Here is a 72,089-nt window from a genome sequence, read left to right as displayed (position 1 = left end):
ATGAGGGAAAATGCCATCCACATGAAGAGAAAGAACTATGGAGTCGGAAGGCAGAATGAAGCAGAATATTTTCTTTTTTGTTTTGTTTTGTTTTTTCTTTCTCATGGTCTCTCCCACTGGTTATAATTCTTCTATGCAATATGACTAATGTGAAAATGTGTTTAATAGGAATATATGTGTAGAGCCATATCAGATTGCAAGCCATCTTGGGGAGGAAGGGGAGAGGGAGGGGGAGAAAATTTAAAACTTATGGAAGTGAATGTTGAAAACGAAAAACAAATAAGTTAATATTTTTTTAAAAGTAAAAAATAAGTAAAGTGCTAGTTACCATTATTATTAACCATTCAGTACTCTGAGCAAAACACTTTAAAATTCTAAGTTGCAGAGAAGGTGCTGATTTGCATTGAAGATGGTGTCTACTCATCAGGAGTTTCCTAAATATGTTTGGCCAAAAAAAATAGTCAACTCATAGAACTGTTATAAGATTCAAATGAGGTATGGGTTTGAAGACCTCAAAATGTCTATTATTGCTCTAACCAGTTTTGTAACTAGCCCAAGTTACTCAGCTCCTCAGGGTCTTGGCATCCTTACCTTTAACACAAGAGTCCTTACAGGATAGCCCGGAATACAAAGTTAGGAAGTCGACTACATCCTGGTGGTGTGCCTCCTTGGGCTGTGTGCCTAACTCTCTAAGGCTAGGAATTAAAAAAAGAATTGCTGCCTTGCCTGGGTAGAGGAAGGTTCAACACAAGGACTTCCCTAGACCCAGGGAATCACAGATCTGGAATACATACACATATACCTCTTACATATGTATATATACCCAAACATTTACATATACATATACATATACAAACACACGTTTACTACCTAGTACTGACAGGTGTCTCAGTGGCTATGGTGCTGGACCTTGGATCAGGAAGATGCAGTCAAATCTGGTATTTACTAACTATGTGATCCTGGACAAGTAACTCAGCATTTGTCTGCCTCAATTCCCTCACATATAAAATGGGGATAATAATAGCACCTACCTCTCATGTTGTTGTGAAGCTAAAATGAGATATTTGTAAAGCACTTAGCTTAAAGAGCTACATAAATATTAGCTGTTATTATTATTACCACCTACTTTACAAGGTGGCTGTGAATCAGTCAATCAATACACATCTCTTAAGTAAATAACTAGTATGAGGTAGGCACTGAGGAGCTGAAAAGAGGAAAAAGACAATCCCTACCCTCAGGGAGCTTACCTCTAACGGGGGAGACAACATGCAAATAAATATGTACAAAACAAGTTAGATATAGGATAAATTTCAGGGGTTGTTACTATTCTCTAGTGACTCCATTTGGGGTTTTCTTGGCAAAGATACTGCTATTTCTTTTTGCAGCTCATTTTAGAGAAGAGAAAACTGAGGCAAACAGGATAAATGGGAAATAATCAATAGAGGGAAGGCACTAAAATTAAGAGGGTTTGGGAAAGGCTTCCAATAGAAGACAGGATTTTATTTGGACTTTAAAGGAAGTCAGAGCAGAGGAAGCAGAGTCATAGGGGATAGCCAGAGAAAATACCTAGAGCCAAAACATGGAGTGTCATGCTCATGGAACATCCAGGAGGCCAGCATTCCCTGATAGAACAGGACGTTTGAGGAGAGAGGCATAAGAAGACTGGAAAGGTAAAAGGGCTTTGAATGCCAAATGGTGTCTTTTGTATTTGATCCTGGAAGCCATATGGAGCCACTGCAATGTGTAGAGTGGTGGTAGGAGGGTAGTGACAAGATTGGACCTGCACTTTAGGAAAATCAAATTCTTTGAAAATCTTAAAGTCCTTGAATATGTAAAGGATTCCACTCCCCTTTTCTTTCTTTTTAGGTTTCTCTAAAGTCCTCACTTAGCTTCTGGACTTGTCTTTCATGGCATGAGGTGATGTAGGGTTGTTTGAGGCTTTTGCCAGTGGGATTCAGTCTTTCTAATAGGAAAGATCCTATTACATTGGGAAGACTTCAAGTCTTCCCCATGATGGGATATATGTTTGTTAGCCTAAGTATACAAAGATTTTTCAACACTAGAGGAAAAGTCAGTTTCTCAGTCACAGCAACACCTAAAGTTCATGAGAATCTGAGTGGTCTAGTGGATAGAATGCTGGATTTGGATCCAGGAAGACCTGGATCCAAATCCTGCCTCAGATATGTACTCTTGGCAAGTCACAACCGCTCTGGTAATTCAGGATCCTCATCTGTAAAATGAGGAAGTCCCAGATCTAAATCTGTGATCTTTTGATCTGCTAAGACAGAGAAGAGGCACATTCTGCATCTGAGGAGGGGTGCTACTGAAACCACAAATCCTCAAAGCATTGAAATACAACAATGAATAGAATGCTTAGCACACGGCAGACAATAAATGGTGTTGATAAAAATAATAGCAACTCCTCTTTCTCAGGTGTTCCAAGGATTTCAAAGTGCTTTCCCTGCAACATCTCTTAGAGCAGAGAGTGTAAGATTTATTTCCCCCATTTTATAAAAGAAGAAACAAAAGCCAGAGAAATAAAATGTTTTGTCCCAAGGTGATCTGTCTAGCCTGTAGGAGTCAGAAGCTGGGATTCAAACCCAGGTCCCCTGCCTCCAGATCCAGGGCTCTTTCTGTTATACCACATGCTTGATAAACTGATTATCTGGACTGTAGAATTGGAGTTGGAGGGATTTGTTCCTCTATCAATACTACTGTGGTTAGGGATGGTAACAAAGCCAGATTCCCAGATCAGTGGGAGACTAACTGAACAGGAGAAGACCTATGGGGTTCTGAGCTCTCACTCACCAAGGTTTTAAAAGGACCAGTGTCCAGGAAGATATTATGAGTTTAGATAGAGAGCTAGGATCTGGGATTAAACCCACTCCATCTCTAGGGCGACAGTTATTTTTACCTTTATAGGGAGCAGCAGCAAGGTTGTCGCTGGATGGTTATTCCTCCACTCTTCTATTTCCAAGGGGTGTATAGAACAGGAATTATATCTATTACACTTGAGATATTTGTAGTCTAAGGCTACCATGCTCTTTGGGAGGATTTCAGGATAAAAGTCACTTTCCCTGATTGCCCCAATGGGACAGAAGTTATTAGCTTATTCTCAGTCAACTTTTGTTGTTTCCAAGTCATTTATTACACAAAAGTAAATCATGGATAAAAAACAAATATGTTTATCAAATCAAGTAATAAAACTATAACTGGGAGAGTTAAAAGATTAGATTAAATGATTGAAAACACAAGAGTCAGGGAATTTTGCAACTCAGGATCTACTTAAAATCTTAGTTCAACCAAGGAGAGAACAATCTAACCTAGGAAGTCTGCTCTTAGCAGTTTCTGGTACTGGAGGCACTGAGAATTGAGGGATGTGTGGGGTGGTTGGGTTTCTTCACATGTATATATCTTTAGGAAGCTTCCATTAGACATTCAAAGCCTATGCTTTGCTTCATCTCCAGGTCTCTAGAACTCTGCCTCTCTCTTTTGCCAAAATCTTTCTGCTGTTGCACTGATCTAAACCAGGGGTGGGGAATCTGTGGCCTCAGGACCACATGTAGCCCTCTAGGACCTCAAGTGCAGCTCTGTGAAGTTTAGGTTCAAAGGGCCACACTCGAGGACATAGAGGGCCACATGTGGCCTTGAGGCTGTAGGCTGCCCACTCCTAACTAAACTTTAGTTTTTCAGAATGAACATTTGGCTTTTGTTTGTTTCTTTAATATTTTACTTTTTCCCCAATGACACATAAAAACAATTTTGAACATTTGTTTTAAAAAATGTTTTGGGTTCTAAATTCTTTCCTTCCCTCCCTAACCTTCCCCTCTCATTGAGAAGGCAAGCAATTTGATGTAGATTAGACATGTGCAGTCATGCAAAACATATTTCCATATTAATCAAGTTGTGAAAGAAAACACAGACCAAAAACCCCAAGAAAAATAAAGAAATAAAGAAAAAAAATATGCTTTGATCTGCATTCAGACTCCATCTGTTCTTTCCCTGGGGGTGGATAGTATTTTTCATCCTAAATTCTTCAGAATTGTCTTGGATTATTGCATTACTGAGAATAGCTAAGTCATTCACAGTTGATCATCATACAATATTGCTGTTACTATGTACAATGTTCTTCTGGTTCTGTTCATTTCACTTTGCATCACCTTATGTAAGTCTTTCCAGGTTTTTCTGAGAGCATCCTGCTCATTGTTTCTTATACCACAATAGTTAGAATGAATATTTGTTTTAAGGATGGTGTTTGGTTGGAGCAAAAGTAAACCATCTCATAATATGATACTACTAGCTTGTGAACTGAAGTAAGCATCCATTTAAAAGAGATATCTCTTCATTTAAAAGTATCCTTCAGTCCAGCATCATTCCTGATTGTCCTCTGTGATCAGCTGGTCTTTTTCTCTGCTATTCATCCTCCATGGATTCTCACCAAGATACTATCTTAAGTCTTGCTCCTTAGACCCTCTGGAGATTTTGGGGGATCCCAAGTTAGAAAGACTAGGGATTATCTTGCAAGAACACATTCATTAGCATGAAAATTTAGCTAGCAGGTGGTTAAATTATTTCCCTCATTTTATACATGAGGAAATTGAGGTAAACAGAAATTTGTGTGGTTCATCCAAAGTCATACAGGTACCAAGTGTGTAAAGCTGGTTTTGAACTTGGGTCTTCCTGACTCTGAGACAGCTTTCTATCCCCTATACCACATGGTTTCTGCAGGATAAGGTGTTACAGTTATTATCCTGATTTTGCAGATGAGGAAACTGAAACCCAGAGAAATTCAGCAATTTGCCCATGATCACATAGCTACTGTATTAGAGCCAGAATTTGAAGTCAGGTCTCTCCTGACCACAAAGGCAGCACTTGTTCAACTATATCATGTTGTATGTCAATCAATAATACAAGATTGTGCACTTAGGCAAGCCACTAGCTCTCTTTGGGCTTCAGTTTCCTTTTCTGTAAAACAAGAAGGTTCCACTAGATTAGGGGTATTGTTTCTAAATATAAAATGCAAAGGTCATTCTTATGTCTTAAATATAAAATGTAAAGACGAGCTTCACCAATGGCCCCTGGGTTATCCCTCACCTACCCTGTATTAGATGATCTCTAAGGTATACATTTTTGTACTTGTTCTTTCCTCCATTAAATGATGAGCTCCCTGAGAGCAGAGCTTGAGTTAGATCAGACTTTTCATTTCAAGGCACTGCTGAACATAGTGCTCTGCATATAAAGGAGTTTAAGACATTTTTACTGAGTTGAATTGTTGGCTCTCTAATAACTTGTCAGGAATTTCTGAGTTTAAAAGATAATAAGATGAGACCATGTTTGCAACAGGGATTCCTGTTCAGGTAGGAGTTGGGTCAGTTGACTGAGGTCCCTCCCAGCTGTGAGATTCTGTGAAGTCTCTAGTCTGGTCCTATAGGTGCTGTATTACATAGCAGGGAGAAAGAACAGTGTTCCTGTTGGACCATGAGAATTCTCAAGGCTTTTTACCTTGGTGGCAAAGACCAAGAAAACATGGAGTGCATTTTGCCTATAGAGAAGGGCTCTGGGTCTTGACTGGCCAAAAGACAATGTGGTTGAGCAAAGGTGGTTCATATACTTAAGGTAACAGCTCACAGGATCGTGTTTGCCCTTCGTTGCTGTAGAAGAAAGACCATGCCATCAGAGAAATGATGAAATGACTTGCACTTGACTTTGTTTTGAGTGAGGGAGGGTTGGGCAGGTCACCAGCCTCATTTCTCCTCCAGAGCCATCTGGATCCAGTGACCAGATATTCATCAGAATGACTGGCAGTGACCCAGGAAGCACTGGGAGACCTTGGGCCCTTCAGGCCAAGGTCTTTGCAGGTACTCATTTAGGGTGAGGAAACGCCCATTCATTGAATAGGACCGTTTAAGAAGTAGCCAGGGCATGGCCCGTTTAATGAGGGCAAGAAAAGAAAGACATCAGGCTGGGAAGGAAAGAGTAACAGTTGGTATTGATAATGACTGTAAAGCTAGGAGGGGAGGGGAGGGGAAGGAAAGGGAGGGGAGGGAAGGGGAGGGGAAGGGAGTGGAGGGGAGGGGAGGGAAAGGCACCTTAAGCCTGCAGAGGGAACTAAGGAGGAGTCTTTGACTCATTCCACCAGCAGAACGCAGTAGGTGGATAAGAGAAAGTGCCTCCAAAAACCAGTTGTACTTGGAAATATAATGAGACAAGAGTTAACCTATTTAGAGATGTAAGTAACTGGGATTTACTCACATCTTATGGAGACTGCTGTTCATTGGGAGGGTTTCTCTTGAGTTTCTAAGGGTTCCAATTTGTTTTCCTTCTCATTTTAATAACATTTGCTTGTCCTTACAGCATGTAACAACTGTTCAAGGCAGGATTTGAACTCAGAACTTCCTGGGGCTAAATACTGTGAGTTGTGTGCATGCAAGACAAGTTGCTCTCCATGTACTGGTTGGTATCAGGGATTTTCCTAGGTTTCCTAGGTGAAGGCTATCAACCAAGGAAATGAAAAATTCCCCCAAATTCCAAAGTTTCCATGGATCCTTCATGTCCTTTGTGTCTCTGACAAAATGGCTACCTATTATGTACATGGACAGAAGTTGCCACCAAAGACTCAACCTAGGCCTTGAAGGACGAGTAAGAGGAATTCAACAGTGAATGAGGGGAAGGGAATGAGCTGAGAGAAAGGGTATTCTAGCACTAGGGAATGGTGGAGGAAAGGCAGGGAAAGAGCTAACTGAAGGATCTGATTAGAGAAGAGTTACCCAGAGTACAAAAAGAAGTGGAGGTTAAGGAAGGAAAATCAGGTTTGACTTCATCCTATAGCAAGGGAAAGTCACTTATGGGTACTGAAAAAGAATGAAGTTCAATTCAATAAATAATGATTAAACATCTATTATATACCAAGTACTGTGCTAAGCACTGGGAACACAAAAATCAAACAGTCCCTGCCTTCAAGGAACTTACATTCTTCCAAGGGATACAACACTTACACAGTAAGTAAATACAAAGTGTATAAAAAAGTGATTTCAAGGAGAGATGAATAATAACTGGGGAATGGGGGGAAAGTTCAATAAAGGATTCTTGAAGTAAATGACACTAGAATTAGGTTGTGAAGACACCTAGTAATGCTCTACAACATAGGTGAAGAGACAGTGCATCTCGGACCATATGTACAAAGGCAGAGGCAGAAGAGAGAATGTTTTGTATGAGAAATAGACCTAATAGGGTTAAAGACCAGATAGATAGATCTCAGCATCAAGGGTGTGGCTCCAGAGTTCAGAGAATTGTGCTGGGTCATGAGGCTGGTCCAGCAGGGGAAAGGGAGGGTCTCTCTTTCTCTCTCTGTCTCTGTCTCTGTCTCTCTTTATCTCTGTCTCTGTCTCTCTTTCTGTCTCTGTCTCTGTCTCTTCCTATGTATGTGCGTGTGTGTGTGTGTGTGTGTGTGTGTGTGTGTGTGTGTGCGTAAAACAGCTGCATGGTGGTCAGGCAGGACTGACTACTAGACAGTGCACCCAACCAGGAAGGCCAGCCTAGGGCCAGGGATATAGGTTGTAGAGTACCCTTGTTTTAAGGTCCAGGACCCTGGTTGTGTTTTTCACTTTCTATTTCTTTTGCTAAGTAGAATGAACATGATTCCTGAGATGAAGTCCAGGAAAGGTTTCATGTAAGAAGGTTTTTCTCTTCATCTCAGGCTCAGAGAATCTTTGGGTTTCCTGTGTTTAGACTTCAGAGATAAACTTGCGATTCGGAAGCTCTAAAGCTCCTGGGTCCATCAAAAGATGTTTATTTGCAGCAAAAAAGGGCCTTGGGAAGTAGCTGAGCATGAAGTTTAGAGGAGGTTCAGGTTTGCAATGAAGCAAGTATGCAGAGTCGAGGTAAAATATAAAATGCCTAATCAGTGATCTTACACATGACTTTATGTTTTGATGAAGTTTAAGTATCATTCTCCCAGCAGATTGCACCAGAGAATTTGCTGAATCCTCTTTTAAGTCTGTTCTTATGTGCTCTTCTGAGAATCCTGCGTTTATCATTTCTTTTGTGTGTAGCAATAAATGATCTGTCTCATACCTGATTCATAATGTATAGTGAATACATTTTTCATTTCCTCCTTTTTGGAAAAGCCCTAGATGTAAGCCACAAGTAAAAATTATCTCTGGGGGTGCCAGGGAGGAGTTTAATAAATTGAATGTGAGAAAAGAGAGCCACTCATTAGAGGCTAGTCTCCCCAGAATTTAACTTGGTCCAACCTCATGCCTGAGTCCAGAAGAAGGAGAGATGAGTGCCAAAGCTCCTATGATGATTCAGCAGCAATTCCTCAAGTTTATATATATTTTTGTGGAAATTTATTCAAGAAATAAATTAATAAATTTATGTATATACAAATATACATAATTTATGTATATTTATGTACTTATGTGTATACAAATAAATGTATATGTAATCCAGGGCTTCACCTACCCCTCCCACAATCCTAGTTCCAAGGTTGCCATGGCTTGAATTTCTGGCCCTAAGGGGATCACCTCCAGCACCTGAAACTGAGGACAAAGGACAGAAACAAACACTTCCACGCCTATTTCTCAGAGGCAGGTAAAAGAGAAGGAGCAGAGGAAGGATGCTTCTTTCCATCTCACCAATTCAGTTCTTGGGGTCCATTCTGGACAAAGAAGATAAAGATTGCCAAAAAAAAAAGAGTTCTGCAGAAAAGATGGCAGAAAAGAATAGAGGGAAAGAGTACCATCCTGTTTAAAGATGTAGGCAGCCAAATAAAGTAGACTGCCCCCATCCATGTGGCAGGGGACTCAAGGAACTCAGGCTCCATGTTAGCCAAACTGGGCATGCTCAAAAGACCCCTCTCAATGGTATGGCCATATTAGAACTGCACATGCTCAGGCAAGGCCAGGTTACATACATAAAATACTTTACAAATCAAAAAGCACTACACGGGTTCATAAACCCAGACCGGGAAGGGATCTCAAAAGTCATCCATTGTTCAACTCCCTTGTTCTATAGATGAGGAAACTTACAAATGGCAGTTACTATTATCATTATCATTATGGAGGGTGTAACCAGGAGTAGCCTGAGGACATCTCCCCATAGTAGGTGTGGACATTCCCACTGAAAGGAGTAATGACACTTCCTTAGTGGGGTGTGAATGAGAAGTTTGCTCAACATAGGAGGTTAAAAAGGTGAGCTTCTTCCTGCGAAAGGCTGAACATTCCTATATAATATGTTGAAATACATGGCCATTGAAGATCTGAGCTAGATACTTGGATTAGGGTTATATAAAAGAGAAGAGAGAGCAAGGAAGCAGGGAGGCATGTGATAAAGCCAGCGCAAAGTAGAGCTGATGATGCTCTTTGGCTAATGTCAGAAAGCATATGTGTACACACACACACACACACACACACACACACACACACACACACACACATAAAACAGTCTTGAGTTCCTGCGGGGGTGAAGCCTGAACAGTTTCCCAGGAAGCCTCTTAGACACGGAGATGGAAAGTTATAGAGAAACAGTGGCACTGATACCAAAGAATTTTTAGAGTGGGGAACCATATGACCCAAGAGGTGCCAGAATCCAGGGGCAGTGGTGGAGTGATGAGAATTCCTGGACTTCAACTGTTGGAGGGTGAGAGAAGAATTTCTTGGAAAACTCCATGCTCCTTATCAAGGCCAAATTCCTGCTCAGGAAAAGGAAAGAATAACATACAAGGAGCTTAAGGACTGAGACACAATATGGAAACACAAATTTATACCTTGTCTATCATTTCTGCAGTGAGCGAAGCAGACTGTCTGGGTTCTATGGAAAAGAGAAGACTCTCTAACAACCTCTAGTACATTTCCCTTCTGAAGGAGTCGCAACCACAAGGTGGTACTATGTTCATTTTTTTTCAGCCAAAAAAACTCCCCCGAAGTTTATTAAAAATCTGCCGTGTTGGCCAGACTCCTAAGAAATCTCAGCATTGGCTAGACTTTTAAGGAATCTGAGCATTCGTTATGCTTGTATTGACAAGCAGACCAGATAGAATCAGAGCCAGTGTAGTAACATATATTTGGAGGATAGTATAGGTCTCTGAGAGAAGGTAAGACTCACTAAAGAGGGAGAAGAGTTGACTTTGACTGTTTGTGAATTCCTGTTTGTTCTTTCTTTGCATTTTCCTATGGGGTTAAATAAAAACTGTGTTTTCCAATTCAATTCAACAAATATTTATTTATTTATTAACATAATTTTATTGATTTACTTATTTATTTTTTAAATTTATTTTTAGCACAGTTTATAACAGATAAAACTATCAAACTTTTGGTCAGGTGATACTTCTTTTTAAAGCATTTACAAAATGGACCACAAAAGAATTTTTTTTTTAAACATTACCAAATGAGACACAAATAGTATTTATGTTGCTAACTTCACAAGCTCTTGACCTAATTGTCTCCACAGTCTTACTAAGAATTAAAGGACCCTAACTTATTTCAATAAATATTTATTAAGCATCTACTATGTGCCAGGTACTATGTTAAGAGCTAGGGATATTAATAAGGGAAAGATAGGTGGTCGCTGTCCTCAAGGAGCTTACGATCTAAGGGAGGAATACAACATGTAAGAAGAAACTGAAAAGGAGGAAGGACACTAGGGGTGCTGGGTGGTGCAGTGGATAGAGCACTGAGCTTAGAATCAGGAAGACATCTTCCTGAGTTCAAATTCAGCCTCACTACCAGCTGTTTGCCTCAGTTTTCTCATCTGTAAAATGTTCTGGGGAAGGAAAGGCAAACCACTTCAGTATCTCTGCCAAGAAAATCCCAAATGGGGCCACAAGGAGTTGGACACAACTGATCAACAACAATGACCAGGGGGCACCTGGCAAGGGAGCATGATGTTTGGTTAAAACCAAACAGAGTTGCTGATGGAAAATGGAGAGTTACCTGGAAAGTTCTGAGCTGAGCCCTCTATTAAGAAAGGCTTTGGGACAATTTATTCCTCTACCCTCCAGAACCCCAATCAGAGGGGAAGAGACAACTGAGTATCAAAAAGTGAGTTAAGATTTCAGGTGATCCTGGGAAGCCAATAGATTATCCTGGGTATTTAATAGATTCTGATAGCTCGAGTATATTGAGTATATATATTCTTGATAGCATGGCTCTTTTATTGTCATCCATAGTGACTGAAACATCAACTATATTCTGGTATTCTCAGGGAAAAATCCACAAGACAAAAACAAATTAATGATGAAATCTCCCAAGCACATGGAAGCCCAAAGCTTGTGGTTCTTGGCTTGGGTTACAAATATTAATCTTGCTGGCTATATTTCCAGCAAACTAACCCCTGGTCTTGAGAATTAATAATGTGTCATGTGGGGTGCAGCAATGTGTCATGGGGTGTTAACGTTTTTTTAATTAAGAAAAGATATTCTGTATGTATTTAGGGGGGTAGGGATGGTTATTGAGAACTCTCGTGGTATGGTGAAAAAAAGCAAAACGCATTTCCAAAATATTTTTAGAGGAAAAAAATGCTACATGCCTTGTATGCATTTTTCCAGATTCTATATTAGCTGATGCACTATAAAAGCTCTTTATGCTTTAAATATCTAACTTGCTATGGTTTGTGTCCTTCAGACATGGCTAACATAGTACTTCAAGCCAAATCTGGGAAGCAGGCACAGTCACACAATTTTGGGAGGTAGAATAAATTTCTAGATGGGACATGAAGACCTTGAATCTGATCAGGGATTCATGTCTCAAAGGGAGAGTCATAGAAAGACAAGCTGCAACTCCAGCTATTGACAGACTGACTGTCATGACATTGTCATGACTGGCATGATCCAAACACAGGATTCTACCATCTCCTGAAACAAAAGAGCTCTTCAGACAGTCCACAGGAACACAGGACCTTGCACATAGTAATCCCTTAATCAGTATTTATTGAATTATTTGGTAAAAAATAAGAGGGTAATGTTCCCACTAACAAAAAAGGTAGAAGGAAAATTGAATATATGTGACTGACAATTTGTAATTCCCCCTTGAAACTGCTTTGGTTTCATGAAACACAATAAATGGGCGAAAGTAGAAAGTTCCTAGCCTGAAAGTGAGAAGTTCTGGGATCCTTTTTTTGGCCTCTGATTCACTGTGGTACCTTGAGCAAGCCTCTTTTCTTTTGGCCTCAGTTTTTTCAACTGTAAAAGGAGTGGGAGGAGTTAACTTATGTGATCTCTGAAGTTCTGCTCTTTTTTCCCCTCCTTTTAGTGGTGAACTGGGATAAAGGGTGAATGGCTAATTGTCTTGATAGTGCATGGAGGTCCTTATTAGAGTCGGGAGACCCAGAAAATTTGGTTCGCTATTGCCACTCCTGCCCAAAGCTGTTCATTTAAGAATGGCCTTTCTGGAACATGTCACTACTACAAGAAGGACTGCAGACAATAGCACCACCTGGTGGTTTTCAGGTAAGATTGCACCACATTCCTTAGAAAGTGTTTACCAGGGTGAAAAATTGGAAATTGAGACACTGTCCATCAGTTGGAGAATGACTGAACAAGTTGTAGCATATGAATGTAATTGAATGCTATCGTGCTATAAGAAATGACGAGCAGGAGGATTTCAGAAAAACCTGGAAAGATTTATGTGAACTGATGCTGAGTGAAGTGAGCAGAACCAGGAGAACATTGTACACGGTAACAGTAACACTGTGTGATGATCAAGTATGATAGACAGATTTAGTGTCTCTCAGCAACGTAACAATCTAAAACAATTCCGCAAGACTCATGATGGAAAATGCTATGCACATCTAGAGAAGGAACTGGAGTCTGAATACAGATTGAAGCATACTGTTTTCACTTTTTTTGCCTGGTTTTTTCCCTCTTTTTGTTCTTCTTTGGCAACATGACTAATGTGGAAATATGTTTAATATGATTTGTATAGCCTATATCAAACTGCTTGTCATCTTGAGGAGGAGAGGTGGGAGGGAGGAAGGATGAAAAAAATTTGGAACTCAGAATCTTATAAAGGTAAATGATGAAACTATCTCTACATATAATTGGAAAAATAAAATACGATTTACATAAAAAAGAAAGTATTTACCAAGTTATTGTTGTTGTTGAGGTATTTTAGTCATGTCCTACTCTCTGTGACCCTATTTGAGATTTTCTTGGCAAATATACTAAAGTGGTTTATTATTTCCTTCTCCAACTCATTTTACAGATGAGGAAACTGAGGCCAACAGGGTTAAATGACTTGCTCAAGGTCGCACAGCTAGTAAGTGTCTGAGGTTAGATTTGAATTCAGGTACTCCTGACTGCAAGTCAGGGGCTCTATGGACTGCTACCTAATTAATATATTAATATAATTATTAATAGAAGTCAGACTCCATGGGGACTATAATTCCAGTCCAGTCAAGGGGAAGTAGTAGAACAATCATAGTTTTCTATCCCAGTTTGGCTGGTTGGAGTGAAGAAAAGGAAAAAAGTGGGATCAGGAGAAGGAGGATTGTAGCACAGATACTAGAACCTATTTGGGTCTACAGTCTGTTCAGAACCACTGCTCTTAAATCCTTCTTTTACTCTGAATTGACTCTTACCCATAGGGAATCAGACAAATCTGATGATATGGTAAGGAGAAGTGACATTCACTTAGAGTGGATTGTAAACTAAATAACAAGGAATTAAAATAAGTAAGCATTCCATCATCTCTTTCTGAAAACTATCACCTCCCATGCCTCCAGTATCAGGGGGTAATAGTTTGCTTGTATCCACCTCCTTCAAGCTGCCTTATCAGCACAATGCAATGAGCCAGGAAACTGGAAAAAGGTGTTAGTGACTCACCTAGAGCATGAGTGCTGAAGTCTTGGTACTTGAGAGAGTACTGTCTCCAGGCATATGTACTAGACAAGTATGGGCAAGAGCACCACAGGATGACCTTCCCAGGGACAAGGATATGCCTTTATTTTAAGGTTCAGGGCATACGTGGCATCAGGAAACCTTAGGTTCCAACAGATATTTCCCTCAAAGAAGTGGTAAAGTGATATGGCATGATTCTAATGCATGACACTATCAGCTCATAACCGATTGCTCCCATTTACTACTTTATTGGTACTTTATACCATTTAATACACTTATTTCTATCATTTTAATTAATATAATACTGTAATAGCAGTTCAACCATTGGCAAGCATTTATTAAGCACCTATTTGTATCAGCCAATAAGCATTTATTAAGCAGTCATTTGGTGCTAAGCACTGGAGATACATGAAGTTCAAGGACCTCTGAAGGAACTCACATTGTAATGGGAGACGACATGCAAATAACTATGGACCTAAGTTATATACAGTACAAATGGATGGTAATCTTAGAGGGAAGGGATGGGGGAGGGGGAAAAGTAGAGAGAAAGGCTTTCTACAAAAAGTAGAAACTGAGTCTTAAAGGAATGCAGAGAAGCAAGATGGTAGAGGTAAGAAAGGTATAAGGGACAGCCAGTGCAGATGCAGAGTTGGAAAATGTAGTGTCCTGCATTAGGAATATAAAGTAGGCCAATTTAGCTAGATCATAGAATACAGTATATAGAGAGAAGTAAATGTAAGAAGACAGGAAAGGTAACGGGAAGGAAACAGATTGCAAAGAAGTTTAAATGACAAATATGAGTTTATATTTGATCCTGGAGACAAGAAGGAGCCTTTTATTGATTAGTGGGGTGGCATGGACAGACCTGTGCTTGAGCAAGATCCCTTTGCACTTAAGAAGATGATGAACTGGAGTAGGAAGAGAATGAGGCAGGGAGACCAAATAGAAGGCTGTTGAAATAGCCCAGGTGTTACATGGCGAGAGCCTCTACAAGGGTGATGACTGGAGAGAAAGGGACACATAGAAAAGATGTTTTGAAGGTTAAAATCGCAAGATTTGTTAAGAGAATGGATATGTGAGTAAAAATGAGAAGAGGATGACATTGAGGTTGCAAGCTTAGGTAGCTGCAAGGATAGTGTTACTCTGGACAGTAATAGGCAAATTGGGAATATGGAAGGATTTAGGGAAAAGTTAAGGAGTTCTGTTTTGGATAGGAGTTTGAACTAAGCTTTTGGTAATACAGAGACAAAAGAAAAACAGTTCTTACCCTCTAGGACTTTACATTCCAACTGGAGAGATGACATGTACACACATAATCATAGAACATATAAAAAAATAAATACAAGCTAACTTTCAGAAGGAGAGGCCTAGCAGATCATGTTGGAGGTGGGCACCTAAGCTGAATTGACCCTTACCTATATAGAATTAGACAAATTTGACAACATAATAAGGAGCACGGGTATTCATTTAGAGTAGATTGCAATCTAATTAACAAGGAATTAAAATAAGCAAGCATTCTATCATCCATTTCTTACTCACCTTCCATACCTCCAGTCCCACAGGGTAATAGCCTGCTTGTATCCACCTCCTCCAAGCTGCCTTATCAGCACAATGCAGTAAAACCAGGGAACAGGGAAAAGGTGTTCGTGACTCACCTAGGGCATGAATACTGAATTCTTGGTGCTTGAGAAGACAAGAAATCAGGGATTCATAGAGGCAGAAGTGAGGGAGAAAACGACAAAAGTGGAGAAAGGCAGAAAGTTGAAGGGGGAGAGCAGTGGTAAGGAAAAAGGAGAGGAATAGAGGAGAAGAAAAGGGGAGGGTGGAGAAGGGAGGAAAGGGGAAAGGAGGAATAAAGAAACTTGGAGAAGAGAAGAAAGGAGAGAAAAAAATTCAATTTAACTCAATAAGCATTTATTAAACACACACAGAGTTGAACTGTGATGCTTTAAAAAAAAGATTAGGTCTCCCTATCTTGCCCAGGCTGGAAGAGGAGCCATTGACCACCCCAGGTCCGTTATTATAATTGGTTCAAGAGCCTTGACCTGCTCAGTTTCTGATGAGCACATGAAGCCTGGTGGACTTCACTCCTAGCAGCTTACTACATTAATATCAAACTTAATTCGGACACCCAATTAGTTTAGCCTACAGTGTAGAACTGCAGTGCTCAAGAGATCTGCCAGTCTCAGTTTCTCCTACAGCAGCAGAGGGCTTTGATTACCAAACTTCAGCTCTGATTCTGAAGAGAAAGAGGTGATATACTAGATGCTAGGTACTAGGGATAGAAAGATTAAAGGAAAAAAGTCCTTTGCCTTCAAAATTAAAATTCCAGCAAAGTATACAGCAGTAGCAGATGGATAATAAAAACTCATTCAATTGAAATTTTCCTTGAATCCTAGTGGGAGAGAGTACAATATGTACACAGATAAGTAAAGGCAAGATCATTTGAAGAAAGTGAGCATTAGTGAGAAAGGAAGGAAACCTGCCATTATTGAGTATCTACTAAGTACCAGGCACTGTGCTAAATGCTTTCCAAATAATACCTTTTGATCCATCCTTACAACAAAACTATAAGGTAGGTGCTTTTATTATCCTCATTTTACAGTTGAGGAAATTGAGATAGAGGATAAGAAACTTGCCCAGGGTCACAGAGCTACTAAATGTTTGAGCCTAGATCTGTCACTAGTCTGCCATAGGCCTTCTTATAGGGGGTAGCATCTGAACTTGGCCTTGAAAGAATTTAAGGATTCTAAGAGGAGGGGTAAAGAGGGAAGGCATTCCAAGAATAGGAAACAGCCTATGCAAGCCATGGAGGTAGAATATAGGGTGCTGAGTTCAGGGAAATAAGTAGGCTGGTTTGATTAGAATATAGAGTACATGAAGAAGAATAATGAAAAATAAGACTGGAAAGGTGGGATCTGAAGGGCTTTAAATATCATACTGAGGAGTTTATTTTAAAGGCAATAGGGAGCCACTGCAGATTCTTGAGTAGGTTAGTGATGTGTTCAGTCCTGTGATTTAGGAAGATTGGTTTGGCAGCTATGTGGAGAGTAGATTGAAGAGAGGTAAGAGTTGGATGTAGGAAGACCAATTAGATTAGGTGAAAGGTGATGAGGACCTGAATTAGGATATGCATTAAGTCCTTTTCGGGAAGATGGTCTTATGAGATAATGTAGAGGAAAATCAACTAGATTTGGCAACTGATTGGATATAGGGGATGAGGGAAAAGGAAGAGTCAAAACTAGGACGTTGCAAAATTGGGTGATTAGAAGAGTGGTGACACTTGTCAAAAATGAGGAAGTTTAGAAGAGATGTAGGTATGAGCGGGAAGTTAATGTGGTCTTTTGTAAGTATGTTGAATGTGAGATGCTTATGGGACATATTTTTGGAGATATCTTGCAGGCAACTGGTGATAAAGGACTGGAGCTCAATAAGAAATTAGAGCTCTATCTATAGATTTGAAAAATCAACTGCATTGTGATGATAACTGAATCAATGGGAACTGATAAGAAGGCCCAGGATAGCATCTAGAGGAATACCTATGGTTAGGGGGGCCAATCATGGAAGATGCTATATCATAAAAGAATGAAAAAGAATGGTTAGATGAGAAAGAGAACTAGGAAAGAGCTGGGTCATGAAAGTTGAGGGAGGAGACAGTATACAAAATCACGAAGTGGCCAGAAGTGTAAAAAACAAAACCAAACCCAAATAAACAAACTGCAGAGAGGTCAAGAAGGACGAGAATGACAAACAGCCATCTGACCTAGGCAAGAGCAGTTTCTGTATGGTGGTGGGGTTGGAAGCCAGATTGGTAAGGGTTGAGAAAAGGGTGGGAGGAAGGTGGTGGAGACAATCAGCTATTTCTAGGAATTTAGCTATGAAAGAGAGGAGAGATATAGATAGCTTGAAGTGAAGGGGTTCTTTCTTTCTTTGTTCTTTTCTTTTAAAGGATTAGGGAAGACAGGGCATACTTAGGAAGGACCTGGAAGATAAAGATAGACTGAAGATTAAATAAAGAGGATGATTGAAATAAGGATATAGAACCAAGGGTACCCAGAGAAGGGTCAACTTTGGAGAGAAGAGGTATCTCTTTGTCATACTGCAGCAAAGGAACAGTGAATGGGGGATGATATAGATCAGTTTTTATATCTAGAAAAGGAAAAAAATGGGGGTTCTCCATGGATGCCTCTATTTTCTTAGTAAAGTAGGAGGCACTGTCTTCAGCCAAGGTGTGGTTGGTAAAGGACAGAGTAGAAGGAGATTTAAAGAGAGATTTGGAAGAGTATACTCTGTGAAGACTATAAGAGAATGTAAGTCAGAGAGGAATGAAAGAATTGTCTTACAGCAGTGAGGGCTGGGTTGAGGTTATGTAACATGAATTAATAGAGGAGCTTCTATTTAGCATCATTAGAATGGGAGTAGAAAAGGTGGGGATTGGGGTTAGTCAAGGTGTGAGTGGGGACAGAGAAAAAGAAACAAGGGTAGAAGAAGAGCATACTTAGATTGTAAATTGGAAAGGAGTAGTTCACTACATTGCTAAGGTGGGCCAGAGAAGGAAAGGTCCACTGGGAAAGCAAGGAGATGACACAGAATAGTTTTAGGTGTGAAGTTCAGTGAGGAATGGAAGGATAGGGAGTTATGAGATAAGAAAGAATTTCAGATCTGGATAATAGAGTTGGAAGAATTATGGGAGATAGGGAGAACAAGTTTATGACCTTTTTTGTGCAGCTGAGGTGAAGCAAAATTACAGTTCTGGGAGTAGAGGCTGATAAAGTGGAAGGTTCATGTATGTGAAGAAATAATAGCAGACATTAGAGTCCCCAAGCATCAAGGCAGGGGTACAGGCAGAAAGCAGGTCTGTGAGGCCCCTTTAGATGAAGCAGAGGGAATGACCTGGGGGCAATAGCCTACTACGAAGAATCTGGATTGGGAGATAAAAGGAAGCAATAATAATTTACATTTATAGGCAGCTTTCAGGTTTACAAAGTATTTTCTCTAGTCATCTATCAGTCATTTAGCATTTACTAAGCACCTACTAAGCTCCAGGCTATACAGGAAGTAGGGAGTGAAAGCTATTATTTATCCCTATTGGACAGAGGGAGGAAACTGAGGCTGGGAGGTGAATTTACTTGCCCAAGGTCAGGGGGCTAGTAAGTGTCAGCTTCAGGTTTCCTGATTTCTTTTCTTTCTGCTACACGTGAGTAGAGTGTGTACGGATGGGACAAAACCAAGAGGGTGGGGGTGTGAGGGGATAAAAGAAAAAAGAGAAAAAAAGAGGTTGGGGGGCAGGAGAAGAGAAGAGGAAGAGGAGGAGGAGGAAGAGGGAGGGAGGGAGGGAGAGAGAAGAGAAGAGAAAAGGGGAGGGGAGTGGAGAGGAGATAGAATAAGGAGAGGAGAGAGAAGAGTGGTAGGAGAGAGATAAGAAAGAAGAGGAGACGAAAAGGAGAGATAAAGAGGAGAGGAAAGAACAGAACAGGAGAGAAGAGAAGGAGGAGAGGGAGAAGAAGGGAGAAGAGAAAGAGAAAAGGAAAGAAAGCCAGAAAAGGTGGAGAAGAGAAGAAGGGGAGGGAGCGAACGGGGCAGGCCAGCTCAACCGCAGCCCTCTGCGGGGGGAGTGGGGAGGCAGAGGCGTTTGTTGTGCTGTTCCCCGAGCTGGTCCCCGAATGGTCGCGTCCAGAGCCCGCGGCCAATGGGCGGCGGGGATGTTGGGAGCCGGGACCGCTGTGTGGGCTCTCGCTGGCTGGGGACGGCGGCCGCCGCCATGATGCTTGTTTGCTTTCAATGAAAACGAGGGGGGCGAGGAGGAGGAGGCGGCGGTGGCGGCGGCGGCGGCGGCGACGACGAGGAGGAGACGGCGGCAGGGAAGGCGAAGAGGGCGGTGGCGAAGAAGAAGCGGCGGCGGAGGGGAGGCGCGGGTGGAGGCAGTAGCGGCGGCGGCCGGGCTCCGGGCGGGCGGCCGCGGCGCCCTCGGAGGGAACAAAGAGCCGCGGGAGGCTGAGGCTGAGGCGGCGGCGGCTGAGGCGGGAGCGGCGACGGCGGCAGCGGCGGCGGCGCGGCGGCAGCTGGGGGGACTGGTATGGTGGTTCCAGAGGTCACACCCCGCTGCACTCACAGGGAGGAGGAGGAGGCGGAGGAAGGAGGCGAACCCCGAGAGGTAAGCGCTCGGGAGCCGGGACCCCCCAGCTCGGCTTGGGCCGGCCGGGGAAGGAGCCGAGGCTGAGGAAGGGTCGGGGCAGGAGGAGGGTGGCAGGCGGTGGGGGGGAGGGAGGGGGCAGAGGGGGAGGGGAGCCGGGACGGGCAGGCGGCCTGGGCTGCCCTCGCGGGGCTCCCGGGCACTCAGGCTCCTCTTCCTGACCCCCAGGATCCCCCCCACTCCTGGAGCAGCTGTTCGCCCGGGAGAAGTTGTCTTGCCCCGAAACTTGCCATCCTTGATCAGCCCGGGCCGAGGGGCGCACGTACGCTCCGCGCCCCAGGCTGGGCACCCTGGATGTCTTCGCTGCCACCTCCATCTCTTATTCCTCCTCCTCCCCACCTCGAGCTCCGTTTCTTTTCATTCATCTCAGCCCCGGGGGCGAGTTCTCTTTCTTTTCCTCTTCCCCCGCTCCCCATCAGCGTGGAAGCACCCACACTTCAACAACAACAAAACCACAACTTTTTTTTTTGTCCCATGAAAGTGGGGAGGAAAACCCCCACACCGCGGAGCTGCTCGTTCAAGCAGAGCTGTCGATTGTTGTGATAAGAATCTGCAACAACTAGTGTCGCTGCAGCTGCAGGTCGGGATGCTGAGGCCTAGTTGGCACCAAAAAAAGCCACCACGGCAGCAAGCAGTCAGAGGCTGAGTCAGAAACCATCAGGAAAGAGAGTTAGGGCTTTGATTGACAGAAGCGCAGGGAAACCGAAGGGAGGTGGGTGGGACTTAAGATGACTAGCAGGTAAGTGGCTGAGACGGGGAGGCTTACACATGCAGGAAATCAACAGTAGAGGATTGCTTCCAATTCCGTTCTTTGGGATAACTCCAAGAACATGCCTGCTTCTTGGGGATGTTTTGTTTTTTTTTAATCAGTGAGTAATTTTGTATCCAGCTAGTAGGAGAAACTAAGTAGACTACGTTTGTAACAGGATGAAATAATTTGGATAACCTGTGTAACTTTGATTTTCAGGGGTAGACATTGTATTTGTTTTGGCGTCATGTGGAGATGGGTGTATGCATGTTTTATATTAATATTCTTGTATCCGGTGATTCATGGGAGCAGATTTCTTTAAAAAGTGATTAACTGGAACAGTAATACTAACTTTAGAACATTTTTATCGGCCCTAGCGGGTTAAAGCTGGAAGGACCTAAAAGATCCTATCTGTAGTCCAAACCCCTTCATTTTGCAGGCGAGGAAACTTAAGTGGCCTGCCCACAAGGTCACATAAAGAATTAGTGGCAGATCCAGACTACAAGTTCAGTGTTTTGATTCAGACTTTAGAACACAAGTTTTGCATGCAGTTGGAACATAAGGTAGTTGAAACATATAGTGCTGTATGGTTTGCAGAGTACTTAAGTTTTCACTTGCCTTTTTCATAACAACTATGTGAGAGATAAATGCTGTTATCTCTATTTTGCAGAGAAGTAAAGATAAAGTAAATTCCTTGTCAAGGTCATACAACAAATAGTTTCTCCAGGTGGAATTTTTGAACCCAGGTCCTCCTGGGTTGTATTTCTGTGTGTTGGGGTAATTTGTCTCTCTAGTAGTATGAGTTAAGTTTTAAAAGATAGCTATCTATTATTATGCTAGTTTGAATCCACTTTCCCTCTCTTTTGAAATTGGACCTAGAATCAAGAACTGACTTATGAAAACTAATTCAGAAGAATTAACCATATTTCAAATGGTCATCTTGACATTCTGGGATTTGCAACGAGAAATAAATCATGTGTTACATGAGTATGTCCAAATTTACATTAATTTTGTTTACGTTGCTCTTGGCTGTATAGGCCCAGTAAAACTTTTCTTTTCACTTTGGATTCTCGAAATTTTTAGATTTTCTCTTTGGACTCTGATTCACAGAGGAATAAAGGTGAAAAAAAAATTAAGTATGAAATATGACTGAGGTTTTTAAAAGCTTATAAAAAATAATAAAACTTATATGTAGAAACAACAGAAGTTATGTCTCTTACGAGGTACTTTGGAAAATTCTGTATTTTAGTGATGATTCTGTTGCTTCAAACATTTTTAGATTATCTCTGGGGTTTTTCTTAATTCTACATCTAGTTCTAAATATACTCAAGTGGTAGCAATTCTTCGTCATTGAGTTAGAATTGTAAAGTTGGGCTTTTTTTTAGAAAGAGCTTTAAGACGCCTAAAAGCATATAATCTGACTTATTTTACCGATGAGAGCGCTGAGGCCCAAAGATATTGTGACTTACCTAAAGTCACATTAATTAGTATCACATTAGTCTTTTGATTCCTAATTCAGTATTCATTCTTTCTACCTTTTGAGGGTCAAGTTATTTTCTGAAAATAGCCAAAAGTCTCTCAGAGTCACTGAGTGTGATGGATAAGGTAGGTAAATCAACTGGGTAATTCCGTTTTTTACTCAGAGGTGTGACTGTAAAAGAACAAGACTATTTGTGTCTAACTGATTTTGATAGCAATTCCAAATGTGGCTTAAGCTATATTAGACTATATCTCCCAGTGTATCTGCTTAGGATGCAATCTCATTACATTTTATCCTATATACTATATTGTCAAGTGCAAACACTTCATTAACTGATTATAAAAGTCCAGAAGTTTCTTACTGCCCATTGTTCAGTTAATCAGGCAGAGTTGGTTAGGAAAACTTCCAACTCTATAATGAAATTTTATTCAGTGGAAAAACCCTGAAATCATTTGCTAATGTAGAAGAACTCATTGTTTCTTGTTATATATATATAGTTTTTAAATGCATAAAATTATATTGCCATTGATACATTGAGGTTTGTAGATACATGTATCCTCCATGTATTTATGAACTTATAGATTTATAGATACATATATCCTACATGCAATACTGAAAGAAAAAAAACGTTTTAGTAGGGGCCATCTGGCACCATTAGTTTTAATGGCAATAATTTTGGGATTTTGGGGTAATTATATTTTTAAATTTTCTTGTGAGTTAGTTGTCACAAAACTGCAGTTGTAGCTCCAGACCTCTAGTTGTCAAGAAAAGTCATTATTACTGACATATTTCTTTAATTTCTTCCTCAAAAGAAGTTTAAATTTGGAAAGATGGCCGGGATGGGAAAAGGGAGTAAGCTAGTTATATAGTGAGACTGAGTGATAACTCAAACTGTACAAGTGCTTACATAATGTTAAAAGACCTGGAGGGAAGGTCTCCCACTGAGGGGAATGCACTCACTTTTCTTCATCTCCCTTCCCTTGCCCAGGAATGATTGTTTTGAAAAGACATAAACATAAGTTGCATAGATAAAAAGGACTACATGACTTGATTCAACTGTTAAAGGGATTGCCTCTGTAGATGGGATCACAGATCCATGAGTTCTGTTTTGAAAAAACAACAACAGCAAACTTGTATCTCTGAAACCAAAAGAGGTAAAAAACAGACTAGCTTCTTGAGATAAGGGACTTTTTAGGTTTTTTTGCTTCTCTCTGTATCCCCAGTGCTTAGGACAGTACCTGGAATATAGTAGGCATTTAATAAATGCTTATTGACTGATGAACTTTAAAAATCTTTAAGATTTTAAAAGCCTCGATTTTTACTTACATCCATATATGGTAATTTAAATTCACAATCCATGTACTTTGGTGTATAGTAGGGTATATTACATTCAAACTACTTTAGATCTTTAATAAATTAATTGTAGAATGTCATAGTGGTTAAGAAGGCAGTATGATAACTAGAAAAAATCCACTGACCCCTGATTTTGAATACATCTTCAACACTTAATTATGTATGTTACCATGGAAGAATCATTTCTTCTCTTTGGGCTATACTTTCATCATCTGAAAAATGGAGATAATGGAGATAATAGTTGTACCAACTACCTCACAGACTTATTTAGGAAAAGTACTTTGTAAACCTTAAAGCACTATATATAAATGTGAGTTGCTGTTAATATTGAATTCTTAATACAAAAGTAGAAATGTGATTTGGGCATAAGACTGGGACTTAAGGTGAGTTTTATTGCTGGCTTCAATTGTAGTTTCTTTCTGTGGTTTTGAATTATCCCACTTCTGCCCATCATTTAAATTTTCTTGGTAAGTCAATGACATTTCATGGAAAGAGTAATAAAGAGGTGCCTCTTAGTATCTAAACCCAGCTATATCATTGTAGATTTAACATACATGTTAGATATTCTGCAGATGTATTAAATTGTATTTACTGTTCACTATTGTATCTTGAATTTTAATGCTACTGTTGGGAATACCTCTCTTAACAATCCTGTCTGAATGTGTAAAATTAAAGGATTATTTAAAACAAAATGAAATGATGTTATACTTGGGAAGGGTTTAGGTATAACAAAACATGAGTCCATTTACAGGTATACTTGTAAAAGAGTCAAGCTTTAAGTTCTAGGGAGGCAGTATATTTAATTTCTGTGCATCTGAAATTGGAACCAGAAATTTTTTTAGTTTCAAATGACCCCCATTTTTTTCCAAACTTTGGATGGGCCTGTGCCTCTTTTTGGTAAATGAACTAATAACATTTTAGCCTGGAGGATATAAAGCTCTTTGAGTGCAGTGACTTTTTTCTTTTTGTATCTCCAGCACTTGGCTTGGTACTTTGCACATGGTAGGCACTTAATAAATATTGGTTGTATTGAAATGTTCATTGGAATTGTTTTTCTTTTTTAAAAATATACTTTTATTTATTTCATTAAATATTTCCCAATTACATGTCAGTTTTTTTAACATTTATTTTAAAATTTTTTTGAGTTCCAGATTCTCTCTCTCTCCTTCCCATCCATCCCCCATCCCATGAAAAGGCAAGTAATATGAAATCAGTTATACATGGGCAACTTTTTTTCCTCTAATTCTCCTGCCTTTTCATGGAATATAGAAACTAAGGTCCTCTTCTCCTGTTTTATCCTGGCATGGATGAATGAACCTGGGTTCTCAAACATGCCAGCAGAATGGAAGCTGTATCAAGCTGTGAATGCTTCAAGTACAGTTTTGGCAATGAACTGTGTATCTGTCATCCAAGAATTATCCTAGCTAAATGTGAAAAAGCTTATTAACAGAAGGTTAACATTAGCCAGTAGATGATTTCTTTTTGGCTATAGCAACACACAAAAAACATACTATGATGTGTAGACATTAGGCTGAAGGAACATCTGCCTTGCTACACTGATTAAATCCCATCTCTTGAAGTATTGTGGTTGGACCCTAAATAGTTTTTTATACTTGTAATCTGCTTTCGTGATTTTTAGCTTAAATGCAAATTCAGTAATACAGATTAGAACATAAAAAGTAGAATTTATGATTCAAAACAGTTGCAGCACCTGTTTCTTTGTCATGTATAGCGTAATTTTCTTAGAGAATTTTTCTTCTTTCTCAGAGGTCCAAAGTCAATATGACTTTACTGTTAGTGGCCTGATGGTTAGTGCTTCAGAAGTATTAACTAAGCATAGGATCAACAGATTAGTTATTTTATGTCACTTGACATTTTATTAAATTATGTGTGATTTAAAAAGAAAAACAACATCACAAAAGGAGGAAAACCATTCTGAAGGCATTTATGGTAGTTAGCGGTCTTCTGTTGTACAAACTGATTTACAAATTTAAGAGAATGCTAAGCTTCTGGAATGTTAACTCTAATATTATAGGTGTGTATCATTCTGAATGGTTCATGAGTTGATTTAATAACGGACTCCTTTAAGCATGGAAGGAAGTTTTTTTTAAAAATCAATTTAAGTGCTATTTTTGTTTAACTTTGCATGTACAAGTGACAGTCCTCCATAAAAATATGCATCATTTGAAAAAACCCGTGTACAAATGCATGTTACAGCTGAGGAATATGACCATGGATGAAGGAGCCTTTCAGTTCTCATTCTGTGGTTCAGTTGAGCAGTTTCATGATTGACTGAATAACGGTATCCAGAGACTGTTGATTAGTTGCATATGTGAAGAAAGTATCTTTAGTAGTTATCTATAGGATTCTTTCCCTGGCCGTGTTCTGCTAATATTATCAGTGACTTACACACAAAAAATAGATAGCCCTGCTTAGCTAGTGATACAGAATTGGGAGGGCTAAGTAATAATAAATTTCATTACTATTTCCGTCCAGCTAAGAGACTTTAAAAGTCATTTACTCCTACCAATACATAAGCTGAAATCAGATTAAAATGTAATTGGGAAATGTTTAATAAAATACGTAAAAATACAATACAACATAAGGGATGTTAATTTGTGGTTTTTTAAGTCAATATGCAGTCCTCAGACATCCCTTTCTATTTGAGTTTGATACCACTGGTATAGGGAACTTATTGAGAGGGGAAACTTCAAAAAAAAAGTTTCTGGCAAACATTCAAGATCAGTGACAGGTTGCTATTTTCAAGGATACATCAGAAGTTGTACTTGAACCCTTGTCTTCCCAACTTTGAGGCCAGCTTTCTACTCATCATCCTAAATTACCTCCCCTAGCAATAATATGATCATAGAGTTTAAATCTGGAAGGAACCTTAGAGATTATGTAGCCAGTAACTTTTCTGTTCTTCAGTTTCTTCATTTATGCAAGTAACAAGCAAGACTGGGATTTGAGCTCAGGTTTTCTAAATGGAGTCTTTCATTTATACCATACTGGTTTATAATTTGTAGTTATTACTAAATGGTTTTTGTTACTTTAAGGATATCCCAAAAGTCTTGGTGCAGTTTGAACCTTTAATAACTTAAGCCTGCACTAAGACTTTTGGGATGCCCCATATAATTCACTTCATACCCCTCAAATATTTGAAGATAATGATCATATATCCTCTATTGTCCCTTCTTCAGGCTAAACATTTCCTTCACAAAATCTGTTTGAAGGGACACCAGAAAGTCACCTCATCCAACTTGTACTCAAATTATTGTTCCCTTCTACAAGATCTCCTTATTAAGTAGTAATTTAATTTCCAGTTAAAGACTTTTAGGGATAAAGCAGCCCATTATTCTAGATAACACTAATCTTTAGGAAGTTGTTTCATATATTGGCCAAAATCTGCCTCTCCCTAACTAGCATTTTAGTTTACAGTACACAGAAGTGCCCAAGTCTTATTTATAAATAATATTGTCAGATCGTGCCTCCCTTACTTATTGTGTACATGTTGTATGTACCTTGTTGAGCATGATGATCAGTTTTTCTGCTCATGTGATTTTTTTTTTTTAAAGATCCACTTGTAGAACTTTACAGTTACCCAAATTAATGAGAAAGGGGAAGGGAATATGCATCTATTAATCACCTACTGTGTGCCAAGAAGTGTTTTACAGAGATCTTATTTGATCCTCCAGGCATATCCTGGGATGTAGATGGTCTTATTATCTCCATGTTACTGTCAAATAGACTTGACTTCTGTCACATAGAATCATAGATATCTAAGACTGGATTTAAACTCAAGTACTTCTGACCACACACCCAGGGTGTGCACAGATCCATTACTCTAGCTAGTTGCCACTATGAAAGTTCATTTTTCTCATCAGCCTGTTCATTCAGAAACATTTAGTACCTGCTGTGTAAAAGGCATACTATGTACTGAGATATCTGAAGACCAAAACAGGACAGTTCCTGCCTTGGAGGAATATAACATATACGTACTAAAACTACATGCACACGCACACAGACCCACAACCACACCCCCCACTCTAACATAATGGGAAGAAGTGTGAGGAAAAGTCTATTTATATAGGAGATGGTATCTGAGCTAAGATTTGAAGGGAGCTACAATTGGAAGTGAGAATGGTTTCAGAAATGATGCGTATCTGGATCTGTTGGTGTCCAGTTTGTGTAGCAGGGAGGGCTGACAACTAGTGGGACTTGCTAACTACATCCACAAATCAGTTAATCATTAGGTATTTAAGTGCCTACTGTGTACTGGACTGGATAGGTTTTGAGGATTCAAAAGGCAAAAAGCAAAAACATACTCTTGCCCTCAAGGAACTTATGTTTCAAAATGGGAGTTTGTAGATTGAATAAATGGAATGGGCCCATATTCCAGTTATTTTAGTGGATATGGAAATAATAGTTTCTGGTACATAGTGTAAGTGCTTAATAAATGCTTATTAAATAATGTCAATTTTATTATTCACTTGATTTGGTGAACCAGGCAGCTCTGAAAGCATGTAGATCAGAAGTGATTCAGTATTGTGGCTATTTGGAGAAGGGGAATAAGGATTATAAAAAAAGGCAAAGTAGGATAAAGAAAATTTGGGAAAGCTACAGGAACATAGCATTTACAGTTTACTGGTATAAATAATGAGGAGTGACTTATTTCTTGTTTGACTTTAATTTTATTCAATAATATCCAAAATCCATAACTGTATTATTAGGAACCCAACCTGTTTTCCATATTTGATGTTTTTATGCATTTCAGATTAGCATGACATAGTGGATAGAGGACCAGCCTTGGAGTCAGGAAGACCTGGTTCAAGTCCCATCTCTGATACATACTCTCTGGCCCTGGGCAAATCACTTAATCTCTCAGTGTCCCCAGGTAACTTTAAGACTTTTAAGTTGCAGAGCAGTTCTAGTTGACTGATTCCTCAAGTTCTTTATACCAGTGAAATATCAAAGTTTTGACCTGAGTCATTTTTACCAGTTAACTAAATGTCTTGCAAGTCAGGATTATTTCATTCTTGTTGTACTTGTATCCCCAGTTCCTAGCACAGTCCCTGGCACAAAGGTACTTAATAAATGCATATTTCTACATCTGATTCCCCCCCTTCTCCCTGCTCACCACCCCCCTCCTCGGTTTTTGAGGATGAAGAGTGTCAGCTTTCATCAGAAGTTAACCTCTATATCTTTAGCAATTTTATTTATAACATTTTATTTTACTTAATGAAGTACTCCATTTATATGTATCTTTATATTGGGCTTAACTTTTATTTGAGGTTAAATTTAGGAGTATACATCTGTTTAGTTTTGTTATAATTAGTTTTGGAATGGCCTTTGTAATTCTAATAGATAATTTTACATTAGCAACTAATAAATAGCTAAAATGGCAATGAATCTGCATCATAATGCTTTCTCCACGATTTTGGAGGAAAATTGGGGGCGAATTCAGACATCAAATCATTTCAGAGAGCCATAAAAATAGAAATAACTTTAAATAATACTGATTTAAATGTGTATCTAATTGTTATCTTCAACAAAGGGAAAAGGAGTTATGGGGAGAAGAGTTTGAAGTGGAGAACCTGGATAAGTTTAGGATTTTGAGACACCAGAATTAGGCATTTTAATTTAAGTAAAAATGAAATTTGAAGTGCTTTGGTTCTTTAAAAAGGAAAAAAAATTAGTTTAGGGAAATATTGACTAATTAAATTTCAATAAACTTATAAGAAGAGTGAAAGCCGTCTTTCCCTTTGCCAGGAATAACACAAGATGCTCTCAATTTCTTGACCTATTAAATAATCCTACCAGTTAGACTAAGAAATATCTTTAGAGCCTGTAGTGTCAAATCAGATATTAAAATAGTCCTTTAAGCACTTTGGTAAGGGGGTTTACATAATATGTTTTGGCTTAATTAAGCCCAATCTTCTGAAGATCTCAATCAACAAACATTTACTGATCACCTACCATGTGCCAAATACAGCTAGACCTAGGGATACAGAAACAAAAATGAAAAAATTCCTGCCTTGAAGGAGCTTATATTCTGTTTGGAGAGACAATACACATTTAAATTTATACAGAATGAATTCTAGGTAATACCAGAATGAGAGAGAGTAGCGGCTGGGGGCAAGGAAGAGATCAGAAAAGGCCTAATATAGGAAGTCCAGATGTAGCTAAGTTTTAAAGGAAGTTAAGGATTCCCAGAAATAAAGGTGAGGAGAAAACACATTCTAGCCATGGAAAATAGCCTGTGCAGTATCACACAAGGGGAGGCAGAATGTGTGTAAGGAAAAGGAAGAAGGATAGTTTGGCTGGACTCTCAAGCTTGTGCCTAGAGCTAGGTTGTGAGGCAACTTGAAATGTTGAAAAGCATTCTTGGCTCTCTTTAAGATACACTCAGCTTAAGCATCATTTTCTGCAAGAGGCTTTTCCTGGTCTCTTCCTGCTGCCACTAATGCTTACCCCCTTTAAGATTACTTTGTATCAACTTTGTACCTGTCTTCTACATATGTAGAAACATTCATACATACATGCATATATACATGTATATACACACACACATATATACACATATACACAATGTAAATACTACAAATACAGAAAAGCTACACATTTGTGTTACCCAAGCTCAAATGTTCCTTCACTACTGCCGTCATTACCAAGACTAATTTCTCTTTCTGCTTAAGCAGTCCCATTCGATCTTGCCTCTGCCAACAGCTTGCCCCTTCTGTCATTCTTACTTTTTCACTTCTTTTCTAACTTTGATTCTCTGCTGTCTACAAACACTCCCATTTCTACCCATCCTTAAAAAACCCTCACTTGTTCTTTCTATCCCCACTATTGTCCTATATATTTTCTACATTTTGTAGCTAAACTCCTTCAAAAGACTATCTAAAATACATGCCTGCACTTTCCTCTCATTCTCTTCTTAACTCTTTACAATCTCTCTTTCAGCCTCATCCCATTGAAACTGTTGTAAAATTACCAGTGATCTCTTAGTTGTCAAATTCAATGGCCTTTTGTCAATATTCGTTCTCCATGAACTCTCTGTAGCATTTAATACTGTTGATATTCTCAATATACTTTTTTCTCTAGGTTTTTGAGACACCATTCTCTTATGATTCTCCTGTTATCAAACTGTTCCTTCTGTCTCATTTATTCATGGCCTGTGTTTTACTGAGTCCTGTTCTGAGCCTTTTTTTCTTCCTCTACACTATCTCAAGTGGTGATCTCATAAGCTTCCATGCATTTAATAACCATTTCTTTGCTGATGATTTTCAAACCGACCTATCCTGTCCCAACCTTTCTGTTGACCTCCAGTATCACATCTGTTTTTGCCTTTCAGACCTCTCCAACTGAATGCCCAGTAAACATCTTAAATTCTCAAGCACAGATCCCTAAACCTCCGCTCTCCTTCCTTCCCTATTACAGTAGAGGGCAACACTATCTTCCCAGTCCCTCAGGCTTGCAACCTAGGAATCATCTTCAACCCCTCTCTGTCTCTTACCCTCATATCCAAACTGTTGTCAAGGCCTATCAGTTTCACTGTTGCAGTATCCCTTTAATACTCTTTTCTTCTTTGACACTGCCAGTATTCTAGTGAAGTCCCTCAGCCTTTCATGCCTGGGCTATTGCAGTAGCCTGCTGGTAGATATGCCTGCCTCAAGTCTCCCTACTCCAATCCATTTTCCACTCAGCCATTAAAGTAATTTTCCTAAAGTGCAGGCAGATCTGACCATATCATCCGCCCCACCCCCCACTTAATAAACTCCAGTGTCTCCCTATCGCCTCCAGGATCAAATACAATATTCTCTGACATTCAAATCCCTTCGTAATCCAGTGCCTCACCTACCTTTCCAACCTTACATTTTACTCTCTGATACGTATTGTTTGATTCCAGTGACACTGGCCTCCTGGCTGTTCCATCAACGAGACTCCAGGCATTTTTTCTGGCCCTTCCTCATATCTGGAATGTTCTCCTTCATCTTTAACTTCTGACTTCTTTAAGTCCCACCTAAAATCCCATCTTTTACAGCAAGCCTTTCCAAGCTCTTTATTCTAATACCTTCTCTTAGTTAATTATTTCTTATTTATCCCCTATATAGCTTGTTTGTATATATTTGTTTGCTTGTTGTCTCCCTCATTGTGTTATGAATTTGTGAGCAATGACTGTCCTTTTCCTTTTTCTATCCCCAGTGCTTAGATTAGTGCCTGGCGTATTGTAGGGGCTTAATAAATGTTTTTTGATTGATTAATCCCTTAATGCCTCTTCTGTTAGAATGTTAACTCTTCAGTTTTTTTCCTTGTATCTTTGGTGTTTAGCACAGTCCCTTGCAGAGGCTTAGTGAATGTTTGTTGATAGTCATTCACATTAGCCCCTTGTTGCCTCACATACAACTTTTTCCTACTCTATTTTTTCTTAAAAGTTTTTTTTTAATTAATGCCTTTTGTTTTTTACATTGTTTTCATTTCCAAATATAGCCTTCTCTAGCAAACTACCCCTTGTAACACAGATTTTAAAAAGGTGTGTGGGGGGACTTCTGCAAAATCACACATGTTGAGCTTGAAAATGAATTCATTATTTCACACTCATAGTCCTGACCTTTGCAAAACAAGAAAAAAGAGTTTTTATTTTTTTTTTGCTATTACTGGAATATTTCTTTATTTTTAATTGAATTATTTTGTTTTCAGTGTTCGACAATCACTTCCATGTATCTTAGATTTTTTTCCACTCCCTCCCCCCTCCCTCTCTGAGATGTCATGCAGTCTTATATAGGTTCTACATGTACATTCCTATTAAATGCATGTTTGTAGAAGAATTAAAATGAATGGGAGAAACCATAAAACAAAACAAAATATAATACAAAAGAAAATGGTCTGTTTCTATCTGCAATCTAGTTCCATAGTTCTTTCTCTGAATGTGGAAGGCATTTTGCCTCAAGAGTCCATTGGAAATTTTTTCAGTCCATGCATTGCAGTGAAGTACTAAATCTACTAGAAAAATTCCTCGCACACTGTGGTTGTTGCTTTGTACAAAGTTCTCCTGGTTCTGCTCCTTTCATTCAGCATCAGTTCATATAAGTCTTTCCAGGCTTCTCTGAAGTCTTCTTGTTCATCGTTTAAAAAGAGTTTTTAAAAAATCCTTGTGACAGTTCTCTTTTTCTGTACTCTGTTGCCTTGTATATCTCATCTTCCCTATTACATACATGCTTCCAGAATGCAAAGATGGCCTTACTTATCTCCCATTGCCCATAATTATTAAATCTCTCAACTCATCACACACTTTACCAGATAGAAACTATTAATCTTTAGATTTTTTTTGTTTGTTTTGTCTTATTCGATCCCCCTTCAATCCCCTGAATTTGGAGACAGAAGATCTGGATTTGAATCTTTAACTTTGTCACTTGTCTTTGTGAGAAACCAGTTAACTTCTCTGAGCCTTCATTTGCCCATCTATAAAATGTTGAGTAATGATACTTGAACTGCCTACTTCTCAAAGGGTTATTATAAAAAAAGCTCTTTGTAAATCTTAAGGCTATTTAGATAGAAACTATTATATTCCATAAGAAGTCCTTCCTCTATTAAGATCTTTTGATACTTCATAGAGCTTAGATGTCCCTACAAAAACAGTAAATTTTTGTCCTTAATTAATCTTTTTAGATATCTTTTAATTTTTGTCACCTGCATTTTATAATAAATCACTTCCCCACACACACACACGCACCTTACCTTGTGATTCTTCATTTTAACAAAGAACAAAAAGAGGGAAAAAATTAGCTCAGCAAAGCTAATCAAAACATTAGTTGAAAATTACAATGTATGTAATATTCCAGAACCATACCCCCTTACCTCTATAAAGAATGAAGAAAAGTACATTTACTCCTCTCTGGGGCCAAGTTTGGTCATTATAATTAGCTAGCACTCAGTTTCTTTTAACTGTTCCTTATATTTTGTAACTGTTTTATTATATATTGTTTTTCTAAGTTCTTTTTATTGCGCATCCATTGTATGTCTTCCCATGCTTCTGAATTCTTAGTATTCATTTTTATTATAGTAAAACAATATTTTATTCATGTACCACAGTGTTAGCCATTGTCAGTTGATGGGTTTTCACTTTGTTTCCAGGTCTTTGCTACTACAAAAAGTGCAGCTATGAATATTAGTATAACTACTTTTCTTGTCTTTGACTTTTTTGGGAATATACACCCAATAGACCCTGAAGATTTTTGAAGACAGGGCTGGCAGAGCACAGACTATGGCAGCTTCTACCAAGCTGAAAACTCAGTATGAGTCTAGAGTACTGAATCTCTTGTTCAGTTGTTTTTCAGTCGTGTCTGACTATTCATAACCCTATTTGGGGCTTTCTTTTTTCTTTTATTTTTTCTTTTAGGGTTTTCTTGGCAGAGATACTGGATTGGTTTGCCATTTCCTTCACTAGCTCATTTTACAGGTGAGGAAACTGGGGCAAACAGGGCCAATAAGATGCCCAGAGTCACACAGCTAGTGTCCGAGGCCAGTTTTGAACTTAGGAAGATGAGTCTTCCTGACCCCACGTCTGGCACTCTATCCACTGTGCCACCTAACTGCCCAACATTTGTATCTGTTAGCCTGGCACTAATCAGAAACTCATTGCCAGGTTAGCTGTAAGATGGGATTCTTTTTTTTTTTTTTTTTGGCCTATAGCAATTCTAGAAGACTCTCTACTTAGTTATAAGGTTATAAGGTGATATGGTGGAGTGACCGTGTTAATGAAAACATAGACCCCTAAAGAAAGGGCCTTACTTTTTACCCCTTTGTATTTTGCCTACTGGCTTATTACATACTTTCTAGTCCTTTTTGAGTGTTGTTGGAATGTAATACATTAAGAAAAAGTATATTCTATTCAGTAAGGTAAGGATGTAAATACTATTGTAGAAAAATTCCCATCCATTATGGTTAAAATAAAATTATAGGGATCAATATTTAGCTACCTTAATTATCCAAAACATCAAATTCCTTGAGCATCCAAACACTAAAATTTTTGTACAGAAAAATTTTGACGGTGATTATTAAAATCATTGTTGTCACTTGATAGTCACCAAAGACTAGATTATTCAACTTTAGATGTTGAAACATCTTAACTAGATTATACATTCCTTGAAAACAAGAATCAGGTCTTGCTACATTATATACCCTGCAGTTCTTACCGTGGCTCCCTGCCCATGGTAATTTCTCATATGTTGATTGATGCAGAAAGTGCTGCCATGGCATTTGCAGTTTCTAAATTATTTTAATTTAATTGATTTTGCCAATATCCCTTTTCCCTGCTTTACCTTCCCCTATCTCCCCTCCAAATTAGCTTGTGGTCATATGATAAACTACCACAAAGAACATCAAAACTGTATACATTGTGGTTAAATTGTGTATTTTTTTTGTTTGTAAAATTAGGTGAGATTTTCGGGAGAAAATCTTGAATTAAAATTTATAGATTATGTTTTTAGGACAGTAACACTGTTAGGGGAAATTTTATTTGTGACCCAGATAATGAAATAGAATAGTGATTGAATTGGCAGATTAAGAACAAATTGGGAGAGAGGACTTGCCATTGGAGGATAGCTTTAGAATTCTCTAAATGTCTGTGAAAAACAGACATGGTCAGCATCGTATTGAGTGAAGTTAGTAGGGACAAATAAAAAATGATGAATTTAAGGAAGAACTGTTGCAGAATGCAAAAAAAAAGGCTTTAGGCAAGTATGCATTTTATTTTAAAACATTTTTCTTTTTATGAACTTGAAAACATGAATACTTTATACAGAGAACAGGAAAAAAAAGCATGTGAAACAGTAAGTTTCATACAACTTGATTGGGAGGCATATATTTAATTTAACATGGTAGTTCTAAAACTGCTTTGTTTGAATAGCCTTCTGAAGTTCCATTTTTTAAAATGATTTTTGTTAGTAAGCATTTATTAAGCTCCTGCTATAATGCTTGGCACTGTATTAGGTGCTGGGGAAACAAAGGCAAAAGATAATCCCTATTCTCCGGAAGTTTACAGTCTAAAGTGGGAAACAATATGCAAACTACTTGATGCAAACAAGATAGCTACAAGATAAGTTGGAGATAATCAATGGAGGACAAGGACTAGCATCAAAGGGAGCAGGAAAGACTTCTGGTAGAATGTGGGAATTTAGCTGGATTTCAGGAAAGTCAAGAAGAAGAAATGAGGAAGGAGAGAATTGCAGGTATGAAGGACAGTCAGTGAGTGTTCCTAGAGTTAGGAAATGCAGTGTCATGTGTGAGCAACAGCAAGGAGGCCACTATCACTGAATCGCAGAGATCAAGGAGGAGGGGAGTAAGGTGTAAGAAGAATATAAAGGTAGGAGGGGACCAAGTTGTGAAGGGCTTTGAATACCAAACTAGATTTTTATATTTCATCTTGGAAGTGATAGGGAGCCATTGAAGTATGTAAAGGGGGAGGGGAAGTGGGATGCAACATAGATTTTTATGTACAGTAATTTGACAGCTGAATGGAGGATGAACTGAAGTAGAGAGAGACTTGAGGCAGAGACCAACCAACAGGCCATTATAGTACTAGTCCAGGTGTAAAGGCTTGCACCAGGATGGTGTCCCCACCAAAAGAAAGGGGTGTACAGAAAAGTTGCTACCAAGGTAGAATAACAGGACATGGTGAATAATTGGGTATGGGGGTGGGAGGGTGGGAGACTAGGAACTGAAGATGACACCTATGCTTTCAGCTTAGTTGTCTAGGGAGATGGTGGTGAGGTGACTAAAAAAATAGGAGTGCTTTCAGTTTTCAGGTACATCTCAGTAGCAAAAACAGTATTAGTGACTCCTAAAACAGTATGGTCCCCTCATATTCTTGAGTTTAGAATGAGGGCTTAGATTTTGTTCCTTATCCTTATATGAGACAGTGAATAAATTCTGTTAGCATTTTGCATTTGTGCTATGACTTTTTAATCTTAATCTCTTTTCACTAGATGTCTTAAGAAATCAGTTTCTAGTCATGTCTTTAATTTTAGTGGATTTTTCTTATTTTGTAAGATTGAAACACTTGATACTCTTTAATCTGTACCCTGTTCTTTTCTCCTTTACTTTAGTCATTGAAAAGGTGGCCCTTGTCAGGAAAGCTAACCTTCTCTATGTGTACCTTGATCCTATTCCTTTCCTTCCATCTCAAGTTCTCTGTCCCTCCCAACTGGTTCCCTCTGTGTTGCTACAAACCCTCACTTGGCCCTATCAGACCCTCACACTATCTATCTTCCATTTCAGAATAAGAAAAAAGTGTGTATACTTTGTAACCTCCACTTCCTGTCTTCTCAGCTTATAGCTTTATCACTCAGAAGAATCTGCTCTCTTCAAAGTTACCAGTGATCTCAGTGGCTAAATCTAGTGGCCTTTTCTCAATCCTTATCTTACTTCATCTGTACACAACCCTTTCCTCCTGGATACTCTCTTGACTCTGTTCTGTCTTGGTTCTTTTCCTTACATATCTCACCTCTCCTACTCAGTCTCCTTTGCTAGATTATCATCCATAGTTTATTAACCATAGTATGCCTACCTTTAGGGAGCAATGCATGGTTTGGTTCTATGCTAAAGTTTTGTTTTGAGTGCTTCTTTCTCTATACAGTCACTCACTTGGGATCCTCATGGATCTGATGATCTCAGTGCAGATATAACTTTTATTTATTTTATAATATTTTATTATTATTTATTATTTATTAATAATATTTATTATTAATATTTATAATATTTTATTTCTTTCCTGAGCATCAGTCCCACATCACCAACATTTTGAATTGTATATCCCATAGACATCTCAGATTTAACATGTTCAAAACAGATCTCATAATTTTTCCCCTAAGCCCCTGCCTTTCCAAGCTCTCCATTTTTCATTTAGGTCCCCACCATACTTCCTAGATAACCCAGGTTCACAACCTTGTGTCTTCCTTGATTCTTCTTCTCTCCCTTACCCAGCTTATCCAGTCGTTTGCCAGATCTTTAAATTTCTAGGTCCACAACAGTTCTCATGTCCATCCCCTTCTCTCCTTAACAACCACCATCTTAATTCAGGCTCTCATCACCTCTTGCCCAGAATATTGCACTAGCCTTCATTGGTCTCCCTGCCTCAAGTCTATCCCCATTCTAATCCATTCTCTATTCAACCACCAAAGTGTTTTTCCTGATCTGACTGTCATTCCCCACTCAAGCTCCAGTGCATCCTTTTTACTTCCAGTTTCTCATTTTTTCCATTCAAAGTTTTTCACAGCCTGATCCTAACTTACTTTTCCAGCCTAATTACACATTACTCCTCTTGAAGCACTGTGGTCCAGCCAAACTTATCTGACTGCTGTTAGTCATACACAGTACTATATCTCATTTTTATGCCTCTGTATTAATTGTCCACCATGTCTAGAATCCACTCACTCCTCACCTTCCCTCTAACAATTCCTGGTTTCCTTCAAGACTCAGTTTGTATTCTACTCAGCCACCAGTGCCTTTCTTCCCCCTTTATCTTCTTTGTGTCTATTTTGTTATGCACTATATTTGACTACCCTGTAGAATAGAAATTCTTGAGAGTACTTTTTTTTCCTTTGTATCCCCAGGACTTAGCATATCACCTGGTACATTTTGGGCAAATAAGTGATTGATGATTGATTGCTAATGAAGTTCATGGGAATCCTGTGAAATAACCAGATTTCAAAAGTCCACTTCTGAAAATACCTCATAGCTGTAGTTTTCAAACTATTCTGTGGAAACACAGGTTCTTACAAAGCATTTGTAGTTTCTTAACCAAAAGATAATCCTATTGAATGTTTAACAGGTGTTGGTTTTGACACCTCCAGTACGGGGTCAAGGCAGTGTTTACTTCATCTCAGAGACTGGATACTATTCCTTTTGCACATGTGCAGAGTTCCTTGAAAAATCCTATCAGGAGAAGAATTAGCCATAGACATTAGTAGAAATTAGTGAATGTAAAGAAATGGGGAAATGTTTTGTCTTAAAATTGACACTTTCTTAACTGAGCTGAGATTGAGTTTAACTCATGTAATTCTTAAATATAGTTCACCAAAGTATTAGGAAAATAAGGTGGGAAGATTTTGGGTGTTTTATCTATTAGAAAAAATATTTTGATTTAAAAATCTTGAGTAAGATTGGTACAGATAAAACTTAACTTAATGTTATTTTATACCGAATTTTTATGTACAGGATTTAGCTTGGGGTATTATGAAGTTGCTACTTGGCTAGTATGTTCCTTTATTTGAGTTTTTGTTTTTGAGCAAGATTTTTTGATATGACTAAATAATACCTTGAATTTTAATTTTAATTCATGAACCCCTTCCTCACATGAAGGAAAATCCCCTCACATCATCATCTTAAATTAACCTATAATTGTGGAAATGTAGCCAGAGACTGTTGTGAATACATCTAACAAATTAAATAATTGCATTTGTGAGATATTTTGAACATTTAAATAATCTCAATTCAAGTAAAGACAATTTGAGCTTTCTGAAACCCCTTTCTGCAAAGTTGACATAAACTATAAGTTTATCAGCAACATACACATACACACACAATACAAACCACAAGTGATTTGTAGTCATATTTAACCATTTTCATGTTTAATATCAGGGTATTATATTTATAATTAGTATTTGATATATTCCATTGTTAGATTGATAAATATCAGGAATCCCATGTTGTTGAAACAAGTAATATTCCCTGATGTACTAAGATAAAGTTTAGATGTTAGATAATCATTCCTATAAAATAGTTCTATGAAATAAAAATACTGTAAATTTTATCTGTCTGTGAAATAAGATTCAGATATCTTGAACTAAGTTTATATACCAAAATTTTCCTCTAGCTTTTTGGTGGAGGGTGTCTAAAAATTAAATATGGGTACTGGAGGAAGAAATAGTACCAATACAAATTGAATCTTCTGTGCATTTTTAACTGTATTTTTTCCACTATTGAGATTTTGGTTACTTTTGAATTGCTTCCATTTAATAGGCTTTTTACTCCCAAAGATGATGTTATGAATTGCTTTATAACATAAATTTTCTTACTCCTTGTATAACTTTATTTCAGCTCAGCATTTGTAACCTTATGCATATTTCTTTTGTTAAAACAAAGAGTTTTATCTTTTCAAACTATCTTACGCATTTTAGATAACTAGTATTTGTGGTCTTATTTTAATAAACAAAATTTTATGGGATAAGTAGAAAAATTTAGATAACTTGATTTGACAAAGAAAATAGTAAATATAAAAATATAGCAGTGTTTGTATATATATCATGCATTTTTAAGATATATGCATTTTTAATTTGGAATGACAGATTCTGAAATCCTTCTAACCAAAACCAGAATCATCTATACTATATCCTTAACAAATGGTCATACAGCCTTTCCTTTAATTATTCTGGTAATGAGGAGTCTCATTACCTTGCTAGACATCCTGTTATACAGTTCTGGACAGCTCTAATTTAAATTTAAAAAATGGTTTTTCTCGATACCTTTTGTTCCCCTTTTTATTTTCACCATAAATATATCCTTGTAACAACAATGCCAAGCAGTTAAAACCAGCTAGCATAGTAATCATGTATGACAGCATATGCAGCATTGAGATACTCTTCACATACAGTGTCCCTTGCATTTCTTGTGCATGCTCTTCGCTGGGGCAAAGTTTGGGCATTATAATCACCTTATATTCATTTAATTGCTCTCATTTGCTTTATTGTAATTATCATCCATATTGTTTTCTTACCTGCTTACTTTAGTCTGTGAGTATGTCATACCATGTTGCTCTAAATGCATTCATTATAATAAGATTATAAATGTGAATTATATATATATATATTTATATCTCCATTTTCTGCAATTTTTCTAGCCATTCTCCAGTTGATAAGAACTCACTTTGTTTTTATTTGTTGCTACAAAAAGAGTTACTATAAATAGTTTTATATTTTATAGCACCCTTTTCACTGTCTGGGATATCTTTGTGGTATTTGTCCACTTGTAGGACCTTTAGGTAAAAGGGCATGAGACTCATGGTTTGTGTTTATGCCTGCTGGAACAACAAAGAATGCCTTTCTTTTCTGCATGATTGTTAAAATATTTTGAGTCCTGTCTTGTCCAAGCCAAACATCCTTCTTCAACAATCTTTTACATGATGGAAGTCTCTAAGCAATTTACCAACTTGGTCATCTTCCTGGATTATTTTGTTTGTCAGTGTTCTTTTAAAAATGAGATACTCAGAATTGAGTAGGTGTTTGATCTGAACAGCATATTGTACCATGGGACTAAATTACCACCTTTGATCTAAACACTGTACTCTTATTGATACAGCATAAAATTTTATTAGTTTTTTTCAGAGATGGCTCATACTGAAACTGTAATTTAGTACAATCTACAAATCTTTCATATGAACTACTCTTGAGCAATGTTTCCTCTTTCCCATCTTTGTGTAATTGACATTTTTTTTTTTAATTTTGTGCTTATCTTTATATTGGGGGGGTTGCATGACGTTATGGATAGAGAACTAGCCAGTTTTGGAATCAGGAAGACTTGGGCTCAAGTCCCACCTCTGACACATATTAGCCATATGACCATGTGCTGACACTTAACCTTTTCTTGCCTTAGTTAACTCTATTAAGACTATCATTTGCAGATAAGATGCCAAACCTCATTTGGTAGAGGCAGTTAGGTTTCTCATCCAAGAGTTCTCTTATGCCAATTAAATCACAGCTCCAAGCCTATATTTCATAACTAAATGTAATCATTTTTGTTTTTGTCATTTGTTTAACCTAGCTAGATTTTTTGAATTTTTATTTTCCTATAACATGCCAGCTATTCTTTATTGCTTTGCCACCTGTAGGTGGCAAACTTTCCCTATCTTCAAGTTCTAGAGTCCTTTGGTATATGTGAACATATGCTGATTTCTTGTAGTAATTACTTGCCCTCCTTAAGGGGCCACAAATCATCTTTTTAGTAATCTATCCTAAAAACTTTCCTAGGTATTTGAAGTCATACTTGCCCATATTTTTAATCCATTTTTTACTTCTTTTGAAAATTGGTACCTTTGTCCAATCTCCATTTTTTTATGCATCTTCCATTTGTCATGATTTCTTAGGGCTCTGAAGTCATCTGCTTCTTTAGCACCCTAGAATATATTTCTTCTGGACATAGGGGCTTGAATTTTTTAAACAGGGGAAATAATAAAGTACTGTTTTTAGTTTAACATATTTGAGTATTTGCTAAATGCAAAATGCTATTACTTGTAATGAGGGACATACAGAAATGATTTATCTGAATCATGGTTCCTTGCTTGAAGGAATTTATAGTTTAATAAGAAAGATAAGACAATTTGAAGATACTTTCCTTGTCAGAGAAGGGATACAGTTTAGAAGAGTTTTCCTTTTTGTTATTTTACTTGAGCAGTACTGCCTATAGTTTCTCTTCTTATTTTGAACATAGCTAAAAATGCCTTAAAAATATTTTTAGATCTCCTGTTTCACCTTGGCATATTATCAGCTTTTGCCTTTCTAATGTTTTAAAATTTTGTGCCATTTTAAAATGTTCATTCTGGATTATCCTCTCTTTTCATTTTGTTGCGTACTTTTATGATGTTTTACACTTTCTTTAGATTCCTCACTTTTTTCTTCCTCCCTGGGATAATTTGTATAATAAGAATTTAATCTTTAATGTTTTAGAACTTTTTATGACTTCTGACTTACATTTTCTAAACATTTAAAGATCTGTTTTCCTAAAACCTAGGAGCAGGTATTGTACTATTCCCACCTTTCTTTTCCTTTGTTGTTATTAATTTTATGATTCTGTAGTCACATTCCAGGGTCCCTGTGTCAGTTCTGTATCATCAACAGATTCTCAGTTCATGACCTACATAGTATTCTTAGTAGTGGTGGCATTAACTATTAGCTAGTGGTAGCTATTAGGATCTTTTGGTAATTTATTTTGTAAGTTCATTTGAATAAAAGTTAACATTTTCATCTTATCCTTCTTAAGATTACTTTGGTATACTTACTTAAACTTTAAAAACTTGTAGTTTTACTAGTGAAATATCCTAGAGACATTTTATGAATTGAGAGACAGTATTTTTTCTGACGACTCTTCTTCCTTTTTGTGGTATCTTTCTATGTGGCATTTTACTATTGTGTGAAGCCTTTAATATTAAAAACCAAGAAGTAGGATGGTAAGGTGTTTTGTTTTGGTTTTTGTTTTTTTTACAGTTTAGAATTCACTGTTGTCCTTATATAAAAGTTATCAAAAGTTTTTTTAAAAGTTTAGTATAAAATAAAAAGTTTAATATAAAAAGGTTTAATAATAACTTTATAAAAATGTTGCAACTTAGCAACCACTGATTGTGGTTGCTAATTTTGGTAACTAGATATAATAGAAGACAGTTTAACAGTCTTTTAAAACTCAATATCATATCATAAAACTCATTTAACCAGAAGTTCCAGTGAATATATTGGTGTTTACAAGTAGATATCATAGAATCTTACTTGTAAGGAATTTCTTAGTGTAGCCCAGCCCATACTTTTCTATATTTATAAACCTAGTTATTGCTGCCACATTCAACACCATTCTCCTTCCCCCTTCAGGGTTTTCCAAAGTTCCTGATAGAGAGTACATTGGAACTGGCAGTGATGCCCCTTCTGCCACTCTTCTCAGAGCCGTAATACTGTTTTTCAGAGACTTAGCTGTTAGTATCTTATCTGTGACCATCAGTGCTCTCAAAGCTTTAGGGAGAAAGGTACTTTTTCACAAAACAATTAGGGATACTATAGCATAGGTTGATAGTACTTTAGAATGTATTGATTGAATCATGTCAACATAGTTTTTCCTATTTAATAATAGTCGTGTATTTAAATAAATGTGTTACAAAGGTGCCTTGCAAATAAAATAAAGAAGTAAATATTTTCATTCATGTGTGCCTACATGCACATACACCCACACACATCCCTTAAGCTAGTCCCTCTTTTCTTCATGTGTCTTCTTTCCAGTAAAAATCTAATGGATAAAACCAAGAATATTATAAAAGGACTTTTGGTAATTTTGTTTTGTTGTTGCATTTTCCCCCCAAAAACAAGAAAAAAAGCATTAGTAACCTTTGAATGAGTAGCGTCCCCTCCCTAGTAACTTTTCAGTGGTTTCTGATATACATAGTTTTCCAAAATTCTTAGTCTGTAAATCTTAAGACTTTTCAAACACCTTGAATATGGAAAATAATTTTTAAAGCTTTTAAGTCTTCTCTTGAAGATACTGGTTTTGTTTTCAAGTATATTTTCAGAGAGATTTTATTTTTCAGCTTATTTAAATTTTATTGTTTTACTTGATAAGTGTTTAACATTTAGGGTATGACTTTAGTAAATTTAAAATTAAGTAAAACCAATTATAATTTTTTGTATTTTAATTAATATATAACAGACATAATAAATGCCCATATTGTTTTCTGTTAATTCAACAGGCATGCCCAAAGAAAAGTACGATCCACCTGACCCCCGGAGGATGTACACAATTATGTCCTCAGAGGAAGCAGCCAATGGGAAGAAATCACACTGGGCAGAGCTTGAAATAAGTGGTAAGCAATGAATTATGAAAAATGAAATGTTTAAAGTTTAAGATAGTGAGATTATTTTTATCGTGTGTGTGTTTGTGTGTGTGTGTTCACATATGTAAATGTATCCCTGGCCAGAGAGACCATTTTGTGTGATGAAGGATAGTTTAAGTCTTTGGAGTATCAGGAAATAATAGAATCCCAGTCGACTAGCTAGAAAAGGCATTTTAGTGTGGAAGTTGTATATAGTGCTCTTTTCTTGACCACCATCACCCCCTTGTTCTGTTCATATATTCACAAGAACATCCTTATTTAAATTTCACTTTTTAAATTAAAAATATTTATTTTGTTTTTATACACTTTCATTTCCAAATATGTCCTTCCTCTTTTCTCCTCTTTCTGCCCTCCCCCTACCCCCTTCCCTGCCCCCAAGCTATCCCTTGTAATAAAGAATAAAAAAGAAAAAAAAATTTAAGCTAAATGTAACATTGATTTTTTTTTTCAGCAATTGCATTGCACTGTCAGTTGATATTAGGTTTGTGGCCAACTAAAATCCCCATATCCTTTTCACATGACCTATCCAGCCTGGCCACACTTAGCTCTTGAATATTCTTAGCATGCTGTTTTAGTGTAATGGTACAGAGTGAGATTTTCCAGTTTAGTAACTGACAAGAAAAATGGTTAACATTTGAGCCTGTTCTCCGAAGAGTAGTTGATGGAAACAAAGCAGATGTACCATGCGTGAAGCTCTCCTGTGTCCTTTGGGTCTCCTGACAGTGTTACTTGAAAATGTCTTGAACTCTCCATGAAAGAACTTATTGCATAGGTTCAGAGAAGCAAAATTTCTTTTTTTCCCAAGTGTCATATTTTCCTACTTAGCTCCTTTTTATTCCCTTTCCTACTTGGGAAATTTTTTTGACTAATTCTCTAGAGAGTTTCCTTCATACTCTTTAGTAAATCACCATATAAAAATATATTCTTTGAATCTTTTAACCTTTTCTTGATGGAAGACTAGTTATAATGTTGCTATTGATTTTCTTCATAAGAGAAAATAAATATTAACTTATTACAGTGACAGCTTATGGTTGTCTGTATTTCTTGAGTCCTTAGATAACCAAAAATCTTTTTTAATTCCTGCTGAAAACTTCTTTTTTCTGTATTACATGCTTCTCAAGTGTTCTTGCAAAAGATACTTTTAAAATTGTAGTTTCATACTGATTGCAGTTATTTCATATGTTTGACAACCCCCAAAATGATTATCACCTTCATGAGGGAAGACATTCATTTTTATGCTTCTTTGTTTTCCTTGCAGGACCTAGTACATAGGAAGTACTCACAGATTTTCTTTTGAATGAATAAAACCCCTGAAATGTACTATTTCACAATTATGTACTGCTCTTAAAAGTCTTATTGATAATTTTTGTTTATGTACAAGTCACTTCTTAGTATACCTTTTTAACCTCTTCATTGACTGAAACTTCCCTTATAATGAAGGAAAACAGCTAAACAAAGCCACTAATCAGGATAGTGACTCTACCTGACAATGCATACAACATTACTGTGGTACCCACTTCTGAATATTGCATAATAGAGAAAATAGCTCCCAGATTTGAGATAGTTTTGAGGCTTTAGAAAATTGGTTCTCTAAAGTTAGCATTTTCCATGAGATCTTATCAGTTTTTCTTACCAGTAACCACCAAAGATTGTGAGGTAGATTCCAAAGAGATTGTGGAAGCCAGAAGTATGTTGTATTCATCTTGGGCTAGGGATCAGGCTTAATACTCTCTAGAAGCATTATCATTTCTTTGATTTCATATTCTGGCTTATAGTACTTTAACTTGATGACTTAGCCTCAATTTATCAGTGAAAGACAACCATTCTCTGAAAGCTACTTGTTTCTGGAAGTGTTATTTATCTTTAATGTAGGGTTAGGATTCTTGGGTTGTGAGTTTTGCTGCCATTTAAATGCTGTTCGCACATTGGCTCTACTAATCAAGTTAGGAGAATCACTATTATGACCATTATTTTTTTTGGATGTAGAAATTTGCACAGCCCAGCTTACTAGTCTCAAGTTATTTCTTGACATGAATCTAAGCTGAAACTTATGTCTAAACATGATGGAATTTATTATAGATCTGTTGGTGTTACAGTTGTGTCTGGCTTTTTTGTGAACCCATTTGGGGTTTTCTTGGCAAAGATGCTGGAATGCTTTGCCATTGCCTTCTCCAGCTCATTTGGCAGATGAGTAAACTGAGACAAACAGGATAAAGTGACTTGCCCAGGATCACACAGCTAGTAAGTGTCTTAGTCTTAAGTCTAGACCAGATGCTTTATCCGCTGCACCACTGTATCTTTATTATAGATACAAATGATTAATTTCTTTCTACTTAAAGTATTGACAAATATCAAATGAAATGATAAGTTATTTACTATTTTACTCTGGGAAGGATAGTACCTTTAAAAATTTTAGTGTGCCCATTACAATTCATACCTTTAACCAAAAAAGTTACTTGAAGCAAGTTAAAATTTATTTGTGTGTAGTTTGTATGACTATTTTAAAGTAGTTTGTTAAACCCTAATTTTTATTTCATTTTGGAACTAAATGTTGAGGAGAAATATGAAATCTTTAGATTCCTTTTTTTCTTTTATAGGAAAAGTAAGAAGCTTAAGCTCATCTTTATGGTCACTGACCCACTTGACAGCTTTGCATCTCAGTGACAATTCTTTATCCCGCATTCCTTCAGACATTGCCAAGCTTCAAAATTTGGTTTATCTGGACATGTCCTCTAATAAAATCCGTAGTTTACCAGCAGAACTCGGAAACATGGTGTCACTCAGGTAAATATATTTGACTTAATGTAAAACCAGGCACCCTGACACATTGTTACAGCCTTTCTAATCTTGAAAACAATTAAAATGAATTCATTAGTAGTTTTTTACCTTAAATATTTTTTAAACTGTGATTTGTTCTTTCTGTAGATTTTTATAACATTTTAGTAATAAGTGGATACCGTATTTTCTGAAATTGTGTAGCAAGCCCTTGATATTATAGAGCAAATTGTTATGCTTTGTGTAATATTTAAACCAAATGTGTTATAAAAATTTGGCTGAATAGTTAGAGTTAAAGATTTCAGCTATACTATGCTTAATTTCTAGACCAAGCTTAGATTTGGGGATTACTTCTGTGTACAGAATATGCCCAAGCTATGTTACTTTGTAAAACTAAGTTTTGTATATTGTCTCCAAAAGATGAATGGGCCTTGGTCTACCATTTCTACTTAGCTGTTACACACAAACATTGTTTGTTACCAATAAGCCTGTTACAACCATTTCCTACGTTTAGAATGCCCATTCTCTTTCCCTTAGCACCTATGTCTGTTCTGCTTTTTGCAAACCTAGGTCCAGCTTAGCTGAAACTTTTATTGTTCTCACCAACCTCCTCCCTGTCCTTCTCCTTGCCCCCCAATCCTCTCTCCCAAGCTGGAAATGATTTTCTTCTTGGCATTTTGCTTATTTTCTATGTGTTACCATAGTTATTGTGTAAGTCTTTTATAGTATTGCATATTTGTGTACTTGTGGTCTCATTGCTAGAGAGTAGGGATTATGTCTTTATCTTTTTATCTCTGTTAGTGCCTAGAACACTCCTTACATGTAATATATGCAAAAAAATGGCAGGTAGGTGGTGCAGTGGATAGAGCACCAGTGCAGGAGTCAGGAGGACCTGAGTTCAAATCTCACCTCAGACACTTGACACTCACTAGCTATATGACCTTAAGCAAGTCACTTAAACCCAATTGCCTCATCCTGGATCATTTCCAGTCATCCTGATGAATACGTGGTCACTGGATTCAGATGGCTCTGGAGGAGAGGTGAGGCTGGTGACCTGCACAGCCTTCCCTCACTCAAAACAAAGTCAAGTACAAGTCATGTCATTATTTTTCTGATGGCATGGTCTTCTTTGGCAAGAAAGGATGAACACACATGCAAATAAGTAGCTTTTGATTGAATCAGTGACCACTTCCTGTGATTCCATTTTACTTGTTTCCTGTCATGGTCCATTTAAACAAAAGGAACAAAGCTTTGTTGGGCTCCTCTCTAGCTGTAATGGAATAGGCCCTAGCCTTATGTAGTAAGAAAATGAGTCCTAAGAAAAATATGCAAATGGAAAATGAAAATTCTTAAGAGTTCAGTGTTGTAGTAGTTTGTGTCCAGGAAAGGGAGCTAAATCAAATACATGGGTTGACATTATTCAAAATCTTCTTTTTCCTGCCCTCTTTTTAGTAGAATCCTTTAGTTTTACTGAGTAGTGAGTAGGTGATTTAAAATATAAATTGAAGCATCAGGGATTACAGGAACAGTCTTCATGAGTGCTTATTGAAGAATATTGTATTGCAGGTGTTTACCTTTATTATTAACTGATATTCCTACTGATTATTATACTTGGTAGCACCCAATATCTAATTGTGAATGATTTTAACAGTGTGTAAAACAGTCTGCTCTTTTTGTAAATCTTAATGAATATTGAGTAAATTCAAAGAATAGTTTATCACAGAAGGATAATCTAAATATTCCTTTCATTGGTTCTTCATGGTCATGTAAACCTTATTTTTTAACCCTCCATTTTCTAATTATAAATGCTCAATTGTCTCATCATCACTTAGTCTATTTTATAACCTGTATTCTCAACTAGATTCAGACTAGAATAGATTTTTTAAAATGAGTTATTTGCCCAAAGAATTTATTTCCCAAGGAATAAATTTTAAAACCTTTAGTGAAGCCTAACGTTGACTTCTTACTGCCCCAAATTTTTATTTTTCCAATAGGGAACTCCATTTAAATAACAACCTGTTACGAGTTCTACCTTTTGAGCTGGGAAAACTGTTTCAGTTGCAGACTTTAGGTCTAAAAGGTATGCTTTTTTTTTAATTTTTGTTTTGTTACCTTGGTGGGTAAAAGTTGAGAAATAGTTGACATTTTTCTAATTAAGGAGTAAATTTAGAAAAATATGAAAAACATTTGTTTGAGGAAAACAAAAATTGCTCAAGTTTTTCACCACCTAAAAAAAGCCAAAAAAGTTTTATTTAAAGGGCACTGTCAGTCCTGGTTAAGCATTCCTATCTCAATTCCATTTCTCTCTCTACCGGTCAGTTCTATTTGATATCTTTTCCTGTTTGGTCATTGTTCCAATCTGCCTCCCATCTTTCCCCTCCTTTAATCTCCTTTTTTTTCTGCTTATAAAACTTTCTTAGAGTTTTTGACTCTACACTTTGATCATTTTGTCCCAGGAGTTGTGGCTACTTTTTCTCACAACAGAGAGTCTTCAAAAATTAAGAATGGTTAATAGAATCTTTAAGAGTTGAGGTAACGTGAGATGTTACTTAGGACCTCATTCCTCATACAGGAATCCCTTCCACAATATCCCTGAGAAAGATCCAGCCTTTGTTTGAATACTTAGAGTGACAAGGAATACAATATCTAATAAAGCAACACATTTTTTTCTTAAACAAATCTTAATTATGACAAAGACCTTTACTTTGAACCCAAATATTCCTTCCTATAATGTCCACCCATCAGTACTGCTTTCTTTCTTCAGCAATTGTGTAGAATAATTCTTTTTCTCTTCCCACACAACTGCTGTTTAGATATTTAAAAATGACTTTCAGGTCCTTCTTGAGTCTTCTCTTATTCAGGCTAACCATGTCCAGTTTCTTTTTATGTTAACATTTCCTCATGTTTGGTGATTTCCAGACAAGTCATTCTAGTTGCCTTTCTCTGGATATACTTAATTCTTGTCAGTGACCCCTTTAAATTTTAGTGCTCAGATTTGAAAAAAATACTCCAAATGTTTTCTTAGCACTGTATAATAGGTGACTGCATTTTCTCTCTTAGTTGTTCTGTATACTTCTTTCACTATAGCCTGATTGCCATAATTTTTTTTGGCAATCAAGTAACACCATTGATTCGTTTTAAGGTTATAATAAAACTTCTAGGTCTTTTTCATATTATCTATCTATTGATCTGTTCCAATATGGCTTAGTGGATAAGAAAAGTTTTGGAACTATGGAGGCCTGAGTTCGGGTCCTGCCTCTGACACACACTGCATCTGTGGCCCTGGACAAATCACTTGACTTCTCGGTGATTTAGGCAACTCTGAGACTATAAGTTGCAGAAAAAATGGCATTCTGCATTGGTAACAAAAGTTTCCTCATTCTGAGTTCCTTATACCAGTAGAGATTTTTCAGTGTATATAGTAACTTTAACAAGATAGTAACTAAAGTATCCTATTTCAAAAGATAATAGGATAATTTCAGTTGTGCTTTTGCACAAACAAAATCAGTGCAGCTAGAATAGCAAGGCAAGGTGGTATTGAGGAGGGTGATATTTTCATTAAGCATATTTGATAAGTGTTACCCAAAGTATGTAGGCAATTAACAAAAATAATTGAGTGACCTCCATTAATTAAGTGGTCAAAAGATATGAACAAAAAATCCTTAAAAGAATTGCCAACTATTAACAACTATATGAAAGATTGATCCAGATCACTAATAACAAAAATAGTTTCACTTTACATGTGCAGTATGGCAAAGATTACAAAAGATGGAAGTAATAAACATTAGAAGGGCTGCAGAAAGACAGATACACAACTCTGGTACACTTATGAATTGGTTCAACCATTTTGGAAGTCAGTTTGAATTATGTTTAAAAATAGGATTAAGATGTCCATACACTTTGATCCACATATCTCACAGCCAAACATATATATCTCATGAAGATCAAAAACAGAAAGGCCCAATATATGCCAAAATATTTATAGCAACCCGTTTGTGGTGACAAAGAACTGGAAACAAAGTATGTGCCCATCAGTTGCTTAATAGCTATGCCAATTGTGGTACAAGAATGTAATGGAATTACTGTCTGCAGAAACATCAATTGATAACAGTATGTATTATGTGCCAGGTCCTAGGCATACAAGTATAAAGAATGAAATGATCCCTACTTGACATGAACTTCATCCTAGACTTGGGAACTGATGAAGAGTGAAATAAGCAGTAATAGAAGAGCATTGTGCTCAGTGACTACAGCAATATACATGGAAGAACAACAATCAAAAAAATAAAATTCCCAAACTGAATACTATGTAATTATAATGACCAAACTTAGTTCCAAAGAACCACACCCTTAGTTCCACACCCACCCCTCCTCAACAGAAGAAGGGGTTGGGGAATATGAGTGTGGATTATTGCATATGTTGTCAGACATCATAGGACAGGTTGATGTGTTGATTTTGCTGAACAAATTTTTTTTCTCATTTTTATTTTTTCTTATAAGGGATAGCTTACATGGGGAGGGAAAAGGATATATTTGGAAATGAAAGTAAAGTAAAAACAAAAAAAAATTTAATAAATTATTTTTTAAAAACCCATAAGAAACTTTTCTTTGGTTTTATTTCCAACTTTTGCACTTTTTTCCTTCAGTGAATTCTTCAAAATTTTATCATGGCAGAAGTTTAATTTATGTAGTCAGAAAGTATATACTGTTCTGACTCAGCTTTCTTCATTTCGCTTCATTTATAGTTCTAATCTTTTAATTTGCCATACTTGTAGATAGTAATATATAATTTGCATAACCTCACTTAATCATTGACCATATGGTTTATTTTTAGTTTTTTTGCTGTTACAAATAATGTAACTAGAAATATTTTTGTAGAGAAGAGTATTTTTTTTCCTATTACTAATATCCCTAAGGTATAGTCTTAATCTTGGGATCACGAGGTCAAAAGTTATGGGTAGTTGTAATTATTATTTCATATTGTCATTTTTGTTTTCAAAATGGTTATACCAATTCAGAGCTCCAACAATTGTGTAAAAATGTACCAGTTTCACCATAACCCTAATAACTTTGAATTTTATTTCTTTAAATTGTTTTACTTATTTAATGAGTATGAGGTCAGAGAAGTTGCATTAATTGACACTTTGGATATTAGAATGTTTAAACAGTCTTTCGGGTGGTTATTGATAATTTGTCTTCTGAGTGATTTTCTGTTGCGGGATTAATTGTCAATTCAACTGTCAATTTTGAATTTTTATTAAATATTTAAGGCAAAGTTAGTTTTATTTTCCTTGATCTTTTTCCTTTCTGTTCTTTCTGCATCAGTTTTTGGGCATCAAACAGTAATCAAATCTGTTTTGCCTCATGATTGGATAAGAATTTTCTTTTTCTTTTTTTTTTTAATATATAATTTATTTTTCAGCTCTCAACATTCACTTCCACAAGAATTTGAATTCAAAATTTTCTCCCCATCTCTCCCCACCCCCACCCCAGGACAGCATGCACCCCGTCCATCTCTTCCTTCCCTTCTATTACGTACCCTTCTTCCATCCCCCTTCCCCTCTGTTTTCCTGTAGGGCACAATAGAGTTCTGTACTCCATTACCTGTATCTCTTAACTTCCAGTTGCATGCTAAAACAATTTTTAACATTCATTCTTAAAGCTTTGAGTTCCATGTTCTCTTCTTCCCTCTCTCCCCACCTGCCCTCATTGAGAAAACAAGCAATTCCATATAGGTCATGCATGTGTAACAATGCAAAGCACTTCCATAATAGTTATGTTGTGAAAGACTAACCATATTTCCCTCTGTCCTACCCTGCCCTCTCTTTATTCCATTCTCTCCCTTGACCTGTCCTCCCACAATACTGTTTGCTTCTGGTTATCCCTTTCCCCAATTTGGTGTCCCTTCTGTTATCTTCCCACTCTTATCCCCTTCCCCCTTGCCTTCCTGTAGGGTGAAATAGATTTCCATATCCAATGGAGTGTGTGTTACTCCCTTCTTAAGCCAAATTCCATTTCATAAGGCTCAATTATTTCCTTTTATCTCCCCCGTCTTCCCCCACATTGTAAAAGTTCTTTTTTCCCTCTTTTTTGTGAAATGATTTGCTACTTTCTACCTCTCCTTTTCTCTTACTTCTAGTACATTCCATTCAATAGTAAATTTTATTTTTTTTTAGGTATTCTCCCTTTATATTCAGCTCACCCTGTGCCCTCTGTGTATGTGTGTGTATATACACACAGACACCCATGAACATATACATACCTACACATATATAGTATACACATACATACCCATACACACCTATATACATACATACATATATATATATATATATATATATATATATATATATATAATATATATTCCTTCTAACTACCCTAATACTGAAAAAGGTCTTATGAGTTATGAATAACATCTTTGCATATAAGAATGTAAACAGTTCAACTTTAATGAGTTCCTTAGGGCTTCTCTTTCCTTTTTACCTTTTCATTTTTCTCTTGATTCTTGTATTTGAAAGTCAGATTTGGTCTTTTCAACAAGAATGCTTAGAACTCCTCTATTTCATTGAAATTCCATTTTTTCCCCCTGAAATATTATACTCAGTTTTGCTGGGAAGGTTTTAATCTTGTTTTTAATCCTATCTATCTCCCTGGACCTCTGGAATATCATATTCCAAGCCCTTCAATCCCTTAGTGTAGAAGCTGCTAAATAAGTCCTGTGTTATCCTGATTGTATTTTCACAGTACTTGAATTGTTTCTTTCTGACTGCTTGCAATATCTTCTCCTTAACCTGGGTACTCTGGAATTTGGCTACAATATTCCTAGGAGTTTTCCTTTTGGGATCTCTTTCTGGAAGTGATTGGTGAATTCTTTCCATTTTTCTTTTACCCTCTGGTTCTAGAATATCAAGGGCAGTTTTCCTTAATAATTTCTTGGAAGATTATATCTAGGCTCTTTTTTTTATCATGATTTTCAGGTAAACCAATAATTTTTAAATGATCTCTCCTGATCTATTTTGCAGGTCAGTTGTTTTTCCAATGAGATACTTCACTTTGTCTTCTATTTTTTCATTCTTTTTGTTTTGTTTTATAATTTTTTGGTTTCTCATAAAGTCATTAGTTTTCATCTGCTCCATTCTAATTTTTAAAGACCTATTTTCTTCAGTGAGCTTTTGAACCACCTTTTCCATTTGGCCAGTTCTGCTTTTTAAAGCATTCTTCTCCTTATTGGCTTTTTGGAACTCTTTTGCCATTTGGGTTAATCTGTTTTTAAAGGTGTTATTTTCTTCAGCATTTTTGAGGGGCTCCTTTAGCAAACTGTTGACTTGCTTTTTGTGATTTTCTTGCATTGTTCTCATTTCTCTTCCCAGTTTTCCCTCTACCTCACTTACTTGATTTTCAAAATACTTTTTGAGCTCTTCTATGGCCTGAGCCCATTGCATATTGTTTTTGGAGGTTTTGGATGTAGAAGTCTTGACTTTTATGTCTTCCTCTGATGGTCTGCTTTTTTCTTCCTCATCTGAAAGAATGGAAGAAAATACCTTTTTACCAATAAAGTAACCTTCAGTAGTCTTATCTTTTCCCCCTTTTGGGGCATTTTCTCAGCTAATTACTTGACTTTTGAGTCCTTTGTCAAGTGGAGGTTATACTCTAGGGACCTGTAAGTTCTTAGTTCCTCCAAGGTGGCATAATCAAGGGAGAGGAGTTTACTGCGCTTTAGTCTGTGAGCAGCCCCAAGCACTCTTTTCTGCCCTGGAACTGCAAGTAGGATTCCCTCTCCACAGCCACCACCAGCTTTACCACACCATCACTCCTCCTCACCCTGGGACCACCACTCAGGACTGAGACCCAGATCAGCTGCCAGATTCCCCCAGGGTCTTTAGGCCAGGGCTCCAAAAGTGGAAGCTGCTGCAGTAGTGGCTGCTGCCCTGGGGCCAGGACTAGGGCCAGACTGAGCTCCCCTTTCACCCAGGTGAAAGAGCTTTCTTACTGACCTTTGAAGATGTCTTTGTGGGTTGAGAAATCTGGGAACCACAGCTGCTACACATGATTCTGCGCCCTGAGGCCTGCTCCAGTCCTGTCTGCAGTGTGGCCCAGGTGGGCTGCTCTCTGTTCTTTCCTGTTGGCCTTCCAGTCTGTCTTGGGCTAGAAATCTGTTTCACTGTGTCAGTTTGTGGCTTCTACTGCTCTAGAATTTGTTTAGAGTCATTTTTTACCAGAATATTCTTTTTCTACACAGTTGCAATATTGTTTCTTGTTTCATATTTAAACTTTTCTTTTGTATTTAGACCATTACTATATTGAGAATTTATTATGGCATATTGTTTGAGATGTGAGATGCTATTTTTTTTTTACCATGTTGCTATCCTATACTTTTGTGCTTAAGTTAAAAAACAAAACACAACTTTACCTGTACTAACTTCAAGAAACAATTATTGAAAATTATGTTTGCCATGTTAAATTCATCATGTTAAGTTTAGTCTTTCTTTCCAGTTTATCAAAATCGTTTTAGATCCTTATTCCATTGTCTAGTACATGAGCTGCACCTTCTGCTTTTTGTCATCTTTGAAGTTGATAAACATGGTAACTAGGTCTTCCAAGTCACTGATAGTCATAGTAATAATAATAAAGTTCACTTTTTGCATAATGTTATAGTTTTTTACAAAGTATGTTTACCACAGCCAGGTATGTAAGTATTATCTCTAGATGAAGAAAATAAGGGCCAGAAAAGTTCTGACTTGCCAATAAATCAATTAAGTAAGTGAGAACCACTGCTTCAAACCATCTCCTTTGACTTTAGTTTCTGTACTCTTCATTTTTTACTATAGTAGGCTGAAATAATCTATTAGTGGGTTTTTTTTGTCAATTTATTTGTTTTCAGTTTTCTAACATCACTTCTATAAGTCTTAGATTTTTCTCCCCCTCCCTCCTTGAGACAGTGTACAATCTTATATGGGTTCTACACATACATTCTTATTAAACACATTTTCTCATTGGTCATGTTGCATGGAAGAATTAAAATGAGTGGGAAAAACCATGAGAAAAAAAACAAAACACAACATAACACAAGAGAAAATATTCTGTTTCATTCTGTGATCCAATTCCATAGTTCTTTCTCTGGATGTGGATAGCATTTTGCCTCTAGAGTCCATTGAGCATGTTTTAGGTCCTTGTACTGACACTGTGGTTGTTACTGTGTACAGTGTTCTCCTGGTTCTGCTCCTTTCACTCAGCATCAGTTCATTTAAGTCCTTCCAGGCCTCTCTGAATTCTTCCTGTTCGTCATTTCTTATAGCACAATAGTATTCCATTACATTCATATACCACAACTTGTTCAGCCTTTCCCCAATTGATGGGTATCCCTTTGATTTCCAGTTCTTGACCACTACAAAGAGAGCTGCTATAAATATTTTTGTACATGTGGGACCCTTTCTCATTTTTATGATCTCTTTGGGATATAGTCCTAAAAGCGGTATTGCTGGGTCAGAGAGTATGCACATTTTTGTAGCCCTTTAGGCATAGTTCCAGATTGCTCTCCAGAATGGTTGGATCAGCCCACAGCTCCACCAACAATGAATTAGTGTTCCAGCTCTCCCACATCTTCTCCAACATTTATCATCTTCCTATTTTGTCACATTAGCCAATCTGATAGGTGTGATGTGGTACCTCAGAGTTGTTTTGATTTACATCTCGTTAATCAATAGTGATTTAGCGCATTTTTTCATATGACTTTAATTTCTTCCTCTAACCTGTTCATATCCTTTGACCATTTATCAATTGGGGAATGACTTGTATTCTTGTAAATTTGACTCAGTTCTCTATTGGATTTGTTTGTGCAAAAACTTTTCAATTTAATCAAAATTGTCCATTTTGCAATTTATAATCTATTAGACTTTGTTATTTACCCACTAGCCAAGAAAGTACTGTAGCCTGAAGAAGCAAACATGTTTCATACCTATACATTAATCACTTTTACCTTTTCACTTAATCTGATTAAAATCCAGAGGAAAAAAATGTGTTTTGTTTCTCAGCTTTTGCTGTTTGTGAAGATTTTTTTTTCTGATTAAAACAATTTCATTTAAATTAATTTAGGGTAGTTCAGTTTATGAAACTTAAAGGTAATTAATAATTCATAATAATTTTGCAATTTCTAAATTGAATACTTATAAATTGAATCTTATTTTGCTTTTTTTAAAATACTTCAAGGAAATCCACTTACACAAGATATATTGAACCTCTATCAGGAACCAGATGGAACAAGAAGGCTACTGAACTATTTGCTTGATAATTTGGCAGGTACTGGAAAAACAAGTAAGTGGTAATTAGTTTAGATTACTTTTTTGGGAAGACAAATAGAAATATTGTCATTTCATTTTGTGTTAAATATTCCACTAGTGGCAACAGAACAACCACCTCCAAGATCTTGGATTATGTTACAAGAACCAGACAGAACAAGGCCAACTGGTTGGTAGCATTGTTTTTGTTTGCTTTTTTTTTCCTACTAGTTATTTCTAAATATGATTTAAGTTAGGGTATACCAGTGATTGTGGACCCTTTGTAAAAAAAAACAAACCTATCTACAATTGACGTAATTTGGAAAATACTAATAATCATATTTTTTGAAAACTAAACTTCTCCCCATCATCGTGCCCAGCCTCTGTGTGGTACTGAGAATGTGCCCTGTAAAGTACAGTGAAATTTAGTCACAACAAAAGAGTATTTGCTTGATGTAATGGAGACTGGCTTAACCCTAGTTCACTTACTTTGGCCTGGGCCTCATTTTTGTCTTCTGTGATTTTACATGATATCTGAGGTCCACTTATTGCTTACATTATTTGATAGGCATTAAATCAAAATCTTTAAGACATAGGTAATGCCCTAACTGTATCAAGCAGCATTTGATTCAGTAGATTTTCAGGATAACAAAATTGTTAGTTTAATAAGAGGTTTGCCACTTGACTTTGATTCCCTTTGAAATTCTAAATTTGATAAAAATAATTTGTATAATACTTTATAATTAGTTTTAACAGGATTTTACTTAATGCTTGTGCATACGCTAACTGTGTAGTTCTGCAGAAGTGAACAAAACTTGGCTTTTAACATAACTCTATCAATTTTACATGTTTCTCCATGGAGGGTAGTTTGGGGATAGAGGGAAATGAAGAATAGGGAGGAATTGGAGAGCCTTGGAAACCTGCATTTTAGAATTTTGAATGTCTAAAAGCCAAGTCTGAACTGTTTTATTTTATTAATATTGTGTTATCCTCTAAATTAAAGTACCTTAAATTAAAGTTTAGTATTAAAAAATGTAAAAATCTTTTTTCTGAAATTGATGTAAATAAGTTAAATGATTTTTTTCCTGTAGCTTTGTTTTCTGTCATGTGCTACAATGTTCTTTGTGATAAGTATGCAACCCGGCAGTTATATGGCTATTGTCCATCATGGGCACTTACTTGGGAATACCGAAAAAAAGCCATTATGCAGGAAATCTTGAGCTGCAATGCTGACATCATAAGTCTTCAGGTAATTTTTGGAGAAAAACTTTTGTTTAAATGTACGAAATCTCATCTTTCAGAATTGGTAAAGGAACAAATGAAGTATACATTAATTGGCATCTGTCAATTAACAGAGTTTTGAATTCCTATATTTATAGGTTTCCTGTAATCCACTTACAGCATTAATCCCTTGGGTTCTAGACCTAGTGGGCAAACTATCCACTTCTCACCTCAACCCTATATTGCCCCACTGAATTAATTTCAGCCTTTGATAATATCTGAGTGTGGCCAACATTGTCCTCACTACTTCAGCATATTTTAGTCTGAAGTACCTGGGAAAATGGAGTTAGGTATAAGGGAATTTTCTTTTTATTTTAGCACCATCTTGATTAGGGCACATTGACTTTATATATGAAAAATTTACATTTATGGTGCTCACCATACCAGTCTCTGGAATGACATTATAATTAACTACTTTAAAATGACCTGGGTAGAACAGCATCTTTACACCTTAGGTTTTGTCTGTGTTCCTGGGTACCAAAAGAATTGATCTGGGCACTTTGTACTTGTAAAATGAAAAACAAGCAGGTGAGAAAATGAATTGAAAAAGGGAGATGGGCCTTTGCAGTTCTTACCTCTATAACTCAAGTGCAACACCTCTACAAATAACATGTAGGTATGTAGGCATACCCTCTATAAGTTTGCCTTGACCAATGCCTTTTTGCAGTAAAAAGGTTAATACATTGTAACTAAAGTCAGCCATAATATCATCATCCTTTAACAGGTAGCGATCCTTTGATACTTACTAACCCCTTTTCACCTAACATTATGTTTTAATGTAACTAATTAATTATGGTAGGTAGGGTATGCTTATAATAGTTTGTGTGTCATAATGAATTTGTTTTTAGGGAACTGAAATACTTTGCTGTTTATGATTTTTTCAGGAGGTTGAGACTGAACAGTATTACAGTTTTTTTCTGGTAGAGCTAAAGGAACGCGGCTACAATGGATTCTTTAGTCCAAAATCTAGAGCTAGGACAATGTCAGAACAAGAAAGAAAACATGTTGATGGTTGTGCAATATTCTTCAAGACAGAAAAGTAAGTACTTGCAAACATAAAACATTTAACTCTTTATTCTGGGTGTCTTTTTTAAGGAGATATCAACTCATTTGTTGATTGAATGCATTAAATAAACTGAATTATTAATAAAAATGAAGTTACTGCCATAATTTTTGTCCTAATAGATTTGAAGGAAAATTCATATGTGTCTATACATATACATTTTTTTTCTATTTTCTGTTAATTGTCGGGGTTTAATTCATATAAATGGAAGTACCATGTGCCCTCTGCGTGTTCCCAAAGAACTTCTTAAATTGCCTATCTTGAACCTGATCCTTGGGAAAGTGTGGCATATGAGCTCTAAGAAGATTGTGTGCATTGTGGCTAAGTCAAATTTAAGTTCAGAGAAGAGAACCTCCTTGTTAGGTGTGCAGTGCTCTAAAACCCTGTGTAGATTAGTGCCAAACTGAAAATGATTTAAAATTAATTTTGGAAAGTTGCCATTAAATGTGGAGAATTTGTCTTCAAGTGATCTTAGCTCCATCAGATATACATAAATATGCACAGGATTAGAAATCTTTGTACTTTTCAAATTACAGAATTTTGGAACTAGAAAGATTTAGCCAGACCAATTTTCTCATTTTTCAGATGGGGAAACAAAAAGTCTCAGAGAGAAAGAGTATCTTACCAAAGTCATGTTGTAGAGTGGGGACTTAAGGCCAGGCCTCCTATCTCTTGGTCTCAGGCTCTTTCCTTTATACCATGCTGCCTCTCCTGAGAAAGCATTTTTTCAACTATGCTTTTTTTTTGATATTTAGATTCACATTGGTTCAGAAACACACTGTTGAATTCAATCAACTAGCAATGGCAAATTCAGAAGGGTCTGAAGCTATGCTGAACAGAGTTATGACAAAAGATAACATTGGAGTTGCAGTGCTACTAGAACTTCGAAAAGAATTGATTGAAATGTCATGTAAGTGACTAATTTCTGATGAAATTGGGATCTAAAATATAGATGTGTTGTCTTCTCAGCTTTGAAGAGAGTAGAAATCTGAAAATAGCTAATCTTATCTTGATTAGTCCCCCCAAAAAAGTGAAATTTCAGTCTTTTCCAATATGTCAAATCATTTCTCCTACCCACAGAGCTTAAGATATAGGGGAATTTCCTAAGGAAGTCTTGTAAAGAATGAGTGAAAAGCAAAAAGCCTTCATTATTTGCTTCTAGGCATTTTTGATTTGAAAGAAATAGAGAGGTAAATATGAAATGAAATAGCCATTCATACCCTGAACATCAACACTTTTCTACTTTTTTTGGCAGCAAAGGTAGATTGGAAGTAGTCTCCCTTTTGAAGTTGTGTGTGTGTGTGTGTGTGTGTGTGTGTGTGTGTGTGTGTGTGTGTGTGTGTGTGTTTTAAAGGATCTTAAGACTATTTAAGTACTAAGGACATTTTTAAATGAGTTGAGCCATTTAAAATAATTTGCTTTCAGTCATAAGATTGTGAGAAATGAAATGTTTGGTTTCTCTTGTCCTCTAATTTTAGCTGGAAAGCCACATCTTGGAACAGAAAAGCAACTTATTCTTGTTGCTAATGCACATATGCATTGGGATCCTGAATATTCTGATGTGAAATTGGTACAAACTATGATGTTCCTCTCTGAAGTAAAGAACATCATTGACAAAGCCTCTCGGAGTCTCAAGTCAAGTGTACTGGGAGAACTTGGAACCATTCCACTTGTGCTGTGTGCAGATCTCAATTCTTTGCCAGACTCTGGTAAGAACAACAATATTTATTTTGTAGAATACTTTTTTTTTATATATATAAATGCATTAGTCACCAAAGATGATATTGATGATTAGACTTAGCATTTGAAAAGACCTACTTCAAATGTATGCCATGAAATGGTTTTGTACATTTAAAAAATGAAATAGTATAATGAAAAATCCTAATATGTTAAACTTTATTCCTCTTGGATGACACACAGTTTAAATAGAGAAATGACCTAATTAGAATTTAGGTATCTGAATTAGTGCTCTTAAGTCAGGGGTTGACACCTCTGGATTCTGTCCTCAGAATAATGTTTTTAAACATGAAATAAGATATATAGGATTACAAAGGAAACTAATTATATTGGACGTTATCAGACTCCGGGTTAAGATTCTCTCATCTTGCATTTTTGAAAGGCAAAAATAATGTATCCTATTCCTCCTGCTATGTTTTTAGTTCCATGAGGGGTGAGGACCCTGTCTTACTTATTTTTGTATCTTTCACAGCATTGTACTCTGCACGTACTATATGATTAAGTGAAGTGATAGTTAAAAATTAATTATTTATAAATCTGTTCATGTCTTTTTTATTTGTAACAGACCATTAAAGTTTGTTTATCTTGTTCATAAAAGTGGACACTTGTTTTCATTCTCTTAATATCTATATGTATTCTTCAGTTGTTTGGTGTAACCCAAATTCTGAGAAGATTGTTAACAATACCTCTTTTAGATTCCAACCATCCTTTCACAGGATCTCAGATATGATATCTTTTATTGGCATAGGGTAGGCTAAATTGGTCTTATTTTTTATTTTCAAAATTCAAGGAAATTGACTTCAGCCAAGTTGGGTGAATGAACCAGACTGCATTTGAAGTGCTATTTGGTATGTCATTATGTGATAAAGTAGAAAGAATATTGAGTTTTGAATCAGAAAAGCCCAGTTCAAATTCTGGCTTTGCTGCTTACTTTTGTGACCTTTAACAAGTCATTTTATTTCCTGGATCTCTTGTCTTGTAAAATGAAAGGACTGAAATGGTGACCTCTAAGGTTCTTTGTACTTCTAAATCTGTCAACCTTTGACCCTATTAGATTTTAAAGCTTGTGCTACCAAACTGGAAGATGCTTTATTTGTTTAGATTTCTCTCCTATATTTATACCCTCTTCCTTCACAAACACAAGTACAATGCAAGAATATTCTTTAATTTGGTAGAATAAATACAATATCAAGTAATTTGCTTACTAAACTCTAAGGATAGTTAGAGAAGTGAGCTTTAAAGCAAATGGTTTGACCTCTACAACTGATCTCATAAAGCTTTCAGGAAATTATTATTGCTAATTAGGATTGAAGATTATGCACCGGAAATATCACTGCATAATATCCCCCTGTCTTAGTAGTAAAGTATCTGGAAATGGTAGAAATGTGATGTTAAGTAAACATGAATTTTAAGATGCTTCTGTAAATAGTATTTTTAGAGCATTTACTTACATTATATATTTATCATAAGACAACTTGGTAAGCCTGACAATTTTAACTAACTAAATTTTAATTGGTAATTTTTTTGTTTATTATAGGTGTTGTAGAATACTTGAGTACTGGTGGAGTAGAAACAAATCATAAGGATTTCAAAGAACTGAGATACAACGAAAGTCTTACTAACTTCAGCTGTAATGGGAAAAATGGAACGACAAATGGAAGGATTACGCATGGTTTCAAGTTAAAGAGTGCCTATGAGAATGGCCTAATGCCTTATACAAATTATACATTTGATTTCAAGGTGAGAATTTAGATTTGAAAGCATCTCTTCCATTAGAAAATCAGGTAGCCTTTTTACTTAATATAATAAAATATACATCTTTAAAACGTGAACACATTTTTAATTGGGATAAAAAGACTCATTTAAACTGTTCCTTTAGAGTACAGAGCATTGGCAAGCCCTTTGATAGAAATTCATGTGACGTGTGCTTCACTTTCTAACATAAAAATGTGTAACCATCAATAAAAAGGGAATTTTCACCTTTCATAGACTTGTATTATAATAACTCCTCATTTTCTTGTTGGGGATTGAATTATTCACAGCAGGGAACATTTTAGATCAGATTTTTCTATTAATGTTTTATATACTTCCTTGCCTTCTTAAACAGAGTATACTTATATTTCAGCACATCATTATCTACGATTTAAGTCATAATTCTATAATTTAGATGAGTTTTTTGAGTTACTACTGAAAAAATATTTATCACCTGGTAGCCTTCAGACAACTCCCCATCTCAAAAAGGGATGAGCTTTGGTTATTAGGCCTTGGACCAGATAAAATCTATCATCAAGCCTGTAATCAAGAGCTTATCAAGCCAGTTAGTTTGCATTCATCTGACCTAGGCTTTGGACATCCAAAAACCCTTTCATGTTATAGGGAGACATCAGAGGAGGATTTTAGTGGAATAGATAAAATTTGCTCAACTTAACCTCCTCTTGATTCAAGAGCATGACATAAATGTGTGCTGCCAACAGTAATTTAATTTTTGAAGTTTATAAGACTGTGTCCCTAAACTACGCCGTATTTTAAAACTATATTTGTTTTCCATACTATTTTTTCTTTTTTTAACTCTGTTATGTCTTCTAACAGTTCTCCCTACCACAGCCCACCAACAATTTGCTGCTTTTTGTTCCTCTCTGGGTTTGGAAAACAGATAACCAAACTCATCAGATACACATCTGAAATAAGAGTAAATAAACTCTAAATAAGGGGACTATCCTGTGAGGAAAGTTCTTGTGTTTCAGTGTGTATCTTTTGAAAACATGTTTTGTTTTCTCAGAGACCTCTTATGCTTCCTTCTTTTCCCTCTCTCTCTCCACCCTGCGCTCCCCACCTGCCAGCTCTGTTTTGGATAATTGAGTTGTTACTATATTGTGTAAAATGGGATGTGTTAACTAAATTGTTAAGCTGAGGTATCTTTGGTTTTACTGTCAAAATTAAGTGAAGTCAGATTTACTTTAGAATATTAAATTATGGGGAAAGTTTTATTATTGCCCCACTTCCTGATTTTTTTGTTGGGTTGGTCAAAGATGCATCTGGACAATACAAGTTGAAGGATTGTTCTTATGTCCAAGGTGTAGCATGAAATTGTTTCTTTCTTGAATTAATTTGTCAGTTACTAAATAAATGTGGTGAGAGAGGTGGTAGCTTGAAAAACAATGCATTCTCAATTTTTATGACAGCTTTTGAAGCAGTTCTTAAATTTGCCTTTGTCTAACAATAGAGCAATAGAAGTGAAGTCTGATGGTGCCTTACAGTTCCCATTGAAATTCCATTGTAAACTCTAGATTTCTAGATTGCTAGAGTACTTGAGCTTAAAAGAGGCTGTAGAGCTTATCAATCTACCCCCAACCTCTCATCCCTCCATTTTTCAGTGGAAGAACCAGATAATCAGAGTTGTGGTTTGTCCATGACACACAGCTGAGTTCTGACAGAGCAGGGACTCAAACCTTGTCCCCTTGATTCCCATTCCAATGCTCTTTATATTTCTTTATACTGAATATTGCTGTTTCTTTGTTCATGGACTAGCAAAAAAAGGTGTTCTCTTCCTTACCCAAGTATCTCTGTATAGTCTTAACATTTAAAAGAATAAGAATTAGGTGAGTGGATTGGTTTTAGGTTAGAAAAAGACTTCCTCTTCATATTTACTCAGTACATGCTTATTTGAATAGAATTTCTGTCATGGAAATACATGATGATCAAAATGTGTGACCCTCAGTAAGGGGAAAAAATCAACTTTCAATGTAAATTGATGATGTAATAACACTTAGTTTCTGTGTAAAACCAAAAGTAAGGTGGTCTTACTTCATGAGTTATAGTGTCTAGAAGATGATTTTTATAATGCTGTTTCTGAGATACTATGATATCCCTTTTGGAATTATGTACAATATAGCATATATTCTAATTTTTAAGTTGATTATCTATTATTGTGTGTAGAGGGTAGTTTTTATTAACCAGGTACATTTCATTCCTTGATCATACTTGATAAATTTATAGTAACCTTACCGTAGCAGTAATTTATTGTGTTTGCATTAGACAAACATGAGAGTGAGCTACTGGCCCCAAGATTAGTCTTATTCACAACTTGTTGCCTGTGAATAAAATCTATGGAGGAATTATTACTCTAGAATAGAGCACTAGGCCTGAAGTCAGGAAGACCTAACCTCAAGTCTAGCTTCTGACATTTACTAGCTATGTGACCCTGAGCACATCACTTAATCTGTCTGCCTCAGTTTCCTCAACTATAAAAGAGGAATAAAAATATCACCTACTTCCCAGGGTTGTCATGAGGATCACATGAGATAATGGTGTAAATTGCTTAGCACGGTACCTGGTACATGGTAGGTACTTCAAAATGCTTATCTCCTGAGGGTGCACCTCCTGCCACACACACTTTCTATTAACCCAATTAACATGAGTGTGTTTTCCTTATTGCTCAAATGGAAGGATTCATTGATAGAATTGTTAGGGCAACAGCGAACTACTCTTTAAAACAGGGCTGCACAACCTGTGGCTCGCTTTAAAACCTTGGCGTCTATATCTTTTTTTTTTAAACCTTTTTAAAAAAGAAAACATAGTGAGGAAATAATAAAAAGTTGTCAGAAGACACATGCAAATAGCATCTGATTCATCAGAGATTAAACCTGGAACCAGAAAAGAAAGTGAAGACTAATTTTTGATGGTGTTGATACTTTGTACTTGCCATTTTTTCTGCTTTCTGCAGTATCTTTCATGTTCTTTTTTTGTGATGAATTCACTATGTCCTCATTTGCTTCTTCACCCTAGCCTGCCCTGACCTTAATTTCCCTGCTTGCATCTCTTTTCCCCATTAAAAATGTCAGTCAAATACATGGAAATGTGTTTTGCATGACTGTACATGTATAAACCCATGTCAAATTGCTTACCTTCTCCATGAGGGGAGGGAGGGAGAGAATTTGGAACTCAGAATTTGAAAAAAGAATGCTAAAATTGTTTTTACATGTAATTGGGAAAAATGAAACGCTAAATTAAAATTTTTAAAAGTCAGTCAAAACTGAACTCTCTAGATTTATGTTTTGAGTAAAGACATTAGGAGAGTCTCTCTTTCAGTGCTTTCATTAATTATATAAGAGAAGGCCCTGTGCTGTAATGGAAGTTGAGTTGAGAGACCTGGATTCATACCCAAATTCTAGCACTTACCTGTGTGACAGGCAAATAATTTAATCTCTCTGAGCCTTGGTTTCCTCATTTATTAAATGAGGTTAATACCAAAAGTACCTACCTTACAGAATTAAGAATAAATGAGGGAATGTATGTAAAGCCCTTTTCACATTTTAAAGTGCTGTATGTCAGTTATTCCTAAAAATAATCCCATCTCTCCTCTATATACTTAGCTGCAGCAGTGAAGGAGGAGGAACCAGGTATTTATAACTCCTTACTAGGGCAGCTGATTTCATTTAAAAAAGTAAAGATGCCCCAGTGAAATAATCTGTCTTTCTGAAAATACTGCTTTTGTGTATGGATGTGCCTGTCACAAAATGTCTTTTATCCTGTTTAGAGATTCTATGGATTATTTGTCTGTATTCATGTATTTATGAATTTTAAGTTATTCACATTATGTGTGTTTTGCACCTGAATCCTGCAATAGAATGTTTGCCATGTCTTTACTACCATAGATCTCAGTGTAGATTGTAGCCCCTCCACATCTTGCACAGTTCTTTGTAAATTTCTGCGGCCAAAAAAACTCATCATCTGGTGTAGTGGCCAACCTGCTGCTTATGAGTCCCTCTACATTTAACTAGGGTAGTGTTCAGATGAGACAACCACATCACATAGTCCATGACCTATGCTTATACTCAGCAAGCATAGCCTTGGAGAACCCGGGGTCATTATCACCTCATGAGGTATCTTAATAGGACTTGGGGGGGCGGGGAAGAAAAGATCGTTTTCAGTTGAGTGTTGCTATGGTTTATTGTTTCTTCATAGAGATGATATGTTCTAATTGGCATAGCTGTAACCCATCTTCCTACCCCCATCCCCCAGAATTAGGTCATTAACATTTTAATTTGTACAGCTTTATACTGCTGGTTGGAACTAATTAGCTCTATTCATTTCAGCTAGTCACCTTTGTTATCTCTAGTGGAACCTGATATTTTCTTCCTATCATTCAATATTCTACAGAGTACTAGATTAGTGGCAGGACTGGATCAAGACAGGTCTCAAGAGGCAGGATTTATATTGACTTCATTCTAAAGCCAAGTAGCATAATCTGGAAGCCACTTTTCTGCCCTTTTCCTTCCTGTCATTGACCTGAGTCAAATCCTTCCTAATGATTTATGTTCTCATTGCTCTCTTTGACTGAAGTTGTTTGAATGATTTGGTTTATGGTAATACCAGTGATAAAACTTGAAAACTGTGTTCCCCAAAGAAAGCCCTTGATGTTTCAATAACATCTTGTGGGTTTTGTTTTTGTTTGTTTTCCAGGGTATTATTGACTACATCTTCTACTCTAAACCTCAGCTGAACATCCTAGGCATTCTTGGACCTCTGGATCACCATTGGCTAATAGAGAACAATATAAGCGGCTGTCCACACCCACTCATCCCTTCTGACCACTTCTCACTTTTTGCACAACTGGAGCTCTTATTACCCTTCCTGCCCCCAGTCAATGGTATCCACCTTCCTGGCAGGAGGTAGTCAAGTATATTCAGAGGACAACCTCAATCTGATTTGTAAAATTGTAAAATCTGAATATAGAGGAGTGAGGTATGGCCAACAGGGATTTTTTTCTTAATGATGACCTGAATTTTCAATCTTGATTATTTGGTAAAGACATAGTAAAAGCCAGGTGCTATCAACAGAGACAAAATTCTGAGCCCAATCTGCTTTGTATACTGATAGACAGGGATTGGTGCATTTGCACCTGTCTTTAATTTGTTACAAGTAATCTTCCTATTCTTTCCAGCATAATATTTTCATGCCTTGAAATAGGGAAATGTTTATACAACATATTCTCTTTGCACAGAAATCTGTAGCACTACTTTCTGAGGCCAGTAGTAACATCAAGAGACCATTCTTCTGTACTTCACTCCCTCCTTTTTCAGACTTGTTTGTAAAATAGAGAATTTGAATTTAGCCTTTATGCTTATATATGAACTACAGAAGACCTGATTTATGAGATTTTGTACTTTAAAAAAATCAGATTTGGAAATGATTGTATTGTAAACTAAGGCTAAATTTTTATTGGTTTCATGTGTTAGGACAGCTTGTAAGTAAAAGAAGCTGCCACAGGCTTTCTCTGCTAAGGATTTGCACTGTTAGGGTTGTGTTGGCCCTCTTGAACTACTTTATTTTTAAATTGAGAACGTTGCTTTTTCAATCAAAATCTGTTTAAAGCTTAAGACATTATTAACTCTGACCAGAGATAACTTATCCATGCATTTCTGAATTGTATGAAAAACGACTCCCAGGACAGATAAGCTAAGCAGTGAATGATCAGTAGACTTGTGTACATTCTAATATTTTTAAATCTTTAACTTTTTTAAGTTAAGAAAAATTAGGGATGCTTATGTACAGCTTCTTAACTTCTGTTTAAAATATTACTTGTCCTATCTCCACTGTGCCTGCTCTTATTTGTTCTCAACAAGCACTGCCTGTGCATGCAGAGAGAATCTGTGCATCCTCTTTTATATTTTTAAAATACTGTTAACGTTTGTGAGAATTTTATGAAAATGCTTTTGTAGAAGCTGTGGCATTTTTTCCTTTTGTGAAGCATTGAATATCACATATTTGAACATGTTCAGAATGTGGGTCCCCAATTCCTAGCTCACCAAACCCAAGCACTGCTCACAGAGTCATTGCACAGTGCTGCCTGTCACTCAAACTACTACTATCATGTGAATTCTTTTCAGTTTCAGTGTGTTCCTGTCTCCAAAAAAGAGAATATCATTCCTTGAAAAAAAAAGTAATGTTTTCTCATTTATGAAGCAGTGTAAATTAAATGTATATTCAGAACAGGTTCCCAAGACAATTTTTCAGATCATTTTAAAGTGACCAAGTCTTATTTTAGTGTGTCAATCAAGACAGAAGTTATATCATATCCTGTGTTTGTTGCTCATAGTGCCATTAGTAGCTTAGAGATGTAAAGCCAACTTTATCTTGAAAAATAACTTATATTTTCTTTCCCCGTTCTCTCATCTTTCAAAAATCAATTAAATGAATTCCAAAAGAGCTTGGTCCAACTGCTTTTGTTTCAACTGCAGGCAGGGAAGCAAAAGGGCACTGTAAGAACATTAAGGGAAAAATTACTCAATGCTGTGAGCATTTTTTTAAATACAGTGAATGAGTCATTGCCAATAATGACTTAAAATTTTATTATAAAATGTCAGCACTTAAATGTGCTTAACCATTTTAAGATAAAATTATATAGTGTGTAAATTTTAATATTTTTCACTTTAAATTTCTAAAGTCTTGATCTTGAATTCTTGTCTGGGACCTGGTTTTTGTTTGAGGTGGTTTTTTTTTTTTTTTGGTTTGGTTTTGGTTTTTTAAAGTTGTGCAGACATCAACATGTCCAGGTTATAATCAGTACATTGAAATGCAGGTAGAATTGTTGTAGTAGTGTCAATGCATAATTTTTATGGTTTTTTGTTTTTGTTTTTTTGTAAAGTGTGAATAAAAGGTGTTTACTCATGTTTCCTTAACAATGTGTTGGTAATATGCATCATGACAATTTCCAGTGAAGATGAGCTAGTTGAGTTCACCAAATTGAGTAAACTATTTTTCTGATGATCTGGATTATGTAATAATAAGTCCAGAAAGTTTTATGGCAGGTTTGGGGGAAGCACTTATTCATTTTGTATTTGTTAGTAGGGGCTATTTTACTTTACTAGGTGCTGGAGCTGGAGTGCACTTGTTAGATTCTTAAAGGTTTGAGCTTTACTTATTATGTTTCACCTGTATTTGTTACTGTCTTAAATAGATTTGAATTTATGGCAGCAGAGTAAAATATTATGAACTGTTGTGTCTTGAAGATACTTGTTCTTGCCTAGACCAGATATATTGCAGTCTTTGGGTCAGTTTAAATTGCTTTTCCACCTTTTAGATAGTGATAAATTGAATTGTAAGGATCTAAGTAATGGTTTACAGCTATAATTTCAAAGGAGAAATATTTTGAATCTAAAGGGGAAGAACAGTTACACCCAAACTGAACTGAGATGCTTTTGTCAAGCAAGCTTTATGTTAAAATATTTTCCTATGTCATGAATCTAATTTAACATCATTTCCAACAAGCCGTACCCAAAAAGATGCAATAAAATTCATATGTTTTCACAGTGCAGATTTTTTTTCTTCAAAAGCTCTGTAACAGATATTAATTAAATGCAGTTTTGGTGTTGCCATAACAGGCCTTCAGTGTTCTTGCTAATAATAGCACATCATACAAATGTTCTTTAAAGTGGGGTGGGAGGGTGGCAAAGGGGAAAGTGAAGGGTTAGAGTTTCCTCTCTTACAGGAAAACAGGTATTTGGGGCCATTAAATTCCATGCTGTAAAGTGTCTTGAAGCTCGGGACAGTCTGCAGTATCTATGGAGATTATTTATCCTTTGAGAAAATAATGTTCATCTAAATTAGCTTGTGGCACAATTTAAACTAAAGCTGTGGAAATATGATCTAATTGAAACTTAAAAAAAGACAAATAGGATTAATTAGGCAAAGACGACTACTAGGAAATTTGTTGTTATTATGTTCAACTCAGTGACATCCAGTAAGCCTTAGTTTGGCCTAATGCTTCTAAATCTAGGGAAATTATCTTCCTGAATGTTGGATTTTAAATTCAAATTCAAATTTTTTTCTAAGATGCAAATTCTTAATAGATAGTTTTCAGTATTCCTTTTTTGTCTATGTATGGTATGACTCTAAAGTAATAAGGCTGGATTTCTATAAGCTACATAAAATCAGTCTCACTACATTAGAGTCCCATCCAAGACAAAAGAATTTCTACAGTTTATTTTTAAAGCAATCCACCAAACTGTATAACTTTATTATTCAAGCAACTGCTCCTGTAGGCATTTCTTAACCCAGCCTGAAACAGTATTTTAGTATATGTTAACTTTGCGATTTTTTTTGGCTACATATATTTTAATAACACATAGTTGTCTTGGTATGTTCAAGTAGTGTCTAAAGTAGAATATCTAGTCTTTCTTCTCAGTACTTCTGTATAATGTGTGATGCACTGGACTATCTCTTGTTTACCATTCATGTAATACAAACCAGCACATTATCAGCACTAAGCTCAAAGAATGTTGCATTTGTCTAGGCAGCTCTTTAATAAGATTATTGGGAAACTGAATATGGTCTGATGGTAAACAAGGGCTTTTACTGTTCTCTTCAGTGGAACTTTCTTCTTGGTCAAATTGTAACTAGCTAGTATTATATTTATATACAGGGTCTTTTTTTCTTTACCAATGTATTTTCCTACTCATAGCTGACCAATAAATTCATTATCTGTTTCAAACTATTTTTTTATGTGTAATTTCTATAGCATCTGTGTAAAGTATCAAGAACAATAAATGTTGGTGTACTTGAGCTTCTTCATATGTGAAATGTCGGGGTTGGACTAGTTGCCAGAGCTCTTCCAGCTCACTGTGTCATGAGGTGTCTCCCTGGAGAATATTCTCCCTGGAGAATACTGGAGGTCTTTAGGCTAGATGACTTGCCAGTATTTTAGAAGGA

General features: G+C 36.7%; 1 protein-coding gene across 4 annotated transcripts; it reads left to right on the top strand.

Annotated features, from left to right (window-relative positions):
- Positions 1-19,865: 19,865 nt before the first annotated feature.
- Positions 19,866-71,874, top strand: CNOT6 (CCR4-NOT transcription complex subunit 6). 4 transcript variants are annotated; one of them, XM_072631219.1, is made up of 13 exons: positions 19,902-19,988; positions 28,383-28,502; positions 44,106-44,219; positions 46,847-47,033; positions 49,019-49,104; positions 57,231-57,335; positions 57,420-57,488; positions 58,390-58,547; positions 59,464-59,618; positions 60,398-60,552; positions 61,121-61,351; positions 62,917-63,119; positions 67,842-71,874. In XM_072631219.1, exons 3-13 carry the CDS (start codon positions 44,108-44,110, stop codon positions 68,052-68,054), a joined length of 1,674 nt encoding a protein of 557 aa, XP_072487320.1. In that variant the 5' UTR covers positions 19,902-19,988; positions 28,383-28,502; positions 44,106-44,107; the 3' UTR covers positions 68,055-71,874. The 4 variants fall into 4 exon arrangements, with proteins under 4 accessions (XP_072487321.1, XP_072487319.1, XP_072487322.1 ...); XM_072631220.1 differs by lacking the exon at positions 28,383-28,502 and having other exon boundaries at positions 19,866-19,988; positions 57,231-57,320; XM_072631218.1 differs by lacking the exon at positions 28,383-28,502 and having other exon boundaries at positions 19,866-19,988.
- Positions 71,875-72,089: the final 215 nt, after the last annotated feature.

This window comes from Notamacropus eugenii, chromosome 1 (genome assembly GCF_028372415.1).
Source record: "Notamacropus eugenii isolate mMacEug1 chromosome 1, mMacEug1.pri_v2, whole genome shotgun sequence".
Lineage (NCBI taxonomy): Eukaryota > Metazoa > Chordata > Mammalia > Diprotodontia > Macropodidae > Notamacropus > Notamacropus eugenii.
The sequence above is the reverse complement of the archived record's forward strand: the minus strand, read 5'-3'. Positions and strand labels throughout refer to the sequence as shown.

Coding starts and splice junctions, on each gene's coding strand:
- CNOT6 (XM_072631218.1), top strand. CDS start 44,108: ATGCCCAAAGAAAAGTACGATCCACCTGACCCCCGGAGGATGTACACA. Junction 61,352..62,916: donor CAATTCTTTGCCAGACTCTG/GTAAGAACAACA, acceptor TGTTTATTATAG/GTGTTGTAGAATACTTGAGT. Junction 63,120..67,841: donor ATTATACATTTGATTTCAAG/GTGAGAATTTAG, acceptor TTTGTTTTCCAG/GGTATTATTGACTACATCTT.